Source organism: Physella acuta, unplaced genomic scaffold (assembly GCF_028476545.2).
Source record: "Physella acuta isolate Inbredline_101_S28 unplaced genomic scaffold, ASM2847654v3 ptg000738l, whole genome shotgun sequence".
Classification (NCBI taxonomy): domain Eukaryota; kingdom Metazoa; phylum Mollusca; class Gastropoda; family Physidae; genus Physella; species Physella acuta.
This window is the reverse complement of record NW_026732256.1, coordinates 1012880-1065000: the sequence shown is the minus strand read 5'-3', so window position 1 is coordinate 1065000 and position 52121 is coordinate 1012880. Positions and strand designations below refer to the sequence as shown.

General features: G+C 33.2%; 1 protein-coding gene and 2 long non-coding RNA genes across 3 annotated transcripts in view; all 3 read left to right on the top strand.

Moving 5' to 3' along the window:
- LOC131950149 (P-selectin-like) overlaps nucleotides 1-8775 on the top strand; it is a 12063-nt gene extending 3288 nt beyond the window's left edge. The window contains exons 4-8 of the mRNA XM_059312197.1: nucleotides 529-690; nucleotides 1558-1719; nucleotides 2392-2553; nucleotides 3008-3064; nucleotides 8672-8775. Of these exons, the coding sequence (XP_059168180.1) occupies nucleotides 529-690; nucleotides 1558-1719; nucleotides 2392-2553; nucleotides 3008-3064; nucleotides 8672-8775 (647 nt within the window). The remainder of the gene's footprint in view (nucleotides 1-528; nucleotides 691-1557; nucleotides 1720-2391; nucleotides 2554-3007; nucleotides 3065-8671) is intronic.
- A 22775-nt stretch (nucleotides 8776-31550) lies between these two features.
- Nucleotides 31551-34059, top strand: LOC131950114 (uncharacterized). Its single transcript, XR_009388286.1, has 3 exons — nucleotides 31551-31625; nucleotides 32686-32856; nucleotides 33941-34059. It is a non-coding gene; the product is annotated as an uncharacterized LOC131950114 (long non-coding RNA).
- An 11432-nt stretch (nucleotides 34060-45491) lies between these two features.
- LOC131950110 (uncharacterized) lies at nucleotides 45492-50972 on the top strand. Its single transcript, XR_009388283.1, has 5 exons — nucleotides 45492-45671; nucleotides 45781-45966; nucleotides 47250-47441; nucleotides 48331-48462; nucleotides 50823-50972. It is a non-coding gene; the product is annotated as an uncharacterized LOC131950110 (long non-coding RNA).
- The last annotated feature ends 1149 nt before the right edge of the window (nucleotides 50973-52121 follow it).

The window sequence follows — 52121 nt, the reverse complement described above, 5'->3', positions numbered from 1 at the left end:
AGGGATAGTGTGGTCAGACCAATGCTGTTTTAAAAGATAAAACAACGTCTTTTTGAATGTGGGGTCTGGTTTTTTTATGACAATAAGTGACAGACGTAATGTTTTTATGAATGACCCCACAGTTATCTGAGGGATGACGGGTAGTCTAGTTTATTTTATAAGTTTTACTAAGAACTTAGCACGAAAATGACTCTAACTTAAACGTCTTGTTTTACTTTAGTCTTTGATAATTTAAAATAATATAATGTCATTGAAGAATTTTAAATATTCAAACTGCGTGAATATTGTTCAATAAATTAGGTGTGTCCAATATCGGTTATAATATCAACGATCCAGCACATTACAATAAGAAAGAGTAAATTTATTAACCAAAGGTATCACTGCCGTACTGAAAAGTAAATCTAAAGTATATCTCTTAGCATATCAACAGCAATTATGCTGCATCTTATAATCCAGTATAGAATTAGCCATTTACCTATTTAAAAACTGTTATTTTATTGTTTTGTAATTATAAATTTCAATTCCAAGAATTGGATTGTAAAACACCACAAACAGTAGTAAATGGTGAATGGAGATTTTGCAACCAAAGAACATGTCATTTGAATTGTAAAAAAGGATTTAAATTGGAAGGGAGGGAAATTATCAATTGCCAAGATGATGAAACGTGGTCATCTCCGGGTCAATGTGAAGGTAAATATAATTTTCTTTAATATGCTGCTTGAGGTTTTTTTCTCCAGAGAACTCCGAGTATTGTCTGTACTGTGTTAATAGCTTCTCCAGAGCTTACGATCCTATTAACTAAAACTTTATGAAAAGCTTTAACAATTTTCTGGCTTTTTCCACAAATATATCAACCTTATATTTATCATTTGCGTTTATTTTTTTAGATAATTTATAGCTGTTTTATTCATTTTAATTATCTTATTTAAAAATTATGGTGAAAATGACTATATCGTAAACGTTTTGTATTGTATTTGTCTCTGACAATGTCAAAAATGTAAAATGACATCAAGGAATTTTCAATATTCCAACAGTGTGACAATAGTTCAATGCATTCCATATGTCCAATATCAGTGATAATATCAACGATCTAGCATATTCATTTAAGAAAGAGGATAGTTTACAAAAGGCATCACTGCCATTCTAAAAGTAAAACTAAAATATATCTGTTTGCACATCACAATCAATTTTGCTGCATCTTATATACCAGTAAGGGAGGGAGTGGTCTAACGGTAGAGAGCTGGACTGCTTACCCGTAAGTTTCGAGTTCGAATCCGGGTTCAAGTAGTTAGACCGTCCCTGAGTCTACCCAGCTCTGATGGGTTCCTAACTCACGTTAGGAAAAGTAAAGGCGGCTGGGCATAGTGCTGACCACACTATCTCTTCATATGCCGAGTCACAGAAACAAGTGAACTCTACATCATTTGCCCCATAGACCGTCAGTTTTGAAAGGGAAACTTTACTTTTACTTTTTATATACCAGTATAAAATTAGCCAATCACCTATTTTTAAAAGCTGTTGTTTTATTGTTATGTAATTTTAATTTGCAATTCCAAGAACTAGGTTGTAAAACACCACCAACAGTAGTAAATGGTGTATGGGCGCTTTGCAACCAAAGCACATGTCACTTGAATTGTAGAAGAGGATATAAACTTAAAGGGAGTGAAATTATCAAATGCCAAGATAATGAAACGTGGACATTACCAGGTAGATGCATAGGTAAGTGCTATTTTCTTTAATACGTTATAACTTATATATTCTGCGTCACGTCATTGATGTCTAATAGACAACTCCACGTCTCTTATGTACTCCTTCTTTTTACATGATCCCAAGCGAACTCCACGTACTCTCTCTAATCCTACGTTTGTCATGTTCCCCAGACAATGTCTCTTCTCTACTGCTCTCATTGATAGTTTCTCCACAGCCCATGTTCATATTACCTAAACTTCCTAAGAAGCTGCTACTGCGCTCTGCCAACTGACTCAACTGCCATACGTCATTTTAGCTTGATTTTTGTTAAAAATAGCTTTGTTTATTTTAAATATCTTATTTATTTGTAGCGTTAGAAAAAGAGTCAATAACATAAGCGTTTAGTATTTTATTCGTCTCTATAATGATACAATGTTATTAGCGAATTTAAAATCCTCCTCTATGAATAGTGTTCAATTAATTTCGTGTTTTCAGTATCGGTAATACTAGCAATGATCTAGTATTTTACTTTAAGAAAGCGGAATAGGTACTAAAAGCATGACTTCCGGGTAAATCTCTAATATCTGTGTTAGCCTAAAATCATATATTATGCTGCATCGCATATTCCGTTATAGAAATAGGCAATTACACATAAAAATAAAAACTGTTCTTTGTTTTTTAACTCTAAAATTTTATTCGAAGAAACTAAATGTAAAACGCCACAAACATTAGAAAATGGAAAATGGAGGTTTTGCAACGGTACCACATGTCATTTGAAATGTAGAAGAGGATATAAAGTTGAAGGGAATGCAATTATAAAATGCCAAGATAATGAAGAGTGGTCACTACCAGGTAGATGCATAGGTAAATATTATTTCCTTTAGATACGCTCTATTTTGTAGCGAAGTCATGGCTATTCATAGACATACAATTACTGGGTAATTTAACAACATAACTAAATACAAAACAAGAATTGAAATATTCTGAAAACGTATCCTTTTTCATACAAAATCTTTTGTTTTGGTTGTGTAAAATAACAACTCTTTTTATTTCAATACACTATTATTTAAGATTAATATAACAACTGATAAAACTTTGCATTTGTAGTTCACTAGTATGGCTTGAAATAAAAGGTTTCAATGAATAAAGAAAATGTAATTAAAATGTAAAATAATGTATTTTATTGAAAATAAAATGTTAAATTTGCTCACTAATTTCAATTTTACTGTCCTAGTTAATAGATCATAATACAGTTAACATAAACTTCTATGCACTGCTAAGGATATCATGTTTCTTAACATACACTTTCAATCGATAGATGCAATGGCTGAGAATGGGTGTATAGAAGGTTGGTTTGGACCCAATTGTTATTACAGTAAGTATTGGCAATTAATTTCAATTAATTTTTACTGGTGATAAATTAAAACTTATGCACCATTCTAAAAGAAATAAGGATATAACATTCAGTTTACAATTCTATAATACAATTTCGATATATATATATATATATATATATATATATATATATATATATATATATATATATATATATATATATATATATATATATATATATATATATATATATTTATATATATATATATATATATCTACTAGACGTCCCGGCCAGGCCCTGCAAAGGACCGTGACATGTGTGTTTTGTAATCAGCATAAATCCGGCATTGCCCACCCTAACCACAACCAACCAAAACCAAAACAGACAAAAAAATAACCGCGAACATAACACAAACACAACACAACACCAAAAAACACAACACAAACCTGGACGGCTAGTATTATATAAAATTGTATATCTTCTTGTAGTTTGGTGCAGGTGTCTATAAAAGAGCTTTCTGAAACCTATCTGTAAAAAAACATGACATGTGTGTTTAGTAATCAGCATATACCCGGCATTGCCCACCCTAACCACAACCAACCAAAACCAAAACACAAATAAAGATGGGAAACATAACATAAACGCAAACACTAATACAAACGAAAATACAAACCAAAACCCAACCACAAACACAAAACTAACCACAAACACAAATAAAAACACAAACCCAAGAAAAAGAAAACACAATTGAAAGCGAAAAAGAAATAACGAAAACGAACAAAATCAAAACGCAAACTAACCACTTACGCAAACCCAACCTAAACACAAAGAAAACACAAACGCGAACATAAACGCAAAGTGTCCACAGTCTAGCTAGAATCGTTTGTTTCAGCTTAATAAACGACTATAATACCCCAACCTATTCATAGTGTTTTGCACTCACTTAAACGAACGTAGGCGCCAAACCGAACACGTGAATGCACGGGGCCCCAAATAGTACCCTGTTCGGGCGACAGAGGACGCCCGGATTCGATTCACTTAAAGACTATAGTAACCTTTCTTATACATACTCTATCGCATTGTTTAAAGCAAAAGTATGCACCATAGCGCTCACATAATAGCCCAGGACGCCAAATTGAATCCTTGTTGGGCGCCGGCGGTCGCGCCTGTTTCAATTTAATGAACAATTATAGTACTCCAAGCTTATCCGTAAAAGGAAAGAAATAAACATATAGGACATGTTGGACCTGGCTTATTAACTGTTCTTGATTTTAAAATAAAAATTAGTAAACCTTAAGTTCAGTGTATAGAATAAACAAAAGGCAGTATTAAAAATACTGTAGTGAATTTGTTAGAAATCAGTCAATTGTGCTTAGTAGGGCAAGAAGAAAAAATCATATCTTAACAAATAGTTGTTATTATAGCATGAAAATTTGATGAACCATTAGGCCAAGCTCGATCTTTAATTAGAAGATCTTAGTGTTAGTTAGGAGCAAGCCGATATTATGGAAATCTACTTTAATTAGGTGTATTTGATTATATTTTTACAATATTTGCATGTTTGAAGTATTATTGTTTAATAACAACTTATTGATGTTAACTGTAATTTGTATCATTGTAAAGGGAATTGTCTGTGGTTTCAGAGATAAGCTTATTAGAATTTTACGAGATCGCGTTAAGTTTTTATACAGAGTTATTTGTGGTCTGTTAGCACAAAAGCCGGGAAAATTTTCACAAGCGAGAGCTAGATTTTTTCCTTAGAACAATGTGTCATCCGAGGATATATAAGCCGGCGGGTTAGCCTTAGAGAGGAGGGAGAAACGACGGCCCTAGCCAGTAATTTATGCAGCACACGTATAGGCGCTATAGTCTTGTTAGATGCGCGCTACACAGACAATTTCCGCTCAAGAAAGATAGTCTAATAAAGATTTGCAGAAGACGGCTTATTCTTCATCATTCTTGATCGTCTGTGACTGTGACTGAGAGTGGGAAATAGAAGAGAAGAAAAACGTTACATTTCATTGAAGCAAGAATATTACAATAGAACAGTACAACTTACAGACAGTAAAAACACTACATTTGGTGGCAGCACGTGTCGTAAAAACACTACAATACCAACGACATTGCACTTAATCAATCCCCGCTAAATATGTAAATTTTTTTCCCCAATACCAAAGCAAAGTATTAAAAAGTAAATTCTTTTCTACTAATACAATGTTTTATAAAGGGAAGTAATTGTGTTTTCTTAATTTATCAAAGGGAAGTAAGTGCTAAAGGTCTAAATATAAATAATTTTCAGACATGATTTGAATTTTTGTAAAAGATGATATTTTTTAAAAATTGTGTTTAATGAACATGCCGACAATTATTACTATAAGTTTGAATAATGAAAATTATTTCCCAACACTTTCAGTATTAATTTTTTAACTCATACATTTTGACCAGGAGAGCTTTAATAATCTAACACTTGATTCCATCGAGGTCTCGTTTTTTTTTTAATGTTCCTTTGTAATCTACGACAAACATTTTACAAACATATAAATCTACTGAATTGAGCTTTATATATATTATATATATATATATATATATATATATATATATATATATATATATATATACTAGGCATTCTGCTTAGCTTCGCTTAAGTTTACAAAAAACTTATGAGAGTTTTAATCATTAATTAATGGGAGTTTGGCTGTTATGTGGAGTGCTTTAGTTCCTAAGTTTAAACAGTCTGAGTATTTTCAAGTGATGAAAGCATTGGTGTTTTCGTAAACTTATAGCTCGCAAGGTAATTAGAACTGCAAAGGCTTCAATAATAGTATAAATCATATATTATATTTAATTTACTTTTACAATTAATTTTTATATTTCAGTAAAAATAAATAACTAAATGTTTAACGAAATATTTATTTAAACGAATGCTATACATTGTGGTTTTTGTTTCTTCTATAAATAGTATACAAATTATTTAAAAATGATTACTGTAATAAGTTACCTCCCCTGTACATAGACCGAATGACGTAATCTTTGTTTACTTTTTCACAAACAATTATTTATATAAGAAAATATCAAATCTGTACAAATCTAACGACCCTAAGGGGTTTTTCCGACGCGAATAAAGTGTTTTTGTTCTCTCTAGGGTCGGTCTACGACCAAACACAATATTAGGGGGATCGTTCATCAATTTACTTATATATCTCTCATATAAGGAGAATTTTACTCGCGGTCATCATTTAGCCCTCAATGAGGGCTTTTAGTTAAACCGAAAGGTTTTCCAGACGGCCTAGTCATCTATAGAGGGGCATGCAAAAAATTAGTCAGATGTACATAGGTGAAGTACCCTAAAATTTGTGTTGAAAATAGCATGTTTTTTACATAAAATACAAAGATTATATAGGGAAAAATAACTGCTCAGTTTTGACCACTTTACGAAGTTTTACCAGATATACCGAGTATTTTATGACACCCCTAGTCGTTCTTCTACCACCTCACAAGATATCAAGGGTGGTCGTTCGACAGAATGTTTTTCGTTATATAGCGCAAATGAGGAGAATTTCACTCGCGGTCATCTTTTAGCCCTCGTCGAGGGCTTTGAGTCCAACCGACAGTTTTTTCATACGGCCTAGCCAGTTATCGAGGAGCTTGCTAAAAATTAGCCAGATGTGCAGACCATAAGTGCCCTAAAATCTGTTTTGAACATACCCTCAGTTTTTCCATAAAATACAAAGATTATATAGGGAAATACAACTGGTCAGTTTTGACCCACTTGCAGATTTTTCCCGGATATGCCGAGTTTTTTCTGACACCCTAAGGGGATCTCCAACCACCTCACAAAATATCAAAGGGGGTCATTCGGCAGAATGTTTTTCTTAATATATCCAATATAAGACGACGGTCACACGAGGTCAGTTTTGACCCCTTCCGTGAACTTTTCGGCCAACCGTCACCGGCACCGGCCCTCGTGTTCTATCGCCCCATGGAGTCATCGTGCTAAATTTGACGCGCCTGTGGCACCGGGAAGTTTGACCACTTTGCTTTATATATATATATATATATATATATATATATATATATATATATATATATATATATATATATATATATATATATATATATATATATATATATATATATGCAAGTGGCATTCGGGCATTTGTCCCAGTAGAGAAAGTGTCCGTTCGGGCATTTGTCGCATTCGTGCAAGTGTCCATTCGGGCATTTGTCGCATTCGGCCAAATGTCCATTCGGGCGTTTATCGCATTCGGCCAAATGTCCATTCCGGCATTTATCGCATTCGGGCACGTGTCCATTCGGGAAATCGGCCTTCGGGCAAACGGCATTCGGGCAAGTGTCTTGCGTGAATTTGTAGTAGACCCATCATATATATATATATATATATATATATATATATATATATATATGTATATATATATATATATATATATATATATATATATATATATATATATATATATATATATATATATATATATATATATATATATATATATATATATATATATATATATAAATAAATAAATAAATAAATATATATATATATATATATATATATGTATATATATATATATATATATATATATATATATATATATATATATATATATATATATATATATATATATATATATATATGTTACGGTCAAAGCCCGAAGTGCGGCCAAAGAGCGGATTGGCCGGCTCTCTTGGCGAAAGCCCGAAGAACTTAATACTAAGATCGTATATCGTACATTGTCCGGCCAATGCGCGCACTGGCCGGGTAGCCCTGGCCAATGTTCTATCTAGACTAAGTTGTGATCGCGTTTTCATTATTCTGGGTGCGGTTTCATTGTGAGTAACGTATTGTTTAGCTCTTGTTTGTATAGCATTCTATATGCAAGGCGACTTGGATCAAAAGGGCCGTCAGACCATGAGACAGACACAGCAGATGGCTGCCAAAATAAATAATCCTAATCCTAATGGAAAAGAATTTGTGAGTCACGTTATTTCTTAACTAAAGAACATGTGGCCTGAACTTAAACTAGTTCACCGAAAACCAAGGCATAGCCAAAGCCAATGTTCAGTAGTACTTGCCAACCAAGATGTTCAAAACATGATGATGACATGGATGTAGACAGATGAATCGGCTCATTGGGCTGAGAGTCTTATGAAAAACCGTAATTTTCATCAAGGAATCCAACAAACGAAGCCTTGTTTGGATGCAAAGCAAAAGTGGGACTTAGCATTTCAAATCTACCAAGAGCGGCTCTCGATAAGTTAGCTATTGAGAAAGATCTTGAGAACATTAAACAAGAAATGGAGGTTGCCATAAATGCAACGACATCCTCAGCTAACACATCTCCTGCCGTGGCGCAACGTCCAGAACATCTGCGTGACAATAATAAGGCCAACAGATTATGTGTAGTTTGTGAGAAATATTGAAGTTCGGCCCATTCTTGTGGATCCTGTGACAACGATGTCCATGCAATATGCGGAATAGCCAATGAAGCAGACAAAGGGTATGGAGGAAACAGTGCTCGCAGAATATGTCACAATAAACAAGAAACCATGGACAACAGGTCAGCAGCTCATACTACCTTGCAAGATCAAGGTGCTAAGATGCTAACAAAATTAAACACGCTGAAGATATAGATACTGGTAGCATCCGTATTCCAGATGTTGACAGAGGTCGCGGTGATCCCCAAAGCGTCATTGCAGTTGGCATGAGCGTCGAAGGCAACGGACCATGATGTATTTAAACAACTATAGATAGAAGTGAGTTTTCAATTCTTCACGAAAAGCTGCTCTCATTGTCACCCGTTGGCACTGAGGGGAATCACTACGAACCATCGCATCTTCACAATCTCTGACCGGCGGCCAAGGCTACATTTACTGCAATTGAGCGATTTGTTGTGCACTAGATTGTGCACAACAAATCGCTGCAAGTGTAAAAATAACAATGTAATTCCAAATAATAATCAACATAGACTTAGTTTTTACGATTGTTACGGTATAAAAAAAACCAAAATCTGCTCATGATCTTCTAATTCGGACTTTGTCCCTTGCCAGATGATCTTCTTATTCGGACTGGCTGGCCAAAGGCCGAAATCAAGAGCAATTTCGGACTTTCGCCGGTCAATGGGAGGCAATATTGGCCAAAGCGCGCATTGGCCGGCCAATCCGCGCGTTGGCCGACTTCGGGCTTTGACCGTAACACACACACAAACACACACACATATATATATATATATATATATATATATATATATATATATATATATATATATATATATATATATATATATATATATATATTCTTCTTAATAACATACTCACGTCATTAATCAACATTCATTGGTTAAAACAGGAGATATTATGCCTTTGGCGAATGAAATATACCCACAACATTTACGCGAAAACGGCAGTTGTTATTCAACAAATTTTGTACACATCAAGTTTAAGGCGGAGACCTATTTTATTTCTGTTAGAATAACTTTTTTTCATACAGGTGGGTGGTGTAAATGATAGATTTATCTCTATGTGAAAACAACAAACTATGTAATAATTTTATATTCTGTATATTTTTCTGTAACTGTATATTTTTGTATGTTTGTGTATGTGTAGGTGCACAAGTACATGTACGTGTACATGTACGTTAACGTGTACGTGAACGTGGACGAAGACGTGGATGTATGTGTAGCTGTATGTGTATGTGTTTCTGTATATGTCTTTGTCTACAGCTATATCTAGATGTATCTTGTGCTGCAGCTTTATCCGTAACCATAACTATAATTTAACTGTATCAGTATTTTTTTCTCTGAATCTGTATCTATAACTAGGTCAATATCTTTAAAATTAATATTTTTTTTTATAGAGAGTAATATGAGTGCAGCAACTCTTCATGCATTCCTCAATGGAAATGAGAACAAATGTCCCGAGTCAACGCACTTTAGGGTCGATTCATATAATGTCGAGATTCTTTGCAAAAGCAAATTAGTAGTAACTGAAATTAAAATCATATTTAATTCAAATGCTTCCATTTGCAAACTCCGAGTAAACGGCGGTTAGTATTTTGATATGATAATTTATATTTAAGCTTTAGCCGTTAATATCTTCATATTCCGATACATTGCTTCTTCTAATAATTTAAAATACTTACCATTTTCAATTAGGAAGAGATCTTATAAAAGAAGCAAATGTTGCCATAAGCTTTGACAACCACAGTCACAGCATAAATTACGTACATGAAAATATCGAGGAAAATTGTTTAATTATAAAAAGGCCTGGGAAAAAAATCAGTTTGGAATCAAAATTTGATTGGCCGCGTGAAGTCTATCAGATTGTAATATATACACAAGGTAAGAAAGTATATATTTTAAGTACTCCATACCAATGATTATTTAAAATGAATATATGCAGATTAGACAGATTAGCATAAGCTAAGTTTATTGCAATGTATTTAATTGTTATATATATATATATATATATATATATATATATATATATATATATATATATATATATATATATATATATATATATATATATATATATATATATATATATCGATGGTCTCGGTCGCAAACCGTCTAACTCCGAAAAAGTAAATTTTACAGGAGAGACAAAAAACTGATTATTTCTTTGTTGATCGCTCTAATACAATTTTTGTTTAATGATATGTGCGAAGAAACTCCCTACCGACGATACTGTAGCGTTTTAAAATGAGTTTTGTTGATATTTACAAAATTATAGTAGATTTTAAAAGATAGACGGTTTGCTCGGTCTAAAACTCTCGGTGCAAACCGTCTATCTGTGCGCGCGCAGACTTAGCTGTTTTGAGCCGAGAATTTCGGTCTCAGTCGCGTTCGTTCGTTTTGTCCAATGAACGTGATTTAGTTATGTTTATGTTTTTAAGTTATAATTAACACTTCATAATATTTAGATTATAGTTTCGAGCTCATATTTTAATTATTTGAGTTTATTCTACTTTATGGGGTCAGTTTAATTTTAATAGAGATGTTTTAGTATGGCTTTATCGCTTTCGACTGTTTATTTATTATGGCTCTATTTAGCACAAGACTTGTTAACTGTTGAAGGTTATGCTTTATTTATTACATATTTCTATTCTCACTGTTTATTTTACTAAATCTGGTGGGTGCTGGGTTTGTAGAATGATAATAATAAAAATATAAACTTTATTGTCAGATATATTATGAATGAGACATAACACATCAATTACATTAATAATTACTTAATTTTTACTTATTTTACAAAATGTAACAAAAAAATGTGTTTATTTTTAAAATTTATTCTTTAAATAAACGTCACATGAAGAAACATTAAAATGGCAACATATTTTAAAAATCAGCCAAATCATCACAAACATGTAAATTTATGACTTGCTTTTAGGTGCTCATATATGACAGCTTTTTTTCTGCTCTTGTACAACTTGTCAGGGGCTACAGATGAGATTATAATCTTACGACCCTAGCTTAGCAATTTCCAGCTATCTGCTAATTCACTTTGAAGTAGATAGTAGCATCAGGGTTCTACTGCAGTGCACGAATATTTGTCGCATTGAATTCTTGATACGTCTGACTGGTCTTTTGAGAGAGGCTAGTCTCTTGTATGGTAAGACTGGTGTGCCGAGAGAGGATTGTCTATTGTATGTTAAGACTAATATTTTGAGAGAGGCTGGTTTCTTGTATGGTAAGAATGGTCAGTTGAGAGAGGCTGGTCTGTTGAGTTGCTGGTGTCTATAGTTTGTTGAGATATTCTTGTGCCCTGTATTGTAAGAGAATGTGGTCTTTTATATGTTACGACTGGTATGTTGTGAAAGGCTGGTGTGTTAAGAGATGCTGATGTCTTGTATGGTAAGACTGGTCTGTTGAGAGAGGCTGATCTGTTGAGAGAGGCTGTTTGTTGAGAGAGGCTGGTCTGTTGAGAAAGGCTGGTCTGTTGAGAGAAGCTGGTTTGTTGAGAGAGGCTGGTCTGTCGAGAGAGGCTGGTATGTCGAGAGAGGCTGGTCTGTTGAGAGAAGCTGGTTTGTTGAGAGAGGCTTATCTGTTGAGAGAGGCTGGTATGTCGAGAGAGGCTGGTCTGTTGAGAGAAGCTGGTTTGTTGAGAGAGGCCGATCTGTTGAGAGAGGCTGGTATGTCGAGAGAGGCTGGTCTGTTGAGAGAAGCTGGTTTGTTGAGAGAGGCCGATCTGTTGAGAGAGGCTGGTATGTCATGTCGAGAGAGGCTGGTGTCTTAAATGGTAAGACTGGTCTGTTGAGAGAGGCTGATCTGTTGAGAGAGGCTGGTATGTCGAGAGAGGCTGGTCTGTTGAGAGAAGCTGGTTTGTTGAGAGAGGCCGATCTGTTGAGAGAGGCTGGTATGTCATGTCGAGAGAGGCTGGTCTGTCGAGAGAGGCTGGTATTTTGAGAGAGGCTTGTCTGTTGAGAGAGGCTGATCTGTTGAGAGAGGCTGATCTGTTGAGAGAGGCTGGTATGTCGAGAGAGACTGGTATGTTGAGAGAGACTAGTGTGTTTAGAGAGGCTGATCTGTGGAGAGAGGCTGGTATGTTGAGAGAGGCTGGTATGTCGAGAGAGGCTGGTCTGTTGAGAGAGGCTGGTATATTGAGAGAGGCTGGTCTGTTGAGAGAGGCTGGTATATTGAGAGAGCCTGTTCTTTTGTATGGTAAGATTGGTATGTTGAGAGAGTCTGGTATGTTGAGAGAGGCTGGTATGTTTAGAGAGGCTGGTATTTTGAGAGAGGCTGATCTGTTGAGAGAGGCTGTTTGTTGAGAGAGGCTGGTCTGTTGAGAGAAGCTGGTTTGTTGAGAGAGGCTGGTCTGTCGAGAGAGGCTGGTTTGTTGAGAGAGGCTGATCTGTTGAGAGAGGCTGGTATGTCATGTCGAGAGAGGCTGGTCTGTCGAGAGAGGCTGGTATTTTGAGAAAGGCTTGTCTGTTGAGAGAGGCTGATCTGTTGAGAGAGGCTGATCTGTTGAGAGAGGCTGGTATGTCGAGAGGGACTGTTATGTTGAGAGAGATTAGTGTGTTTAGAGAGGCTGGTCTGTGGAGAGAGTCTGGTATGTTGAGAGAGGCTGGTATGTTTAGAGAGGCTGGTATTTTGAGAGAGGCTGGTCTGTTTAGAGAGGCTGATCTGTTGAGAGAGGCTGGTATGTTGAGAGAGAGAGAGGTTGGTATCTTGAAAAATAAAACTGAATTTTTTTTTTTGGTCAGTCAGACTGGAATCTTTTGTTAGACTAATAAAATGACATCATTTTGTTACTTGACAGCTTGAGATTGCTAGCTAAGTTTAAATAGCCTTCTTCTTCTTCTATATGGTAGCATCCAATACGATTTCATATCATGTGATTAAATAATTTCAATTTTGATCTGAAATCTAAACATGTAATACTCATCACTGTAGTAAGCTAATTGCTAAGCTCATGTTTTAATGCGTTATACATTGAAGCATGCTTATTATTTATTGAACTGAATAGCCATCTCAATAGTTGGCCATTAATATCAAAATTAATCATACAGGCATTTACTAAAGACAACTAAGCATATCGTTTAACATGTACGCCAAACATTTTGTGACCTACTATATAAACATTTCTTAACACGTAGCTAAACCCTCAATATAAAGCTATTAGTGAATTAACAAAAATTAAATTTATTGCACAAGCTTGTGGAAATGTAATTCTAATCATATTGTTTTAATTGATCAATAGATTTAGATTCTAGAATGAAGATCTAGTTTCAAAGCATTGTGTTAGCGTAATAAAAATGTAAACAAATAAGTGTGGTTCTCGAAAATCTACTGGAAATAGGCTAATTTAAATAAATATTCTATGTTTATTATTTTTTAAATGATAAAATATAATAGAATAGATGAAAATAATCAATAAAATAGTCTTACCAATAAGTAATTTGACTGCTGTGGTGTAAAATCGTGTGATTGCACCGTGCGACTGCGTTTCCGATCAAAAGTGTACTGACAAATATAGCGGTATTCGTTTTGCGCCGAGATTTTTAGCGCTAGAAATAATAGGCGGTTTGTTCAAATGATTATATCTCAGTAATCATTCAACAGATTTCTATAATATTTTCAGGCATTATGGGGAATCATACTGGCTTTTGATTTATGTAAAAAAAAGAAAATTGAATTTTTTTTGAGTTAGACGGTTTGCGACCGAGACCATCGATATATATATATATATTTATATATTGTATATATATATATATATATATATATATATATATATATATATATATATATATATATATATATATATATATATACATCTACTATATATCTAACTATACATAAATATGTGTATATATGTATGTACATATACATATACATTCATATATATGTGTGTATATTTCAATATGTTAAAGAGACAGAGACAGCGACATAGTAAATTGATATTATTTAAGTTAGTCGCTAAGCTATTTCAAATGTGTAAAGCTATTTCTTTCTAATACAAAGTGTGTGAGACCAATTTTAACTAAAGCATTTTAAGTACTGTAACGTAAAAAAGCGATTTACAATTGTAATAAGACAATGAGATATTTAGTTTTATTAAATTGTGCATCAATACATCATTAAGACGAATAATAATTTTACTATCTGAAAATGTTTTATTTAGTATTTGATATTTTTTTAAAATTTCGGATACATCTCTGAATAATAATTTTTATATTTTGTAGAAACTTCGGATACATCTCTAAATAATATTATTGTCGAAATGTTCAACGATGAAGACAGGCTTGTGTTTTCCAGAGTTTTAGATCACTTTGCATTCATACACGAATTCAACTGATAAACTTGATTTCATCATGAAAATAGTTTTAAGCACAAGCAATGTTTTACCAATGTGTGGAATTCAGGCATATGGTGGTAATTTATTTCTCTTGGCTTTGAAAATTTTTAATTAATTTATTAATTGATTGATTTTTTTAATATACGCTTAAATAACAAACTTTTTATATTTAAAGAAATCCATGTTTTAAAAGGCATTTTTATTTACAGTTTGCTATTAAAACTTTTTTTTACATGTTTGTCAATAATTTTTGTCTGATATGACCATTAAAAAGAAAACAGTAATAAAAATGAAAAAAGTACCCGATCTAATTTTTTTTAAATCAATATTATTAATGGTGCAAATGCTGACAACTTCTTTTAATTTCTAACAACAGTTCAATGTTTTATATTAGTTACACTTTTGTAACAAAAAATTGGATTGGCTATATAGAAAAGCTATTATCTTAAAGAATTTTTTTTTTAGTTTTTTCCAATTTTTGTTCAGTTGCTAGCCAAACTTTTACTTTTTCAAGTTAGTTGATAGGTTATGTATGTATAAAATTACCAATGTTAAATGTCACTATTAATTAACAATGTATGTTCTTTTTTATGATAGATGAAGTAGAGTTCATCTGTTTAAAAATCCATGGGATAAAAAAGTATGTAATGCTCAGTATTATGTCAAGATCCAAACTCAAAACTGTTAGGTTAGTAGCTGAGAGCTCAAACATTATACCACGCCAATTTCTGCATTGTCTGTAGAGGAGGAATGCTGTAAACATGAAAAAAAATATGCATTTGACTTATCTTTAAAAAGCTATTGAATGACGATGTCGAATAATTGTGTTAAATACAAATTACATTACTGGCACGATAATAACTACATAACATAATATAATATGTCGTGAGGTGAATTTATTTATTACAAACTCAAAACAGCAATAAAAGAATCATGTATATATATATATATATATATATATATATATATATATATATATATATATATATATATATGTTACGGTCAAAGCCCGAAGTCGGCCAATGCTAGGATTGGCCGGCCAATCCGCGCATTGGCCAATATTGCCTCCCATAGGTCGGTCAAAGTCCGAAACTTTGCCTGATTTCGTTCTTTGGCCGGCCAGTCCGTGGACTGGCCATGGTGGACCGGCCAAAGTCTTAATTAGAAGATCATCTAGCTAGGGACGACAGGCCAAAGTCCGAATTAGAAGATCATGAGCAGATTTTTTTTAATGCCGTAAGGATCATGAAATTAAGTCTTTATTGATTATTAATTAAAGTAAATGACAGAAATATTCAAATTTTTTATTGTACTATAGTTTCAATCTATCAATAACATAATTTGTTAAGACAAGTTGAACTTTTATGGCATTTAGAATTACATAGCAGCTTGTTATTTTTACACATGAAGCGATTTGTTGCGCACTTAGTTGTGCAATTGCAGCGAGTGTAGCCTTGGACCCCAGTCAATGATTGTGAAGATGCGATGGTTTGTAGAGATTTTTCCTCAGTGCCAACTGACGACTTTAAGAGCAGTTTTTCGTGAAGAATTGAAAACTCACTTCTAGAATATATTTGTTTTAGAACACCACGTTCCGTTCCTAGCTTGTAGAAAGCGATGTCGAGGTTAATGACAACTGCAATCACGCTTTGGGGATCACCGTGACCTTTGTTAACGTCTGGAAAACGGATGTGTGCATTGTCACCCACTTCACCATCTTTAAATTTTGTATTTGATGTTTTAAGCATCTTAGAACCTTTAGTTTGCAAGACAGTATGAGCTGCTGATCTGAGTTCCATGATGTCTGTTTTGTTGTGACACAATCTGCAGGTAATGTTCCCTCCGTACCCTTCGTCTGCTTCATTGGGTATTCCACAAATAGCAAGGACATCGTTGCCATAGGATCTACATGAATGAACTGCACTACAATGTTTTTCACAAACTATACCGAATCTGTTGGCTACATTATTGTCACGCAACTGGTCTGGGCGTTCCGCCACGGCAGTAGATGTGTTGGCTGAGGATGTCGTTGCATTTATGACAACCTCCATTTCTTGTTCAATGTTCTCAAGATCTTCCTCAGTAACTATTTTGTCGAGAGCCCATATATGGAAACTAACATGGATTTACATTGGCCGGCCAATCCGCGCATTGGCCGACTTCGGGATTTGACCGTTATATATATATATATATATATATATATATATATATATATATATATATATATATATATATATATATATAATATGTATATATATATGATTCTTGTATTAATGATTCTATATGATATTAGTAAACTACAAACAATATCTAATTTTAGAATGTACGAAAGGAAGGTATGGCATAAACTGTGACTACATATGTAGTATAACGTGTAGACACCATGATTGCCAGTTCACCGGAGTTTGTAAAGAATGTATGCCTAACAGAGTCGGTGATTACTGCATGGATTGTAAGTTTCATCATAAACATTGTTTAAATTCTTGTAGTCATAGTAACGAGGATGTATTGTAATCGTTCAAAAAATCGAAAACAAGATCTTGACAAATCTTGAAGTTTCACACTTCGCTGAGTCGGAAAAACTAAATTTTGCAATTTTTCCGTATGTCTTTGTGTCTGTCATCTGTGGAAACAATAACTTGAATTCAGTTTAAGTTATGTTGATGAAATTAAATAAATAATCATAATATCGAATTTGCAGTTCTTTATCCAAGTTTTGGTGAATTTTTCGGTAACCGAAAGTGGTACTTATTTTACTTCCGTTTACCAAAACCCAATAACTTGAACAACTCTTAGGTTAGGTGGACGAAATGAGACATAAGTATACATTGAAAGCATAAGGTAATTTCAACTTAAGATGGTTTTTAATAACAGGAAATCTTAACAGGAAATACAATAACTTTATTTCTTCCAATTTTTGAGTGTTCTCCAATAACACAAAAGGTAGTTTACTCTGCTTCTGATTTTAAAAATATCGATAAATAAAGTAACGTATCAATAGACAACATTTTATACATTTGTGTAAGATCTTATTCAGACTTAATACAGAAATATTTAAGTTCTTTTTAAGCTCGTGCATAGTACTTTATGTTTTCTCCTTTTTTTCGTTAAAGGTGAGTAAGTTGAATTGTTACAGCACTAATCCTCCACTCATTTGTCCATTGTTCTCTTTGTGTTAATTTTTATCTATATGCGATTCTATTCTGTCTTTTAAAATAATAGGTTTTGAAATAACAATAAAATAATTTCTATCACATTATTGCATTGGAATTTGTTTTTTTGGAAATTGGAAATTTCGTATATCACTACTTCCGGTCAACAGAAATTAATCAAAATTTAACAGAAGACAGAGGATTAGATACTTTACTTATGTTTGAAATTGTGTTTGTCTATCTGAAATAGTAGTAAAGTCATAGGTTTTTGAAAAACTAAAATTAAAATAAGTTCCACTTTCGGTTACCGTAAATCGGTGAAAAGTTAAAAAAGAACTACAAATGTGATATAATACTTATATATGAATTGTGGTTAACCTAGGTGTAAAGTTACTCAAGTTATTGTGTTCACAAATACACACACAGATACAAACGGACAGAATTGCAAAGCCCAGTTTTTTTCCGAATACTACGCTGGAATTTTGTTAAATCTGCATTTTTTAAATTTTTTTCCCGATTAAAATAAGTCCCTTGCGCTCTGTATATGATGAAGTACTGAGATGAAAAACGATGAAAACTTTCACAATTCCGTGTGATTTTTTTGCACAATTACAATACTTCCTCTATACTCTGTGTACAAGAAAGTAAAAATGGACTTTGTAATTATTTATATAAGTAAATTGACTTTTAACATTATACATAAACATTCACCTTTGTATAAAGTAGTAGCTAATTATTGCCATTGGTTACATTTACAAAAAAAATATTTTTCGTGGAGCTTTAATATTTTTTGGAAACAAAAGGTAGCTGCAGTGAGGTTAATGTAATTAGTAATAAAACAGATAGTATTAGTTACCTCACAAGTTAAAGACAGTTACAAGTACTATGGACGTTTCGACCCAAGGTCTTCGTCAGAGTGAGATAATTTTCAATTTAAAAAATAACATAAAATTTGTTTAACATATATTATATTTGTGTAAGCTGGTAACAATGATGAACAGTAAAAATAAGGCAGCAGTTACCTACACACAACTTTCTTGTATATTCTTTTATAATATTAGAGGTTAGGGTGAAATTTTAAGTTGAGTAGGTCTATAGAATTTAGAAGTTTAACGGAAGAAGAACCGGATATGCTATACCATGATATGCTAGTTCATAGTTATATGATATAAAATATCAAATACTGAAGGATTTTTAGAAATCGAAAATAAACTATAATTTGCCAATTACCAGAATGATTCGTGTTCACAGGGAAATGGAAACAAAAACCCACTTTTGTTTACCAGAAATCACTGAGTTTACGTTGGTTAATATCATAATAGTTTTTTTTGGCGACGCTGAACTAAGGTGTAATAATAATAATAGGACGATCATCATCTCAAATGTAGTGTATAACATAGTTTACTTGGAAGTTGTGTTTGATTATCGGTTGTCAAACTTTACTCAAGACATCTATTTTACGAATAAATTATGTCTAAGACTTGTCTTTTAAACATGGGAATATATATGCACTTAATATTAGGTTTTCAAAAAAAAATATTTTTGAAATAGATATCTTAAATTTTAATGTAGTTTTTGTTTGTTTTAACATTAGACAAAATATAACAGACACACACACACACACACACACACACACACACACACACACACACACACACACACATATATATATATATATATGTATATATATATATATATATATATATATATATATATATGTGTGTGTGTGTGTGTGTGTGTGTGTGTGTGTGTGTGTGTCTGTTATATGTGTGTGTGTGTGTGTGTGTGTGTGTGTGTTAGTAATATATACTTCATTGCAGATGAAAATAAAAATTTCCATTCATTTCCCGAAAACACAACGGAAACAACTCTTTTCCACCAACATCAGCAAAATTCTTCCATGTCGTCTAAAGAGAAAATATTAATTATCGTATTTCTATCAGTAATTTTGATCTTAATTTTTATTTATCGCCGCATCGCCGCGTTATTTGAACGGTAATTGTTGAATTTTTAAATTAATTCCGTGAAGAATTTTACTTAACTCAAGTTAAAAATAATAGTGCTCACCTTTACTATCACTTGATAATTCAAAGCTATTACAGATCAAGTAGAGGGAACCCTGCACGGGAATGATTGATCCGTTTTTAAAACAATTGGAAGTAACTGATTTCATCTCGGCGTAGTTGTTGTTTCGTTATTTGCATGTGATCTTACTGCTTAAATGTTATTTTCTTTTAATAGACAATAGTATGATATAAATAAATGTAACAACATTGGTTTCGTTTTAATGTTCAATAATATACATTATTTCATTTAGTGTGCGTTATATTGGTTTTTATTCTATACATTTTCTTTTGTTGAGTTTGTTACCATCATACTTAAGGAAAATCAACACTTTTTGACTGTTTATTAAGGAGGAATTATTTATTTAGCGCTTTCTGAAAGGATTATATTTTACTTATGGTCAATCTTTATGTGTATTATCACATTTAGCAACCATCATGTTTATCATATGCCAATGCTCAAAGCATGTCGAAACAAGACGTTAGTAATAGTGTAGAAATACCTTCGAAAACAAGTGAAAATTTTATACCAAATGTCACAGGTTCGGAGCATGGTTTAAGTCTGTAGATTGTCTCTGAGTCCACCCGAATGTTTACTTAACTCAAGTTAAGGAAAGGCTAAGCATAGTGCTCACCTTACTATCACTTGATAATCTGAAGTGACAGAAACTGGTGAGATCTACCTCATCAGTCTCAAAGAAGGCCAGGTTTCAGGAATGAATTTTTTTTTTATTACTTCAACTCTATCAAACTAACTCTCTCCTCGATCCCACAAACTAGTGCAGGAATAATAAATTGTTAAACCTTTTAATGTGAGTTGGTTACTATCTTGGCATTATTTATTTATAACGTTTATAGGCTGTATTGAATTCCGAACTAGATCTACCTTAATTTAATTTTTATCATAGTAAACTTCCAGAAACATTCTCAAAAGTTACAATGACTTATTCATTGTAGTGACTGATAAACAAGAAATTTTCGTCCCCCTAGTATTATCTTGTTCTATCTCCCAAAATGTAGTTCTGAGAAAAACGCATTTGAAGTTTCACGGGGTATGATTTTCCTATTAAAAATATTTTAAACTCATTTATTTTTTTAAAAATGTTAAAGGACATTAAACAATGTGCATTGATTCTATTTTTATGACTTTATGTAGCAATAGAAGCCCAAAATAATTATTTTTCACTTTTGAGATAGAACAAAATACTATCAACTAGATCAGGATAAGAAAATTGTATAATGTTCTAAGTCAATTTTTTTTTACAGCCAGTTTCAATAGATTTCCAGAAGTGTAATGCACTTTTTTATGAGTAATATCTTCTTTTTGTAAATCTCACTGTCTTTGGTCATTACTTTTCACTTTTTATCACTTCCATGGCAAAATTTATATATTACAGTACAGTACGGGACATGTAATGTTTTTAAAGTTCTTTATAAGTGGGTTTGTTCATTAAAATGTAAAGTTTATTCTGTAACTTTGGGTTATTTGCATACATTAAAATAATTTGATTTAGTCAGTGGCGAGTCTAGTTAGGGTGATACTCGGTGTGGTAACTAAGGGTGTCAACCCTCCACCCTCTTACAATTTTACATTTTTGGTTTTGTGTCACCCCCTACCCTATAATTGTATTTTAAGATTAACTGGATAAAGAATTATATTGACTGTAAATTTTAGTGTTTTTCACATTGGTTTCGCCCTCTAAATGGCGTCACGTGCGGATCACACCACGCCCCAAGCCTTGTGCTTCAACTGGAATTAAAGTATTATTACAATAAATGCAAAACTCAGGAATTAGCTTAAAAAATAATGTATTAATTTTACACAATATACACAGTTCCTAACGCAAAAACAACCAATCTTGTAATTGAATATTGAGAATATACATAAACACTGTTTCTTTGCTCATAATGATGCTGCGCAACTTGAATACAGGCAGCGCCAATACCCATATCATTGACACTGCATTACTAGGTCTCTGTTGTTTTTATTGTTCTCTTTCGCACTTCTCTGTGGATAGAAATAAAGATAGACTACATCAGTACAAAGTGCAAAAACAGAAGGACTTATTTCCCCCACCCCCCTCTGCTACACTAATACTAAACTGAAAAACAGGAATAAACTTATATTCGTGGTTTTAAGACTAATAAGTTTCTAACAATGAATTACATCACATTTTGATCTGTAACAAAGACATTATTTTCATCATACATATATTGGAACACCTCATCATTATGATTTTGATAATATAAATACAAAGTAAACCCCACAGATACTATACTACTAAACAATACAATTCGTATAGGCGTATACTACGGTATATATTAACAATATTAGGCCTAGTATCAATTAAGATATTCTAACAAACAAACTTTGTATTAATTATGAGTAAAATAACACAGTTAAGACAACATATAAAAGATAAATATAATTACGATCCACGATCTGGTAATTCAGTCAGTTTATTTGCATGGCAACCAAAATCGACTAAAAGATGTTCACACGCCGCCATTTTGATCAACGACGCATAAGTCACATGACTAATTTCATTTGCAGAATCGGACATAGAACATTATAATTCTAGCGTATCCAAGGAAAATGTATGCGTTAATTATATACTGTTAGAACACAATCATATTATAAAATTGACATAGAACAAGATTATACTGGCCAAATGCATCAACTTGTAGTTAGAACAATGTCAAATTGAAAAGTTTGGTAGGAAGCAGATGACTTAGAGTCACGTAGATAAGTGGAGATTAAACATTGTGCTTTTTATAAATCAAAGGGTCGAGTTTTTGGAAAAAAATCAAAATTTGTAGTTAGAACAATATAATACTGAAGGGACATTTATGCAACTATATTTATCCACCGGACTCTGTTTTTGTTATCTCTCCTCAGTTGAGCCTACGTAAGCCCAGCAGCACTTGATTCTCCGAAAGCGTTACATAGGGACAACAAACTGGCTTACTAATTACCTTTATTCTTTCAAAGGGTTACATAGACAGAATGAACAAAAAATTAATCCATTGGTTTTAAGTCACACACACACACTGGCTGCAGTAAACAGCATGCTAGTCATACATTTTAATTTAAAGTTCATTATCTTGTAAGATGTACGTTGGAAACAATAAAAACAAAAAAATCACTGTATGTTTGGTGTCGGTTGATATTTTTTAAACATATAGGTACAAGAAAAGGTTTAAGTGTAAGGTATACATCACTAACAAATTTAATCTAAATTATATAGTTGTGTTTTAAGTTTTTGAATGACTAAAACATATATTACCAGTGAAGTAACCAGGATTGTAACATTTCGGGGCGGTTCAATATTTTCCAGTATTATATATTATATATATATATATATATATATATATATATATATATATATATATATATATATATATATATATATATATATATATATATATATATATATATATATATATATATATATATTTATACATTAATTTCACTCATTCACTCATTCACTCATTCACTCATTCACTCATTCACTCATTCACTCATTCACTCATTCACTCATTCACCCATTCACCCATTCACTCATTCACTCATTCACTCATTCACTCATTCACCCATTCACCCATTCACTCATTCACTCATTCACTCATTCACTCATTCACTCATTCACTCATTCACCCATTCACTCATTCACTCATTCACTCATTCACTCATTCACTCATTCACTCATTCACTCATTCACTCATTCACTCATTCACTCATTCACTCATTCACTCATTCACTCATTCACTCATTCACTCATTCACTCATTCACTCATTCACTCATTCACTCATTCACTCATTCACTCATTCACTCATTCACTCATTCACTCATTCACTCATTCACTCATTCACTCATTCACTCATTCACTCATTCACTCATTCACTCATTCACTCATTCACTCATTCACTCATTCACTCATTCACTCATTCACTCATTCACTCATTCACTCATTCACTCATTCACTCATTCACTCATTCAGTCATTCGCTCATTCGCTCATTCGCTCATTCGCTCATTCCCTCTTTCATTCATTTATTCATTTATTCATTTATGCATTTATGCATTCATTCATTCATTCATTCATTCATTCATTCATTCATTCATTCATTCATTCATTCATTCATTCATTCATTCATTCATTCATTCATTCATTCATTCATTCATTCATTCATTCATTCATTCATTCATTCATTCATTCATTCATTCATTCATTCATTCATTCATTCATTCATTCATTCATTCATTCATTCATTCATTCATTCATTCATTCATTCATTCATTCATTCATTCATTCATTCATTCATTCATTCATTCATTCATTCATTCATTCATTCATTCATTCATTCATTCATTCATTCATTCATTCATTCATTCATTCATTCATTCATTCATTCAGTCATTCAGTCATTCAGTCATTCAGTCATTCAGTCATTCAGTCATTCAGTCATTCAGTCATTCAGTCATTCAGTCATTCAGTCATTCAGTCATTCAGTCATTCAGTCATTCATTCATTCATTCATTCATTCATTCATTCATTCATTCATTCATTCATTCATTCATTCATTCATTCATTCATTCATTCATTCATTCATTCATTCATTCATTCATTCATTCATTCATTCATTCATTCATTCATTCATTCATTCATTCATTCATTCATTCATTCATTCATTCATTCATTCATTCATTCATTCATTCATTCATTCATTCATTCATTCATTCATTCATTCATTCATTCATTCATTCATTCATTCATTCATTCATTCATTCATTCATTCATTCATTCATTCATTCATTCATTCATTCATTCATTCATTCATTCATTCATTCATTCATTCATTCATTCATTCATTCATTCATTCATTTATTCATTCATTCATTCATTCATTCATTCATGCATTCATGCATTCATGCATTCATTCATTCATTCATTCATTCATTCATTCATTCATTCATTCATTCAGTCATTTAGTCATTCAGTCATTTAGTCATTCAGTCATTCAGTCATTCAGTCATTCATTCATTCATTCATTCATTCATTCATTCATTCATTCATTCATTCATTCATTCATTCATTCATTCATTCATTCATTCATTCATTCATTCATTCATTCATTCATTCATTCATTCATTCATTCATTCATTCATTCATTCATTCATTCATTCATTCATTCATTCATTCATTCATTCATTCATTCATTCATTCATTCATTCGGCCATTCGGCCATTCGGTCTTTCGGTCATTCGGTCATTCGGTCATTCGGCCATTCGGCCATTCGGCCATTCGGTCATTCGGTCATTCGGTCATTCGGTCATTCGGTCATTCGGTCATTCGGTCTTTCGGTCATTCGGTCATTCGGTCATTCGGTCATTCGGTCATTCGGTCATTCGGTCATTCGGTCATTCGGTCATTCGGTCATTCGGTCATTCGGTCATTCGGTCATTCGGTCATTCGGTCATTCGGTCATTCGGTCATTCGGTCATTCGGTCATTCATTCATTCATTCATTCATTCATTCATTCATTCATTCATTCATTCATTCATTCGGCCATTCGGCCATTCGGTCTTTCGGTCATTCGGTCATTCGGTCATTCGGCCATTCGGCCATTCGGCCATTCGGTCATTCGGTCATTCGGTCATTCGGTCATTCGGTCATTCGGTCTTTCGGTCATTCGGTCATTCGGTCATTCGGTCATTCGGTCATTCGGTCATTCGGTCATTCGGTCATTCGGTCATTCGGTCATTCGGTCATTCGGTCATTCGGTCATTCGGTTATTCGGTCATTCGGTCATTCGGTCATTCGGTCATTCGGTCATTCGGTCATTCGGTCATTCGGTCATTCGGTCATTCGGTCATTCGGTCATTCGGTCATTCGGTCATTCGGTCATTCGGTCATTCGGTCATTCGGTCATTCGGTCATTCGGTCATTCGGTCATTCGGTCATTCGGTCATTCGGTAATTCGGTCATTCGGACATTCGGACATTCGGACATTCGGACATTCGGACATTCAGACATTCATTCATTTAAGGGGTCATCCATAAATGACATCACACTCGTAGGGGGAGGGGGGGTCCGTAATTTTGTGACGATGTGTGATGAGGGGGAGGGGAGGGGGTTCAGATGTTGCGAGGTCACATTTTTTCATTATAAAAAAGCAATGTTAGAAAACGTATTTTAGACGTTAGTTCGCATTTTAGATAACTGTTTTTACAAATTGTAATAGTTTAGACAAGAGTTTAGAAAAATATCGATGTTTAAAAAGAATTCAACTGCAATTTTGAGGGGGGTTGTAGGTTGAGGTGTGACGTCATTTTAGGGGGGTATGGCTTTTTGTGAAACACGAAGTTTACAGACGCTATCAACAAACCGGTATGCAAAAGAGTATGCAAAAGAACAATCAGTGTCTGCTGGAGAGATATCACTATCGTTGCTTTATTTATGTTCGTACTTCTGTATGCTGGCATTCTGTGTTTGCGAAAACAGTAATTTTTTTGTAATCCATTTAGAAAATATTATTCAAGTAGCAAAATAGTTAAACATTGATGCTGCTGAATTGACTGATGTTATATATTTTCAGCCCCAAACAAACAGTTCTCCTTGAGTAAGATAATTGCGTTCAGAACAGAGTGGTGTTGGTGGAGATGACGTCACTATGTGGTTGAATGTTGTGTTTTACATGCATGCACGAGCTTCTATATTGTGATATATTTATTACAATAAACGATTTACGCTTTTTGTTTTGATAACTTTTCTTTGAATTTTTAAATTTTATTTTAATGCAAGTTGGTGGTTATTGTAATTAGCTTAACTGATAATTTGTTATCCAAATGTATTCTCCAACAAAATAGATCACATATGTCGTTACGTATGACATTACAAATATTTAAATTATTTTAGCACACCATATTTCTTTTGCTTTAAATTTAACTTAATAATGATTAATTTAATTAATTTGTTAAAATAATTTTAAGACGAAAGAAACGAGAGAATTGGACTTGACTAACAAAAACTTAGGAGAAGCCAAAAGAAGATAGAATACTGTGTATCTTCAATGAAATTGACAAAACGGCATGGCGTTAGGTTTACAACCAGAAAGTCTCGAGTTTTAATCTGGGTCCAAAACAGTAGAACGCCCCTGAGTCCACTTTGCTCGGATGGTAAGTTAGGGTAAGTGTAAAGGCTTGACAAGGTGCTGACTACACCTTACGTTCATAAGCCGATGTCAAGGTTTCAAATAAACTCTACTTCGTCTGTCCAATGGATTGTTTGTTCTAACGAGGATTATTTAATTCCTTTATTAAAGCAAATGTAGAGAAATAAGGGCTATGTATAGGCCTACAAGATAGTTTATACAGCTGATGTTAATTGATGAACGCTCGGGAGATCAGACTACTGGACTTAAAACTAAACAGTCAAGAAAATAGTCTGTGGAAGTATAAACAAGGACTGCAGGACTCACATGGGCTGAACTAACGAAAGCTGCACACAGCAGATTCAGTCGGAAAAGTGTAGCAGCAACCCTTTGCGCAACACTTGATACAGAGGAATAAGTCAAGTTATAATTACAATGATATTGCACGGCTTCCTCGTAAAACATGAACCAAATAGCTGCAACCAATTGACCAGCTTGTGGTATCTCTCTGGTTTGTTGAACTAAATGACCAGCTTGTAGTAACTCTTCGGCTTGTTGGACTTATTGACCAACTTATGGTATCTCTCTGGTTTGTTGAACTAATAGACCAACTTGTGGTATCTCTTTGGTTCGTTTCCCGTATTTGGTGGGTTCAGCTACGTTTTCCAGTTAGCCGGAAGTTATTGTGTTGAAGATAATATTGTTGATGGGGATGGGGGTAGTACCTCAATAATTGAAGGAACTGCTAATGCAGAAACTGGCAGAAAGCAATATCTAGGAATACATAGTTCTATGTAATTGCGGTTGAGCAACAATGGCAAGAAATACAGCGATGTTTATGGAGTCGAAGGTAATGGAGTGAAAACACTGGTAAAAGAAAAGTGGTTGTTTTTAACAATTTAGAGAAAAAAAGGACATTTGAAAAAGAAGCAAGAGCTATGAGACTAACAAGGATTCTGAGAATTGCCCGACACATGGTCCGGTGACTAGGTGTATATGTAATATCTTCCTCGCCAGATAAAATCAGTAAGTCAAATTGTAACAACAACTTTTTATGTGTCAACAAAAAGTAAAATGATTTCTTTAAACAAAATATACTTCTCTAAACTATATAACTTTTTAAGAAAAGATTTCGTTCTCATTATAAGTTGTTCAAAACGTTACATAGCAAATCAAACTTTCTTTAATTTCATATTTAATAAAACTAATTATTTGATTCCGTTTTTTTTGCGCACCACTTACAGCGCAGAATAATTATGCCAAAATAGCACTATGTTTAAACATGTTTTTGTGAAGCTAAAAATGTAATACACCATACTGAATCCGGAAGGAACTGCTCATTCTATGTAGCAGAGATCAATATTTGCCTAGGAACCTCAAGTTTTAGTTCATGGTTAGTAATTAACATGTATGTTCAGTGTGATTTTTTTTTATTTAATGTTAAATCAATACAAAAATTTGTCTTTATTTATAATAATGCGGCATTGTTTTTTTAAATGTAAATAAAAGCTCTATATCTTCGTTTTGATATCACTGTGAGGTAAAGAGGAATATTGCATGGCTGCTAGAACTCGATATATTCTTGAGTTTAGTTCTCTGGGCTAATTAGGCTCGCTAGGTGTCGACAGCAAGCTATCCACAAAAGAATCGAGTAAGGAGATATGGCAACGAATTCTGGTGTATTTTTTAGAGACTTCCGCAACAAAATCCGGTACCAAAGGAGATTCTGAATTTTCCTGGTGACTACACCGACAAAGACAAATAGAGAGAGTGATGACATGAAGGCACACAGTGATTTTTTTTTCATGGCGGGATGAACACTGACGGGGTGCATCCATGTATATATATATATATATATATATATATATATGTTAGGGTCAAAGCCCGAAGTGCGGCCAAAGCCCGAAGAACTTAGCAATAAGATCGTATTTCGTGCATTGGCCGGCCAATGCGCGCACTGGCCGGGACGTACTGGCCAAAGTCCGAAGCGCTTAAACTTGACAGCGTATTTTGTACATTGGCCGGCCAATGCGCGCACTGGCCGGGATGTCCTGGCCAATGTTCTATCTAGACTAAGTTGTGATCGCATTTTCATTATTATTTCCATATATGGGCTCTCGATAAAATAGTTACTGACGAAGATCTTGAGAACATTGAACAAGAAATGGAGGTTGTCAGCTAACACATCTGCTGCCGTGGCGGAACGTCCAGACCAGTTGCGTGACAATAATGTGGCCAACAGATACTATATAGTTTGTGAAAAACATTGTAGTGCAGCTCATTCTTTTGGATCCTGTGGCAACGATGTCCATGCTATTTGTGGAATACCCAATGAAGCAGACGAAGGGTACGGAGGGAACATTACCTGCAGATTGTGTCACAACAAACAAGACATCATGGAACACAGATCAGCAGCTCATACTGGCTTGCAAACTCAAGGTGCTAATATGCTTAAAACATCAAATACAAAATTTAAAGATGGTGAAGTGGGTGACAATGTACGCATCCGTTTTCCAGATGTTGACAGAGGTCACGGTGATCCCCGAAGCGTGATTGCAGTTGTCATGAGCGTCGAGGACGGTTTCTACAAATTAGGAACGGAACATGGTGTTCTAAAACAACTGTATGCTAGAAGTGAGTTTTCAATTCTTCACGAAAAACTGCTCTTATTATCGTAAGTTAGCACTGATAAAAATCACTACGAACCATCGCATCTTTACAATCATTGACTGGGGGCCAAGGCTACACTCGCTTCAATTGCACAACTAAGTGCACAACAAATCGCTGCAAGTGTAAAAATAACAGGCTGCTATGTAATTCTAAATGCCATAAAAGTTCAACTTGTTGTAACAAATGATGATATTGATAGATTGAGACTACAGTACAATAAAAAATTTGAATTACTTTAATTAATTATCAATAAAGACTTAATTTCATGATCCTTACGGCATAAAAAAAAACCAAAATCTGCTCATGATCTTCTAATTAAGACTTTGGCCGGTCCACCATGGTCCGCGGACTGGCCGGCCAAAGGCCGAAATCAAGCAATGTTTCGGACTTTGACCGACCTATGGGAGGCGATATTGGCTAATGCGCGGATTGGCCGGCCAATCCTAGCATTGGCCGACTTCGGGCTTTGACCGTAACATATGTATATATATATATATATATATATATATATATATATATATATATATATATATATATATATATATATATATATATATATATATATATATATATATATATGTATATATATATATATATATATATATATATATATATTGAGTTTGGTGCTTTGATAACATAGGCCATAGGCTGTTTGGCAACAACGGCGTTTTTATCACTATAAGGGGTTAACAACATATAGTTTTATAACTGTAAAGCTATACAGTATACAATTTATACAATTTTATACAACTTACCTTCAAGTTGCCATTAATAGAAATTAACCTGTACAAAAATTAGTCTACTTAAATTTCAACACAATTAATACGAGATATGTGAAACAACATAGCATTATTTTAAAAAAGCAAACCAACTATACAGTCAATATAGCTCTACTTGTATGGTTAAAGGGAAGTATCACCCAGACGAAGGTAATGAACTAAACAATTCGCCAAACAAAAACTATCTGACTTAGACAAGTCACATGTTTACCATGGTGCACAGTTTTCTAGAGTCATAATACAAAATATTATTTGCTGTAATTATGTTAATTTAAAAATAACAATTCTGCAATTTTTTCAAAGGCCTGATGTAAACACGTTTAATTTATTATAGATAATTCTTCAAAACCTTAGCTTAAATAATTAAAACTGGGAAAAAACTCTTAATGTATAAGTCTTTTAATTTGAAGACATTTAATTCAAGAGAATTGTATTAAATGTACAGTTTTCTATCAAAATTTAGATGATTGCCTATAAAAATGAAGTGATATGTAATCAAATTGTAAAAAAAACTTATAACTTCAGTGCTTTTTAAAGAAATGTCAAGTATTAAAAGGAAAACGTTTTCTAATTATTTGTGAATTATTTCCGGTAACCGGAACTTATACTTTACTCTATTTCCGGTTTCTAAAATTACATTGCAACAAGTCATAAAATGCTGCTTGATTTTATGTTTAATTAACATTGCAAAAATGTATATATATATATATATATATATATATATATATATATATATATATATATATATATATATATATATATATATATATATATATATATACATATATATATATATATATATATATATATATGTATATATATATATATATATATATATATATATATATATATATATATATTATAGATAGATACATAACGTTTCTCTAATTGGAGATGTGTGACAGTTTAACAAAGCACGTTAAACTCCTTAATCTGATGTTAGTAGCACTTGACGTTGCTTCTGGTAAATATAATTAATTTGTTCGTTTTGTTCCGTTATGTTACTACTTACATAGTGTGTTTTTCTAAAAGTTAGTTTAATACGCTTATATATACTAATGGCAGAAAACAAGATATTATTCTGAAAATAAATTATGTTTTTGTTTTTGTTTTTTTAAGTAAGACTTTTTTAAGGGAAATTTATTTCCATACATCAGTTTGTTATTAACAATTACCTTTTTAAGGGTGCATAATATGAAGATAATAAAAACAAGAAATAAAGGCTTAACACTATTGCTGTTGAACGCGCTTTTTTAAATTGTATAATAATTGTATGTTTTAAATAATTATAAATTTTGCCTAATTGAACAATTAATACAGTTACACCCTATGTAAATTAACCTCTCGCCAAACTTTTTACCTTCACTGTCTTCAAATATTCCATTCGTCTGTTCCCTATTCCTTCCTATCCTTTCGACCTCAACAGAATAATAAAATAGGTCTTTACAAAATGGAAACCTTATGAGTTTGCAGAGCAGTAAAATAAATTTTAAAAAAATAAGCTATTTTGTCCAAACTAAAATTTAGAACTAAGCTACAAATTGTTCGATTCCACTTTGCTTTAAATAATAATAATAATAATAAATAAATGTAATGAATTATTAAAAATAAATTAATTCGATAAATTATTACAAATAAATTAATTTAATTAATAATTATAGATACATTTAATTAATTATTCAAAATAAATGAAATTAATTATTAAAAAAATGAAAATTAATTATTAAAAAATAAATTTAATTTAATTGAGTTCAGATATATTAAATGTAGCACACGGCCTACATTAGATTGCAGCCATTCGTATTTTACAGGTGTTAAATGTAGCACACGGCCTAAAGTAGATTACAGCCATTCGTATTTTACAGGTGTCAAATGTAGCACACCAAAAGTAGATAACAGCCATTCATATTTTACAGGTGTCAAATGTAGCACACCACCTAAAGTATATTACATCCATTCGTATTTTACAGGTGTCAAATGTAGCACACCACCTAAAGTAGATTACAGCCATTCGTATTTTACAGGTGTCAAATGCAGTACACCGCCTAATGTAGACAACAGCAGGTGGGATGGCTGCGAGACGTCTTATAAAAGTAACTGTACTTTGTTGTGTCACAAAGGATATCACGTTGAAGGAATTAAAACTATCACTTGTCAAGCAAATCGACAATGGACAACACCGGGAAATTGTGTTGGTAAAGACGACATTCATTTCCATCAATTAAAATAATAGTATTTTATGTGTTTGGTAAACACATTTAAATAATTATATAGTGCCTATTAGTGATATGTTATTGTTTTCCAATTTCAAAACACACTAAAATAGAGATAGTTCTTACATTACAAATAATGCTATATCAATGTGAAGGTGTGGGCCAGATAATATAAATTTTGTAAAATGTACTTAGTGTGTTTTTAAAATGATTCTAAATAATATAATTCACAAGGATAGTGTAAGTTACGATAGTTTTTTACATCATTTTTAATTAAGCACGCCTCATTTAAAAAAAATATTGTTTTAATGTATATCGACGAAAATTGTAAAGCATATAACAAAATAAACATACTATATATTACAAAACTGAAATGAAATTGTTGACAAACAGAAAACCGTTTTAACAATCAAACCGTTTATATTTTTTAGTAATAGAACAGTTACGTTTGTTTTAATATTTTAATGAAAATAAGCTTGTAACTATTAGATTATTTAAGACAAATGATTCAAATTTTACGTTTCAGTTATAAACAAAATTCTGTTGTTTTTAAGTATTAGTTTAGAACTCCTTAATCGAAGCCAGAACTATGCGTATCTGCAGTAATGTATTCTACATATCCCACATTCCAATTAACTGAACATCCAGAAAGTTTCAACATTTTTCTGCACTATTGCAACTATATCCAGTGTCTATATATCAGCTGCATTTCTTTTTAATTTTGTATAATAGTTTTATTTTTAAAAATTGTTTCTTAATTTCAAATGTAGCGCAAAAATATGTCTCACTAAAATGTTTTGTTTTGATTTTGTCTCTGATACTTGATTATAATACAATTTCATCAGCCAATTTCCAAACTTCCAAGTGTGAGAAGAGTGTTCAATAAATTAATACTATCAACAATACAGTATATATACTATAAGCAAGGGATCTTCCATAAATGACGTTAGGGGGAGAAGAAGGGTCGGTAATTTTATGACTGTCTGTGATGAGAAGGAAGGGGTAGGAGGGGGAGGGTTTAGAAAATATTTTTCTTTAATAATTCTAATTTAATTTTTTTTCGAAGTAAATTTATGCCAAACATTAGGCACAGCAAATGGTTTATGGCAATATAGCAGCAGTACCACAGGTAATTTGAAATGTAGAAGTGGATATAAAGTTGAAGGGAATAAAACTATCGATTGCCAAGAAAATGGACAATGGACAAAACCGGGTCGCTGTGTAGGTAAATATCGTTTTATTTTCTCTAATACGCTATAATTGGTATTGATGTCTTGGCTATTGTGCATCTCGTCTGTACTTCTTCCTTAATGTATTCTCCTGAAAACTTCGAGATTCTTCTGTTCATGCCTTGATAGTTTCTCCAGGTCCCACGTTCCTATTAACGAAACCACTTGAAAAGCTTCCACAATTTATGGCTTCTTCCAACTTTCTAAATAAACTGTATATCCTTTGCGTTTATTTTTTCTTTATATTTTAAAGCGTTATAAGGCTAATTTTCTGTCGGCTGTAACTTTAACAATACGTCCGTTTGCTGTTTTTATTACGTTCCAACACTTATACACATTTTCAACTTTCTTTTTCATTTAGTTTTACAATAAATTTCATAATACATTTTTGAATGTCTTTATTAAACTACTTTAGTTCTTAAATACTTGATATAAATCTTTGTGATTTATCTATCTTAATCTAGAATAGGTCTAATCTAGATCTAGCAAGAGTTACGCAAAAACTAGACTTAAGCAAACGAGTCGTAGAATCTAGATAATTCTATCTAGATCTAGATAATAATGAGTTTTTATACTAAACTATTTCAGACTTTCATTATTTTATATAAATCTTTGTTTGTTTAGTTATGGAATTGGCTAATTTAAGATAAAATTTAATTTAAAAGTTACTAGACTTAGATCTAGATCAAGATAGGGCTTTTGCGCATAAATCAAGTTGCATAAGGCAGAGGCGTAGCGACCATTCCCGGCGCCCATGACAAACTTTCGATTTTCACCCCCTCCCTTCAAACTTTCGATTTGCACCACCACTCAAACTTTCAATTTGCATCCCCCCACCCTCAAACTTTTGATTTCTACAATCCTCAAACTTTCGATTACTTTTTCCAACCCATTTTGGCGCCCCATAATGTCGGCGCCGGGGAACATATGCCCCCCTGCCCCCCCTCCCCCCCATCGCTACGCCTTTGAAATAAGGAGACTCAAAGTATTAAACTATACCATTAAAAACATCAGTGACGTCATGAGTCTAGATAGCTATGTAGTTAGAGCAGTGGCGTAGCGAGGTCGGGTGTCACCCGGTGCGGCACTTAATGGTGTCACCCCCCCCCCCCAGAGGCATAGAGACCCTTCCCAGGGACAAACTTTCAAATTTTCGATTTGCACCCCCCCCCCTCAAACTTTCGATTTGCACCCCCCCCCCTCAAACTTTCGATTTGCACCCCCCCCTCGAGTTTTTCTCTATATATTTTGCTATTTTTTGCCTTGGTGTCACCCCCCTAAATGGTGTCACCCGGTGCGGTCCGCACCCCCCGCCCCCCCCCCCCTCGCTACGCCCCTGAGTTAGAGTAATAGGCTTTTATGCGGGTGGCACGGGTTCTAGAGATATCACGTTATTGTTAAAAAAATCAATTTTTATTTTGTTTTTTAGATGTGAATGATAAAGTTGTCTATCTGAACTTGGCGGGATACAGGGCAGGTGAAGTAGAGTTCATCTGTTTCTTTGTCCTAAGCATATGAAGGGATAGTGTGGTCAGACCAATGCTGTTTTAAAAGATAAAACAACGTCTTTTTGAATGTGGGGTCTGGTTTTTTTATGACAATAAGTGACAGACGTGATGTTTTTATGAATGACCTCGAAACGCACAGTTATCTGAGGGATGATGGGTAGTCTAGTTTATTTTATAAGTTTTACTAAGAACGTAGCGCGAAAACGACTCTAACTTAAACCTTTTGTTTTACTTTAGTCTTTGACAATTTAAAATAATATAATGTCAGTGAAGAATTTTGAATATTCAAACTGCGTGAATATTGTTCAATAAATTAGGTGTGTCCAATATCGGTAATAATATCAACGATCCTGCACATTACCATAAGAAAGAGTAAATTTATTAACCAAAGGTATCACTGCCGTACTGAAAAGTAAATCTAAAATATATCTCTTTGCATATCAACATCAATTATGCTGCATCTTATAATCCAGTATAGAATTAGTCATTTACCTATTTAAAAATTGTTATTTTATTGTTTTGTAATTATAAATTTCAATTCCAAGAATTGGATTGTAAAACACCACAAACAGTAGTAAATGGTGAATGGAGATTTTGCAACCAAAGCACATGTCATTTGCATTGTGAAATTGGATTTGAACTGGAAGGGAGGGAAATTATCAGTTGCCAAGATGATGAAACGTGGTCATCTCCGGGTCAATGTGAAGGTAAATATAATTTTCTTTAATATGCTGCTTGAGGTTTTCTCCAGAGAACTACGAGTCTCATCTGTGCTGTGGTGTCAAATAGTAGATTACAGTCATTCGTATTTTACAGGTGTCAAATGTAGCACACCAAAAGTAGATAGCAGCCATTCGTATTTTACAGGTGTCAAATGTAGCACACCACCTAAAGTATATTACAGCCATTCGTTATTTACAGGTGTCAAATGTAGCACAACCCCTAAAGTATATTACAGCCATTCGTATTTTACAGGTGTCAAATGTAGCACACAACCTAAAGTAGATTACAGCCAATCGTATTTTACAGGTGTCAAATGTAGCACGCCTAAACTAGATTACAGCCAATCGTATTTTACAGGTGTCAAATGCAGTACACCGCCTAATGTAGACAACAGCAGGTGGGATGACTGCGAGATGTCTTATAAAAGTAACTGTACTTTGTTGTGTCACAAAGGATATCACGTTGAAGGAATTAAAACTATCACTTGTCAAGCAAATCGACAATGGACAACACCAGGAAATTGTGTTGGTAAAGACGACATTCATTTCCATCAATTAAAATAATAGTATTTTATGTGTTTGGTAAACACATTTAAATAATTTTATAATGCATATTAGTGATATGTTATTGTTTTCCAATTTCAAAACACACTGAAATAGAGATAGTTCTTACATTACAAATAATGCTATATCAATGTGAAGGTATGGGCCAGATGATATAAATTTTGTAAAATGTACTTAGTGTGTTTTTAAAATGATTCTAAATAATATAATTCACAAGAGTGTGTAAGTTACGATAGTTTTTTACATCATCATTTAAAAAATATTGTTTTAATGTATATCGACGAAAATTTAAAAGCATATTTGACACACCACCTAAAGTATAATACAGCCATTCGTATTTTACAGGTGTCAAATGTAGCACACCACCTAAAGTATATTACAGCCATTCGTATTTTACAGGTGTCAAATGTAGCACACCACCTAAAGTAGATTACAGCCAATCGTATTTTACAGGTGTCAAATGTAGCAGTGAACTCTACATCATTTGCCCCATAGACCGTCAGTTTTGAAAGCGAAACTTTTCTTTTTCTTTTTATATACCAGTATAAAATTAGCCAATCACCTATTTTTAAAAGCTGTTGTTTTTTTGTTTTGTAATTATAATTTGCAATTCCAAGAACTAGGTTGTAAAACACCTCCAACAGTAGTAAATGGTGTATGGGCGCTTTGCAACCAAAGCACATGTCACTTGAAATGTAGAAGAGGATATAAACTTGAAGGGAGTGAAATTATCAAATGCCAAGATAATGAAACGTGGACATTACCAGGTAGATGCATAGGTAAGTGCTATTTTCTTTAATACGCTATAACTTATAGCGATGTCGTGGCCATTCTGCGTCACGTCATTGATGTTTATTAGAGAACTCCACGTCTCTTATGTACTCCTTCTTTTTACATGATCCCAAGAGAACTCCACGTACTCTCTCTAATCCTACGTTTGTCATGATCCCCAGAGAACGTCTCTTATCTACTGCTCTCATTAATAGTTTCTCCACAGCCTATGTTCATATTACCCAAACTGCCTAAAAAGCTGTTACTGCGCTCTGCCAACTGACTCAACTGCCATACGTCATTTTAGCTTGATTTTTTTTAAAAATAGCTTTGTTTATTTTAAATATCTTATTTATTTGTAGCGTTACAAAAAGAGTCAATAACATAAGCGTTTAGTATGTTATTCGTCTCTAAGGAGGTCGGCGTGGTCGAGTCGGTAAAGCTCATGGTTGCTAAACCGAAAAGTCTCGAGTTCGAACCCTCGGGCAGATGAGGCTCGTTAGCTGGGGACAGCCACTCTTCTAGGAGAGACAACTCCAAAATTAAATAACTGCTGCCTTGTAGATTGTTCTTGGTTGGACAAAGGCTATGGAAGCAAATCCAAAAAGAAAAGCAGGCTGAAATCGGAGTCAATGGCCTCAATGGCGCATAACCAGTTAACACGTAACGCTTAATTGTGTTGGAGGCGTGGTCGAGTCGGTAAAAAGCTCATGGTTGATAAATTCGAACAAAGTCTCGAGTTCAAACCCACTGGCAGACAAATCTCGACCCCCCTTCAACGCTAATAATTAAGAACGAAGAAGAAGAAGCTTCGTCTCTATAATGATACAATGTTATTAGCGATTTTAAAATCCTCCTCTGTGAATAGTGTTATATTAATTTCGTGTTTTCAGTATCGGTAATACTAGCAATGATCTATTATTTTACTTTAATTACTTTAAGAAAGCGGAATAGGTACAAAAGGCATGACTTCCGGGTAAATCTCAAATATCTGTGTTAGCCTAAAATCATATATAATGCTGCATCGCATATTCCGTTATAGAAATAGGCAATTACACATAAAAATAAAAACTGTTCTTTGTTTTTTAACTCTAAAATTTGATTCGAAGAAACTAAATGTAAAACGCCACAAACATTAGAAAATGGAAAATGGAGGTTTTGCAACGGTACCACATGTCATTTGAAATGTAGAAGAGGATATAAAGTTGAAGGGAATGCAATTATAAAATGCCAAGATAATGAAGAGTGGTCACTACCAGGTAGATGCATAGGTAAATATTATTTCCTTTAGATACGCTCTATTTTGTAGCGAAGTCATGGCTATTCATAGACATACAATTACTGGGTAATTTAACAACATAACTAAATACAAAACAAGAATTGAAATATTCTGAAAACGTATCCTTTTTCATACAAAGTCTTGAAGTTTTGGTTGTGTAAAATAATAACTCTTTTTATTTCAATACACTATTATTTAAGATTAATAATAACAACTAATAAAACTTTGCATTTGTGGTTTACTAGTATGGCTTGAAATAAAAGGTTTCAATGAATAAAGAAAATATAATTAAAATGTAAAATAATGTATTTTAGTGAAAATAAAATGTTAAATTTGCTCACTAATTTCAATGTTACTGTCCTAGTTAATAGATCATAGTACCGTTAACATAAACTTCTATGCACTGCTAAGGATATCATGTTTCTTAACATACTCTTTCAATCGATAGATGCTATGGCTGAGAATGGGTGTATAGAAGGTTGGTTTGGACCCAGTTGTTATTACAGTAAGTATTGGCAACTAATTTCAATTAACCTTTACTGGTGATGAATTAAAACTTATGCACCATTCTAAACGAAATAAGGATATAACATTCAGTTTACAATTCTATAATACAATCTCGATATATATATATATATATATATATATATATATATATATTTATTTATTTATTTATTTATTTATTTATACACTAGCCGTCCCGGCCAGGCCCTGCTCTGGCCTCTGTGAAAAACCTACCTGTAAAGGACCATGACATGTGTGTTTTGTAATCAGCATATATCCGGCATTGCCCACCCTAACCACAACCAACCAAAACGAAAACAGACAAAAAAATAACCTCAAACATAACACAAACAAACACAACACAACACACAGAAAAACACAACTCAAACCAGGACGGCTAGTATTATATAAAATTGTATATCTTCTTGTAGTTTGGTGCAGGTGTCTATAAAAGAGCTTTCTGAAACCTATCTGTAAAAAACATGACATGTGTGTTTAGTAATCAGCATATACCCGGCATTGCCCACCCTAACCACAACCAACCAAAACCAAACCACAAATAAAGAAAGGAAACATAACATAAACGCAAACACTAATACAAATGAAAACACAAACACAAACCAAAACCCAACCACAAACACAAAACCAACCACAAACACAAATACAAACACAAACCCAAGAAAAAGAAAACACAAATGAAAGCGGAAAAGAAAGAACGAAAACGAACAAAGTCAAAACGCAAACACAACCACTAACGCAAACCCAACCTAAACACAAAGAAAACACAAACGAGAACATAAACGCAAAGTGTCCACAGTCTAGCCCGGGGCGCCAAACCGCACCATGCTTGGGCGCCTGCGGAATCGCCTGTTTCAGCTTAATAAACGACTATAATACCCCAACTTATTCATAGTGTTTTGCACTCACTTAAACGAACGTAGGTGCCAAACCGAACACGTGAATGCACGGGGCTCTGGGCGACAGAGGACGCCCGTATTTGATTCACTTAAAGACTATTGTAACCTTTCTTATCCATACTCTATCGTACTGTTTAAAGCGAAATTATGCACCATAGCGCTCGCAGTATAGCCCAGGGCGCCAAATTGAATCCTGGTTAAGCGCCGGCGGACACGCCTGTTTAAATTTAATGAACAATTATAGTACTCCAAACTTATCCTAAAAGGGGAAGAAATAAACATATAGGACATGTAGGACCTGGCTTATTAACTGTTATTGATTTTTTTTAAAAATTAGTAAACAGTAAGTTCAGTGTATAGAATAAACAAAAGGCATTATTAAAAATACTGTAGTGAATTTATTAGAAATCAGTCAATTGTGCTTAGTAGGGCAAGAAGAAAAATTCATATCTTATCAAATAGTTGTTATTATAGCATGAAAATTGGATGAACAATTAGGCCAAGCTTGATCTTTAAGTAGAAGATCTTAGTGCTAGTTAGGAGCAAGCTGATATTATGGAAATCTACTTTAAGTGGGTGTATTTGATTATATTTTTACAATATTTGCATGTTTGAAGTATTATTGTGTAATAACAACTTATTGATGTTAATTGTAATTTGTATCATTGTAAAGGGAATTGTCTGTGGTTTCAGAGGATAAGCTTGTTAAAATTTTAGGAGATCGCGTTACGTTTTTATACAGAGTTATTTGTGGTCGGTTAGCACAAAAGACGGGACAATTTTCACAAGCGAGAGCTAGATTTCGTCCTGAGAACAATGTGTCATCCGAGACGCTCGCAGGTGGGGTATATAAGCCGGCGGGTTAGCCTTAGAGAGGAGGGAGAAACGACGGTTCTAGCCAGTAATTTATGCAGCACACGTATTTGCGCTATAGTCTTGTTAGATGCGCGCTACACAGACAATTCCCGCTCAAGAAATATAGTCTAATAAATATTTGCAGAAGACGGCTTATTCTTCATCATTCTTGATCGTCTGTGACTGTGACTGAGAGTGGGAAATAAGTTTGAATAATGAAAATTATTTCCCAACACTTTCAGTATTAATTTTTTAACTCGTAAATTGTGACCATGAGCGCTTTAATAATCTAACACTTGAATCCATCGAGGTCTTGTTTTTTTATATTCCTTTGTAATCCACGACAAACAGTTTACAAACATATAAACATACAGAATTGAGCTTTATATATTATATATATATATATATATATATATATATATATATATATATATATATATATATATATATATAGGCCTACTAGGCATTCTGCCTAGCTTCGCTAAGTTTTACAAAAAACTTATGAAAGTTTTAATCATTAATTAATTGGAGTTTGGCTGTTATGTGGAGTGCTTTAGTTCCTAAGTTTAAACAGTCTGAGTATTTTCAAGTGATGAAAGCATTGGTGTTTTCGTAAACTTATAGCTCGCAAGGTAATTAGAACTGCAAAGGCTTCAATAATAGTATAAATCATATATTATATTTAATTTACTTTTACAATTAATTTTTATATTTCAGTAAAAATAAATAACTAAATGTTTAACGAAATATTTATTTAAACGAATGCTATACATTGTGGTTTTAATTTCTTCTATAAATAGTATATACATTATTTAAAAATGATTACTTTAATAAGTTACCTACCCTGTACATAGACCGAATGACGTATTCTTTGTTTACTTTTTCACAAACAATTGTTTATATAAGAAAATATCAAATCTGGACAAATCTAACGAACCTAAAGGTTTTTTTTCCGACGCGAATAAAGTGTTTTTGTTCTCTCTAGGGTTGGTCTACAACCTAACACAATATTAGGGGGATCGTTCATCAATTTACTTACATATCTCTCATATAAGGAGAATTTTACTCGCGGTCATCATTTAGCCCTTGATGAGGAGTTTTAGTCAAACCGAAAGTTTTTCCAGACGGCCTATAGAGGGGCATGCAAAAAATTAGTCAGATGTACAGAGGTGAATTACCCTAAAATTTGTGTTGAAAATAGCATGTTTTTCACATAAAATACATAGATTATATAGGGAAAAATAACTGCTCAGTTTTGACCACTTTACGAAGTTTTACCAGATATGCCGAGTATTTTATGAAACCCCTAGGCGTTCTTCTACCACCTCAAAAGATATCAAGGGTGGTCGTTCGACAGAATGTTTTTTCGTTAAATAGCGCAAATGAGGAGAATTTCACTCGCGGTCATCTTATAGCCCTCGTCGAGGGCTATGAGTCAAACCGACAGTTTTTCCATACGGCCTAGCCATTTATTTAAGTGCTTGCAAATAATTAGCCAGATGTGCAGACCATAAGTGCCCTAAAATCTGTTTTGAAATTACCCTCTGTTTTTCCATAAAATACAAATATTTCATAGGGAAATACAACTGGTCAGTTTTGACCCACTTGCAGATTTTTCCCGGATATGCCGAGTTTTTCTGACACCCTAAGGGGATCTCCTATTACCTCACAAAATATCAAGGGGGGTCGTTCGGCAAAATTTTTTTCTTAATATATTCAATATAAGGCGACGGTCAGTCGAGGTCAGTTTTGACCCCTTCCGTGAAATTTTCGGCCAACGGTCACCGGCACCGGCCCTCGTGTTCTATCGCCCCAAGGAGTCATCGTGATAAATTTGACGCGCCTGTGCCACCGGGAAGTTTGACCACTTTGCTTTATATAATATATATATATATATATATATATATATATATATATATATATATATATATATATATATATATATATATATATATATATATATATATATATATATATATATATATATATATATATATATATATATATGGGAGCCGGACGTTTTCCTGAAAGACACTTGCCCGAATGCCGTTCGAGCAATTGGCATTCGGGCATTTGTCGCATTCGGGCAAGTGTCCATTCGGGAAATCGATCTTCGGGCAAACGGCATTCGGGCAAGTTTCTTTTGGGCTTTTGCCAAGAGAGCCGGCCAAGCCCGAAGAACTTAATACTAAGATCGTACACTGGCCGGGACGTACTGGCCAAAGTCCGAAGCGCTTAAACTTGACAGCGTATTTTGTACATTGGCCGGCCAATGCGCGCACTGGCCGGGATGTCCTGGCCAGTGTTCTATCTAGACTAAGTTGTGATTGCGTTTTCATTATTCTGGGTGCGGTTTCATTGTGAGTAACGTATTGTTTAGCTCTTGTTTGTATAGCATTCTATCTGCAAGGAGACATGGATCAAAAGGGCCGTCAGACCATGAGACAGACATAGCAGATGGCTGCCAAAATAAATAATCCAAATCCTAATGGAAATTAAATCAATTAAATTTCATCAAGGAATCCTAAAAACGAAGCCTTGTTTGGATGCAAAGTAAAAGTGCTAATGAGCACTTCGAATCTACCAAGAGCGGCTCTCGATAAGTTAGCTATTGAGAAAGATCTTGAGAACATTGAACAAGAAATGGAGGTTGCCATAAATGCAACGACATCCTCAGCTAACACATCTCCTGCCGTGGCGCAACGTCCAGAACAGCGGAATAGCCAATGAAGCAGACATAGGGTAGGGAGGGAACAGTGCTCGCAGAATATGTCACAATAAACAAGAAACCATGGACAACAGGTCAGCAGCTCATACTACCTTGCAAACTCAAGGTGCTGAATGCTAACAAAATTTAAACATGCTGAAGTGAAAGATACTGGTAGCATCCGTATTCCAGATGTTAACAGAGGTCGCGGTGATCCGCAAAGCGTCATTGCAGTTGGCATGAGCGTCGAGGGCACAAGCTAGGAACGGACAATGATGTATTTAAAAAACTATAAGATAGAAGTGAGTTTTCAATTCTTCACGAAAAACTGCTCTCATTGTCACCCGTTGGCACTGAGGAAAATCACTACGAACCATCGCATCTTCACAATCACTGACCGGCGGCCAAGACTACATTTACTGAAATTGCACAACCAAGTGCACAACAAAGCGCTCCAAGTGTAAAAATAACAATGTAATTCCAAATAATAAACAATAAAGACTTAGTTTTTACGATTCTTACGGTATAAAAAACCAAAATCTGCTCATAATCTTCTAATTCGGACTTTGTCCCTAGCCAGATGATCTTCTAATTCGGACTGGCCGGCCAAAGGCCGAAATCAAGAGCCATTTCAGAATTTGGCCGGACCACCATGGCCAGTCCGCGGATTGGCCGGCCAAAGGCCGAAATGAAGTAAAGTTTCGGGCTTTGGCCGGTCGATGGGAGGCAATATTGGCCAATGCGCGCATTGGCCTGCCAATCCGCGCTTTGGCCGACTTCGGGCTTTGACCGTAACATATAACGTGGGGGGAGAGGGAGCAGGCCCACACGAAGAAAGTCGACAGCCGACAGAAAGAAAGGGAATTTAATATAAGACATATATAAATATATATATATATATATATATATATATATATATATATGTATATATATATATATATATATATATATATATATATATATATATATATATATATATATATATTCTTCTTAATAAACATATTCAAGTCATTAATCAACATTCATTGATTAAAACAGGAGATATTATGCTCTTGGCGAATGAAATATACCCACAACATTTACGCGACAACGGCAGTTGCTATTCAACAAATTTTGTACACATCAAGTTTAAGGCGGAGACCTATTTTATTTCTGTTAGAATAACTTTTTTTCAAACAGGTGGGTGGTGAAAATGATAGATTTATCTCTATGTGAAAACAACAAACTATGTAATAATTTTATATTCTGTATATTTTTCTGTAACTGTATCTTTTTGTATGTTTGTGTATGTGTATGTGCACAAGTACATGTACGTGTACATTTACGTTAACGTGTACGTGAACGTGGACGAAGATGTGGATGTGTGTGTAGCTGTATGTGTATGTGTTTCTGTATATGTATTTGTCTACAGCTATATCTAGAAGTATCTTGTGCTGTAGCTTTATGCGTAACTATAACTATAATTTAACTGTATCACTAATTTTTTCTCTGTATCTGTATCTATAACTATGTCAATATCTTTAAAATTAATATTTAATGTTTTCTTTTTTAGACAGTAATATTAGTGCAGCAACTCTTCATGCATTCCTCAATGGAAATGAGAACAAATGTCCTGAGTCAACGCATTTTAGGGTCGATTCATTTAATGTCGAGGTTCTTTGCAAAAGCAAATTAGTAGTAACTGAAATTAAAATTATATTTAATTCAAATGCTTCCATTTGCGAACTCCGAGTAAACGGCGGTTAGTATTTTGATAAGATAATTTATATTTAAGCTTTTGCCGTTAATACCTTCATATTCCGATACATTGCTTCTTCTAATAATTTAAAAAATTTACCATTTTCAATTAGGAAGAGATGTTATAAAAGAAGCAAATTTTGCCATCAGCTTTGACAACCACAGTAATAGCATAAATTACTTACATGAAAATATCGAGGAAAATTGTTTAATTATAAAAAAGCCTGGGAAGAAAATAAGTTTGGAATCAAAATTTGATTGGCCGCGTGAAGTCTATCAGATTGTAATACATACACAAGGTAAGAAAGTATATATTTTAAGAAATCAATACATATGATTATTTAAAATGAATATGTCTGTGTCTATGTCTATGTCTATGTCTATGTCTATGTCTATGTCTATGTCTATGTCTATGTCTATGTCTATGTCTATGTCTATGTCTATGTCTATGTCTATGTCTATGTCTATGTCTATGTCTATGTCTATGTCTATGTCTATGTCTATGTCTATGTCTATGTCTATGTCTATGTCTATGTCTATGTCTATGTCTATGTCTATGTCTATGTCTATGTCTATGTCTATGTCTATGTCTATGTCTATGTCTATGTCTATGTCTATGTTTATGTCTATGTCTATGTCTATGTCTATGTCTATGTCTATGTCTATGTCCATGTCCATGTCCATGTCCATGTCCATGTCCATGTCCATGTCCATGTCCATGTCCATGTCCATGTCCATGTCCATGTCCATGTCCATGTCCATGTCCATGTCCATGTCCATGTCCATGTCCATGTCCATGTCCATGTCCATGTCTATGTCTATGTCTATGTCTATGTCTATGTCTATGTCTATGTCTATGTCTATGTCTATGTTTATGTCTATGTCTATGTCTGTGTCTGTGTCTGTGTCTGTGTCTGTGTCTGTGTCTGTGTCTGTGTCTGTGTCTGTGTCTGTGTCTGTGTCTGTGTCTGTGTCTGTGTGTATGTGTATGTGTATGTGTATGTGTATGTGTATGTGTATGTGTATGTGTATGTGTATGTGTATGTGTATGTGTATGTGTATGTGTATGTGTATGTGTATGTGTATGTGTATGTGTATGTGTATGTGTATGTGTATGTGTATGTGTATGTGTATGTGTATGTGTATGTGTATGTGTATGTGTATGTGTATGTGTATGTGTATGTGTATGTGTATGTGTATGTGTATGTGTATGTGTATGTGTATGTGTATGTGTATGTGTATGTGTATGTGTATGTGTATGTGTATGTGTATGTGTATGTGTATGTGTATGTGTATGTGTATGTGTATGTGTATGTGTATGTGTATGTGTATGTGTATGTGTATGTGTATGTGTATGTGTATGTGTATGTGTGTGTGTGTGTGTGTGTGTGTGTGTGTGTGTATGTGTGTGTGTGTGTGTGTGTGTGTGTGTGTGTGTATGTGTATGTGTATGTGTATGTGTATGTGTATACGTATACGTATACGTATACGTATACGTATACACATACCTTTACGTATACCTTCTTGATATTTTCTAAAAATTTCGGATACATCTCTAAATAATAATTTTTATATGTTGTAGAAACTTCGAATACATCTCTGAATGACATTAATGTCGAAATGTTCAACGATGAAAACACACTTGTGTTTTCCAGAGTTTTAGATCACTTTGCATTTATACACGAATTCAATTTTTATAAACCTGATTTCATCATGAAAATCGTTTTAAGCACAAGCAATGTTTTATCAATGTGTGGAATTCAGGCATATGGTGGTAATTTTTTTCTCTTGGCTTTCACAGTTTTTAATTAATTAATTAATCGATTGATTTTTTTATATACGCTTAAATAACATTTTTTTTATATTTAAAGAAATGCATGTTTAAAAATACATTTTGTTTTCAGTTTGCTATTAAAACTTTATTTTTACATTTTTTCAATCATTTTTGTCTGATATGAGTATAAAAAAGAAAACGGTAACAAAAATGAAAAAGTACCGATTTAATATTTTAAAAAAATCAATGTTATTAATTGTGCAAATGCTGACAACTTCTTATAATTTCTAACAGCAGTCCATTGTTTTAAATTAGTTACACATTTGTAACAAAAAATTGGATTGGCTATATTGAAAAGCTATTATTTTAAAGAATTTTTTTTTAGTTTTTCGATATTTTTGTTCAGTTGCTACCCAAACTGTTGAATATATAGTTTAAATTTTACTGTTTCAAGTTAGTTGATATTGATAAGTTATGTATGTATAAAATTACCAATGTTAAATGTCATAATTAATTAACAATGTAAGTTCTTTATTATAGTGTAGGTGAAGCAGGTTTCATCTCTTTAAAAATCCATGGGATAAAAAAAAATATGTAAAGCTCAGTATTATGTCGGGATCCAACTTCAAAACTGCTAGGTTAGCAGCCGAGAGCTCAAACATTATACCACGCCAATTTCTGCATTGTCTATTGGGGAGGAATGCTGTAAACATGCAAAAATATGCATTTGACTTATCTTTAGAAAGCTATTGAATGACGATGTCAAATAATTGTGTTAAATACAAATTGCCTTACTGTCACGATAATAACTACATAAGATAATATAATATGTAGTGAGATGAATTTATTTATTGCAAACTAGTTAACTACAAACACTATCTAATTTTAGAATGTACGAAAAGAAGGTATGGCATACACTGTGACCACATATGTAGTATAACGTGTAGATACCAAGACTGTCAGTTTACCGGAGTTTGTAAAGAATGTATGCCTAACAGAGTCGGTGATTACTGCATGGATTGTAAGTTTCATGATAAACATTTTTTTTTACATTCTTGTATTCAGAGTACCGAGGATGTATTGAAATCTTTCAAAAATTCGAAAACAAGATCTTGATAAATCTCGAAGTTTCACACTTCGCTGAGTCGGAAAAACTAAGTTGTGTAATTTTGTCCGTATGCCTTTGTGTCTGTTATCTGTGGAAACGATAACTTGAATTCAGTTTCAGTTATGTTGATGAAATTAAATAAATAATCATAATATCGAATTTGTAGTTCCGTATCAAAGTTTTGATGAATTTGTCGGTAACCGAAAGTAGTACTTATATTACTTCCGTTTACCAAAATCAAATAACTTGAAAAGCTTTTAGGTTAGGTGGATAAAAAGTGACATAAGTATACATTGAATGCGTAAGTTTATTTCAACTTAAATCGGTTTTTTTAATAACAAGAAATCTTAACAGGAAATAAAATAACTTCATTACTTCCAACATTTTAGTGTTCTCCAATAACACAAAAGGTTGTTTACTCTGTTTCTGATTTTACAAATACCGAAAATTTAATAACGTATCAATAGACCAAATTTATACCTTTGTTTAAGATCTTATTCTCACTTAATACAGGCAAATTTTAGGTTATTTTTAAGCTCATACGTAGTACTTTAAGTCTTCTCCGGTTTTTTATCAAAGGTAACTAAGTTAACTTTATACAGTACTAATCCTCCACTCATTTGTTTTTTGTTCTCATTGTGTTAACTTTTTTTTCTATATTCGTTTCTATTCTGTTAATTTTTTTTTAAATAACCATATAATAATTTCATTTACACTATTGCACTGGAAGTTGTTTGTTGTTGAGAAATTGGAAATTGCGTACATTACTACTTCTGTTCAACAGAAATTAATCAAAATTTGACATATGGCAGAAAAATAGATATTTTACTTATGTTTGAAATTTCGTTTGTTTATCTGTAATAGAAGTAATGATATAGGCTTTTGAAAAACCAAAAGTAAAATAAGTTCCCCTTTCGGTTACCATAAAGCTGTAAAAAGTTAAAAAAGAACTACAAATGTGATATAATACTTATATATGAAATGTCGTCAACCTAGGTGTAACGTTACTCTAGTTATCGTGTTCACAAACACACACAGAGACATACGGACAGAATTGTAAAGCCCAGTTTTTTCCGAATCGATTACGCATACTACGCTGGAATTTTGTTAAATCTGCATTTTTTATTTTTGTCCGATTAAAATAAGTCCCTTGCGCTTCGTATATGATGAAGTACTGAGGTGAAAAACGATGAGAACTTTCTTAATTCCATGTGATTTGTGTGCACAATTACAATACTTCCTCTATACTCTGTGTACGAGAAAGTAAAAATGGACTTTGTAATTGTTTATATAAGTAAATTGACTTTTAACATTATTCATAAACATGCACCTTTGTATAAAGTAGTAGCTAATTATTGCCAGTGGTTACATTTACAAAAAAAGTATTTTTCGTGGAGCTTTAATATTGGTTGGATGAGAGTGAAATAATTTTCAATTAAAAAAAACAAACATAAAATTTGTTTAACATGTAGGCCCTATTATATTTGTGTAAGCTGGTAACAATGATGAACAGTAAAAATAAGGCAGCAGTGAGCTACACACAACTTTCTTGTATATTCTTTTATAATATTAGAGGTTAGGGTGGAATTTTAAGTTGAATAGGTCTATAGAAATTAAAAGTTTAAGGGAAGAAGAACCGATGTTTTTCAAGAAAAAAAAACAGAGGCGTATTTTTCCCAGGATATGCTAGTTCATGGTTATATGAAATAAAATATCAAATATTGAAGGATTTTTAGAAATTGAAAATTTACTATAATTTTCCAATAACCAGAATGATTCGTGTTCACAGGGAAATGGAAACAAAAACCCACTTTTGTTTACCAGAAATCACTGAGTTTACGTTGATTAATATCATAATAGTTTGTTTTTCTTGGCGACGCTGAATTAAGGTGTAATAATAATAATAATAATAGGACGATCATCATCTCAAATGTAGCGTATAACATAGTTTTCTTGGAAGTTGTGTTTGATTATCGGTTGCAAACTTTACTTAAGACATCTATTTTACGAATAAATTATGTCTTAGCCTTGTCTTTTAAACATGGGAATGCAATTGCACTTAATATTCGGTTTTCAAAAAAAAATATTTTTGTAGTATATATCTTTCATTTTAATGTAGTTTTTGTTTGTTTTAAAATTAGACAAAATATAACATATTTTATATATATATATATATATATATATATATATATATATATATATATATATATATATATATATATCTGTGTGTGTATGTGATTGTGTGTGTGTTAATAATATATTCTTCATTGCAGATGAAAATAAAAGGTTCTATTCATTTCCCGTAAACAAAACGGAAAATACTATTTTCGACCAACAGCAAAATTCTTCCATGTCGTTTAAAGAGAAAATATTAATTATCGTATTTGTATCAGTACTTTTGATCCTACTTTTTATTAATTACAGCAGAAGGTAATTTCATTTTTAAATTAATTCGTGAACATAAAAAATAATAATTGTTAATGAACTTCGACCGAAAAATTTGAAATGATAAAACAAAAATCTAAGAATTCTTCATTTCAAAGCTATTACAGATCAAGTAGAGGGAACCCTGCACGGGATTGATGAATCCGTTTTAAAACAATTGGAAGTAACTGATTTCATCTCGGCGTAGTTGTTTTTTCGTTATTTGCATGTGATAATACTGCTAAAAAGTTATATTCTTTTAATAGACAATAGTATGATATATAAATAAATGTAACAACATTGGTTCTGCTTTAATGTTCAATAATATACATTATTTTCGTTTAGTGTGCGTTATATTTTTTTTAATCTATACATTTTCTTTTGTTGAGTTTGTTACCATCATACTTAAGGAATTATTTATTTAGCGCTTTCTGAAAGAGTTATATTTTACTTATTGTATATATAGGTGTATTATCATAGTTGATAACCATCTTGTTTATCATATAGCAATGTTCAAAGCATGTCGAAACAAGACGTTAATAATATTGTAAAAATACCTCGAAAACAGGTGAAAATTTTCTACCAAATGTCACATGTTCGGAGCATGGTTTAAGTCTGTAGGTCGTCTCTGAGTCCACCCGGCTGAGTACTTGACTCAAGTTAAGGAAAGACTAGGCATAGTGCTGACCTTACTATCACTTGATAAACTGAAGTTACAGAAGCTGGTGAGATCTACCTCATCAGTCTCAAAGAAGGCCAGGTTTCAGCAAGGAATTTTTTTTTATTACTTCAACTCTATAAAACTAACTCTCTCCTCGCTCCCACAAACTAGTGCAGGAAAAATAAACTGTTAAACCTTTTAATGTGAGTTGGTTACTATCTTGGCATTATTTATTTAGAACGGTTATAGGTTGTATTGAATTCCGAACTAGATCTACCTCGATAGAATTTTTATCATAGCAAGCTTTTAGAAACATTCTCGAATGTTACAATGACTTATTCATTGTAGTGACTGATAAACAAGAAATGCAACTATATTTATCAACCGGACTCTGTTTTTGTTAGCTCTCCTCAGTTAAGCCTACGTAAGCCCAGCAGCACTTGATTCTCCGAAAGCGTTACATAGAGACGACAAACTGGCTTACTAA